Raw genomic sequence first — 51,465 nt, 5'->3', positions numbered from 1 at the left:
CTTCGGAGGCATAATTAGGGGCTAAAACACTTGGTACACCTATATTAGAAGCGAAAGCAAAACGAAGCACGTCCGCACGCGATAACAGTCGGTCAGGAAAAGAGCCATATACACCCGTACGCCGCTCAGCATCGCACCCTAGCGTACGCACTCACGCATTACCGGCGTTCGAACTCCGATTTTTTGACCAAACAGCGAAGCAAGAATTTCTCGAAATTTTGGGTCGGACTCCGATTTGTTCGAACGGAGAGGCGTTCGAAAACCGAGGTTCCACAGTACTTTAAATTTGCCTCCCTTCCTCAATTACCGTACTAAAGATCATTGAGGCTACTTTTGACCTTTATTTTTTTCATAAATAATGGTTTCAAAACACGGTGCAAGCAGAGTTCTTTAGTAAAAATGTTACAAAATACTGCAAAAGGTGACACTGTTGTATTTACTTTCGGTGCAGACGGCGCTGGGCAGAGAGATGTGTGCTGTGTCCATAGCTCTGCCCACCCCTATCACTCACCCAATCGAATAGCTTCTTATACTTGGCTGGCGTTACTGTCTGTTTACGTTTTTTCTGTGGGTTTTCATCATAAAGTGTTCCAACTGTTAACCTAAGTTGTTTAATGAGCTTCCATTTAAAGGATTACCTAGCAATGTACAGCCAAAACGGGGTCTGTTGGTGTGACACCATGACTGTGAACAGTAGAAGAAACTGCTCTTTATATACTGGACCGAACTATTCATATTTGTAGTGCTATGTCAGCTATGTGCTCTATATGGTTTATGGTGACACCTTGAGGATTGTTGGTTATTACTATTATTTTTCAGTACTGACTTATCAGAAGAAGGGTCAGAACCAGAAATCATGGCCAGGATAACTCAAACCACAGCCGGACTTAAACCCATCTGGAGGGGACAAGAACCCTTCTCTCATGCAGACACATTCAATTTAAAACATCATTTCATTGCAGCTTGTTATCAGTGTCCTCTCTAAGCTGTGCGCGTGCGCAATTGCGCACTGCTCGCACAAGAAAATCTAGCCAGCGCACAAAAATGAGGGCTCAAAATTACTAATTAAGAAGCGACTTAAGTCAAAGTTACAGTGCATGAAGGTAAAAATACACGGGTTCCCCTGACGTTGTGTCCTAAATGCTGTATTTTGAAGTCGAGTCGAAGTAAGAAAGAAGTTGGGTAAAGTTAGTACAGTTTGTCGAGAACCGGCTTCTTCGGCTTGGCTCAATAAAAGGAACCGGCTCTTTCGGTCCTCAACGGCTTTTTAGGTTGATTTTGCTTCTTTAGTCCCAACATGACCAAATATTATGTAAAATTATGCACAAAATGACTTAAAGGAAGGGGGGAATAGAACAAAAAAGAAAAAAATACCAAAATGAAAAAGTAGTGAAAAGCTGAGAAAAAAACAAAAGGAAAAGAAAAAAAAGAAGTGTAAAAAAGTGTGAAAAAAATGTAACTTGATGTCAAGTTTTGGACATGTTTGACGATTAATTATCTTGCCACACTGGGGATTATGGTTGCTCACAGTTGTTTCAAGTGTTGCTCACCGACTTTGTGTGAACGCTCAGACCCCTGGAAAATTACAGGGAACATTGCTTGTTATGCTTCAAGAAATTTCACATATTTTATTGCCATTTCCAGTTGACATTCCCCCCTTATTGAACAGTGAACAAAACAACAAACGTCTCCCTTTCAAACAAGTACATACAACACTAAGGCTTGCTAGCTTATTGCTAACTATGGCGAGAAATACATAAAACCCTTTAAGCAACACATTTTTCAACAAACGGGAACAGAGTAAGCAATCAACATAACATTTCCTAAATTTGGATTTTCCTTTTTGTGATTATGCAAAGAACTGTCTTACCTTGTCCATGGAGGCAAGGTGTACAACTGCACAACGAGGAGACAAGAATGGTATAAAAAAAAACAACATAAGGGTGATATTTTTCTTTCAAAAAATAAGAGACAGGGTTGTCCCCAGTATCACTTAGTAATGAAATGCACAAAAGTGACAGGAAAGACTCCTCGTCGCGTAGGCTCCGCCTCCACGTGGCCCAACTGAAGCAGAAAACAGCGACCGATTAGAGAGTTTTACTGTCTGCCCGCCAAAATAAAGCGCAGAGGGCGTTTCACTTACCCACCACTCGCTATCCTCCTCGCCCTCCACCACGATCACTTCGCCCTCCTCGAACGTGAGCTCGTCGGGGTTGTCGGCAAAACACTTGTAAATGGCTCGCACCCTTTTGGGTCGGGATGCCTACGCAAACCATAAAACTTAGATTCATACGATTGTGACCAATGTTCCCTCTAAGCTGTGCGCAATCACGCACTTCCCGCACATTCTCAGGGCACAAGAAAATCTATCTAGCGCAATGTTCCCTCTAAGCTGCGCGTGCGCAATTGCGCACTACCCAGAGCTTTTCCGCGCACAAGAAAATCTAGCCAGCTCACAAAAATCAGGGCTCGAAATTGCTAATTAAAAAGCGAATTAAGTCAAAGTTACAGTGCATGAAGGTAAAAATACAAGGGTTCCCCTGACGCTGTGTTCTAAATGCGGTATTTTGAAGTCACGGTCGAAGTAGAACGAAGTTGAGTAAAGTCAGTAGAGCTTTTCGAGAACAGGCTTCTTCGGCTCGGCTCACTAAGTTTCATGTCCTAAACGGCTCTTCGGGTTGTTTTTGCTTCTTTAATACCAACATGAACAAATATTATGTAAAATTATGCACAAAATGACTTAAAGGGGAAATACAACAAAAAAGAAAAAAATTCCAAAATGAAAAAGTAGTGAAAAGCTGAGAAAAAAAAGAAACAAAAGGAAGAGAAAAAAGAAGAAAAAATTCTGAAAAAAGCCATCAAAAAATAAAGAAACAAAGGAAAAAAAGTAAATAGAGAACAAAAAGAAAAAAGTAACAGCTAAGAAAAAATAAACACAATGAGGTTTTTTTAAGGAATTAAAAAAAAAAAGAAAAACCAGGGGAAAAAGAAGGAAAAGTTTGTGTTGCATTCAAATAATTTCCAATTATACCAAGTCAATCTTGTTGCCAACATTGTGCTTCCACTAAAAAATTTGATTAAATACAGTTGTGTATCGTGCAACCGACTAAATAAGCCCCCAAAAATGTTAGTATTATGCGACAAAAGATACCAAGAAAAAAAAAAGAAATGGAAATCTTGTGAAAAAACTATTGTAAAAACAAATGATGTTTGTAGGCCGTACAACCTTTGCAATTAGCCAATTCATTCAAAAGTGATTTTTTTTTTTTGCATTGCCGGAAACTCAGCAAAATGTAACATGGTGTCAAGTTTTGGACATGTTTGATAATGACTTAGTTGCCACACTTGGGATTGCTGTTGCTCACTGTTGTTTCAAGCGTTGCTCACCGACTTTGTGTGAACGCTCAGACCCGTGGAAAATTACAGGGAACATTGATTGTGACTAAGGGTTAGCGAGTTAGCCATTTTACTGACTTACGCTGAATGTGGTCCTAGGTTTTGGCGTTGGGGGGGAGGAATCTTTGGGAGACTTGAGCTGAGAAGCTACAAGAACACCAAATGTTAGTCACTTGTCCCACACGTGTACTTGTTTATGTTCTGGCTTGGTACCTGGTCTGTCTGTTGAAGTTCTTCTTAGAGACGACCTGGGTGAAACGTGTTTATCCGGTCTGGAAGGAATGTAGAAGTCACATTTGAACATTTTGGAACTTCGGATCAATGAGGACCAACTTAAGCTTTTAGGCATCAGTTCTAGGACAGACTTCTGCCCCTTTTATTCTCAAAATTAATAATATTTAAGGCGTCTTTATACCTTTCCATAAATCGTGTTACATTTAAGATTCAGATTGTCTTTATTGTCATTAACATAAAAACGCCCATGAAATTTGCAACCCTGGTGTACAATGTTAATAAAATAAGTTTAAAACGGGGATACAATTAAAATCAAATCAAATACCGTAAATTCCGGAATATAAGCCGCTACTTTTCCCCCCAAACGTTCAACCCTGCGGTTTATTCAGTGATGCGGCCAATTTATGTTATTTTTCTAACGGCCGCCAGCGGCGCTCGAGTACAAAAGGTAAGATTTAGACCGGTGGAATATATGCGCCGAGGAAGACTGCAACTTCACTAAAACTGGCCGCATGCGAAAGGCAACTTTTTCGCAAGTCTGCCAGTTGATCCTGACAGCGTGGGGCAGCAGAAAAAAATCCACCATCACCGACGGGTTCCGAAAAGCCGGTCTGCTGCGTGCCGGAGAGGAGGGCACATATTCAGGAGTGCTTTAGACTTCAAGCGACAGTGACAGCGCAAGTCTGGCTGTGGGAGCGTGGGACGACGTCTATATGACAAAGTTTCTTTCCGACACTGAGGAAGACGACTTTGATGGCTTCAGTTCTAAGGAGGAAGATGAGGACGGTTTGCTTTTTTAACAGACCCGTTTACTGTGTTGCGAGCGTGTTGCTACCATTAACTGCCCTGTCAGGCACCGTTTGGGATGAAAGTTATATTATTATTATTAAAGCTTTGAAAACTCTCTCGGTGTATCGTCTTTCTTTGTAAACATGTGTAACCATGTATAATATGTATTTGCAACTCAATATTTTTGTAATGTATTTATTTGTATTTATTTTGGACACTTATTCTATTGCACGGGCCAATTAAAAAGAAGGGGCGTAACAAACCCGGGGGATGACGGGAAGTTGGGACCGGTAAAGGTGAGTGTTTGTGGACACGGCGGACAATAGTGGACCTCGGTTATCGTGGTTAATGGGGACCAAAACCACCCGCTAAAAGTGAAAATCTGCGAAGTAGCGACGTCCCTTCAAAAAAAACCAAAAAAAAAACAAATCTCATCTCATTATCTGCACCGCTTATCCTTATTAGGGTGACGCCGCGTCCGCCGAACTAGCTCCGGCGCGCGGCCCAGGAGTGACCTCCGCCGACCCCCCCCTCTCCCCCGTCCCATCCAACCGCCCGCCTTATCCCGCGTCCGCTGACGTTCCGCCGAAAAAACCCGTAAAAAGTGAAAATCTGCGAAGCAGCGACGCCCCTCCAAATTTTTTTTAATTTTTATTTTCTTTTAACCATTACAGACCGCGAAGCTCTGAAGCCGCGAACGTCGAACCGCGAAGTAGCGAGGTCCCACTGTATATTTTTTTCCCACCCTTACCTTTGGAAATATACACTTTTTTCTTTGGATTACTTTCAACGGGACCCGGACTCTGCCGGTCTGCATCAAACCTTAAGTACCGGTATCATTTTCCGTTCATTTTGTCAGCTGTGATTTTTGGACTGTGTACTTTAATGAAGGATTTTCAGTTACAATCGGGGGACTTAGGGTCGGGTGTGGGTTAATTTTGTGTTTGTGTTACATTTTTTAATGTGGGCACATGCGGCTTATATACAGGTGCGGCTTGTGTAAGTACAAAATCGGTTTTCCTCTGAAAATGCGGTGGGTGCGGCTTATAATCAGGTGCGCTCTATAGTCCGGAATTTACGGTATGTACATACAAAAATGAAAAGACTATGTACATATATTCTGTGTTGCTGTACGTCAATAAAGTGCGTAAAGCTGAGACTCATAACCTAACGATATCAACCAGTGACGTACAGTCAGGGGAGGCAAGTGAGGATCAGCCTCACCTGTCAACAAGGAAATACATAATTAGAAATATATAAAATGGTTATATTTATTTAGTGTTAAAGTTCTTATTTAACTTCATTTTTTCCCCCCGAATGTTTACATTAAGAATACAATTAGTAACGTATTACTAACATATTGCTTATTGTGAAGCGAGGCACACAATTTGTTTTCCTAATGGCAGAGGGCGATAGTGAGAGCAAAGATTCTGATTTGGCGCACACCTCAGCCCCAAACAATAAGAATAGTGATAGCATTAACAAGCTAACAGCAAGTCACCCAGTAATGGACTTTTTGCATGATGAAGGATTACCTATCTATTGATGCTTTTCATCCAAATCGAGCAGAAAATAGACTTCATTTATCTATTTAAGAACTGTGCGAAATTTGGACTTTTTTAACTCGCAGCCGGTATCTCCTGGCCTCAGTCATCATTGCAGCCTCTGTCAACTTATTCATGATGCATGTGCAACAACGTGCATTTCTTAGAGGTGCCAAATATGCTCTTCTTCTTTTCATCTTTTCGCGGGTTTTTGTGAGCGTTTGGACTGTACTTGAAGAAGCCCTCCTCTTACTTCAACCATTTTCAAGCTACACTAACAAATAGAGACAAAAAAAACAAGGGGACGATTATGGCGTCACTCTCTAGCTATCCCTGAAACTCTCTATTCTTCCTAGTTAATGTGTTCCGTCACGAATAGCCAGGGTTGGGTAGAGTTACTTTAACCTGATTACTTTCAGTTACTTTTGCTAATAAAAGACAAAAGAAACTAAATATGAATAAAATGATGACTCACAACACGTGGTAAGCTTTCTCTCCTGGCTTTGATCTCTTTGATCGGCGGCAAAACTAACATAAAATGCGACAGAAACAAAATGAAAATAAAACCAAACAGCTTGCCAACATCATTTTTGCTGTTCCATGTATTCCGTTACTCCCCAAACCTTCACAAAATGTAGTAAATTTATTCATATTTATTATATTTAGTCTTTTTTTAGCATATTTGGTATTGGAGTCATCCAAAAGTAATTGAAAGTAATCCAGTTAAAGTAACCCTACCCAACCCTGCGAATAGCTTTGCTAAAAAGTAATAGAAAAGCAGATAGGCGCGGTGGAAATGAAGCATAAGGGCTCTTTGAACTCAGGAGGTCATATAATTAATCTGGGTTCCTACACCTTAAGGTAAGTTCAATTCAATAATGTTTAGACTTTTTTTGAATGCTCTTTAAAATCAAATTTTAGACCAAGTCGATGAAAAAAAATAGCAATTGAAACAAAATTTTTGAAAAATGATCTTCAGTTTAAAACGTAGCACTGCTATAATCATGACCAATTTTGAGTGTAGCATCATAAAAACACAAGCATGAAAAAGCCCTGGATGTAGACAATAGATAAATATTACTGAATCTTTTGTGTTCGGATTTTTAAGACTTTCGAAAACCAGACATTTTAATACCATATAAGACCTTATTTTTAGAACAGGCGTTCTGACACAATTTGGCTGTTTTTGGGGTTCTGAGGGATGAAATTCAAAACGCTCTGAGGGGAATGGATGTAAAATGACTTCTTTTTTTTTTTACACACTGTCCCTTTAAGTTCTGACACAATTTGGCTGTTTTAAGGGTTCAGAGGGATGAAATTCAAAACGCTTCGAGCCAAAGTCATTAAATGGGTTTCACGTTTTTTTCACTCACAGTTCCTTTAAGTTTGGACAAATTTGGCTCTTTCAACGTTTCTGTGAGCGGACTTGTGAGCATAAAACCGGGCTAGTGTTTGGGGATTTGTGCCCGCCACTAGTGGATGGAAACCGGGCTTGTGTTGGGGGACTTGTGGGCATAAAACTGGGCTAGTGTTGGGGGACTTATAGGAAAACAAACGGGCTAGTGTTTTGGGGATTTGTGGTCATAAAACCGGGCTAGTGTTTGGGGACTTGTGCCCGCCACTAGTGGCTGAAGGCCTGGGTTAGAAATCCCGGTCGGGGAAACTCTTGCAGGCTTGTGTTTGGAAACTTGTGCCCGCCACTAGTGGCTGAAAACCGGGCTTGTGTTGGGGAAATTGTGGGCATAAAACCGGGCTTGTGTTGGGGAAATTGTGGGCATAAAACCGGGCTAGTGTTTGGGGATTTGTGCCTGCCACTAGTACCGTATTTTCCGCACTAAAAGGCGCACCTAAAAGCCTTTATTTTTTTCAAAAACTTATATAAGGATCAATATTAAGTCGCAAAGTCTTGCAACTAAGGCAAGCAGCCGCCGACTCGATTTCCCCCCGAAGGCGAAGTCGTCCGCGGTGTATGCTGGGATACATATGCCGGCGTTTTCATTTCCCAGCCAATGTGTCAATCATCACTATTGGCTAAAGTTATTCGAAGGTAAAGGGGGCGGATCCTTTTTATCATTTACAGGCTCGCATAGGCTAAAGGGGCAAAACAAAGCCTGCAATTGGCCGAAAAAGATGAATGTGAATAGCAAGTTTGGTTGTCTACGGCATAGAGGAAACATGTTTTACCATTCTGTATTTGTAAATGTTTTACTCTCCTGGATTTACTACACTCACGGATATAAGAGGACCATGGTTGCACATTATTATTGAACGCAACGACTTCGGTGAGCTACTCCAGCTATTTATTTTCCCAGTATCTTGTTTCAGAGTGATCTAGATGTTTCTGTGATGGGTCTTTTTTTAAATTAAACTCAATTCCAAGTGTTTATTGTCATATGCACAGTAAAGTTGCGAGCGAAAAAGAAAATAGAAACTAAGGAATGGTTGGCATTTCTTGAATCCCAAGACTTTAACCTTCCGAATGATATTTGGAACGATGCATTTGAGTGACATCGTACGGACACCGCATCCGCACGTGTCTACGACACGTATTTGCTTCTTTGCAAGCTTTGGGAATGTTAAGGGGGTAATAAGTTGGACTGAACTATCTGACTGTTTTGACGACGTTCCCATTGTAGCGCCTTATAATCCAGTGCGTTTTATGTATGGAAGATATAGGACCAAAAACTATTTTTAGGGGGTGCGCCCTATAACCCGGTGCGCCCTATAGTGCGGAAAATACGGTAGATGGAAACCGGGCTTGTGTTGGGGAAATTGTGGGCATAAAACCGGGCTAGTGTTTGGGGATTTGTGCTCGCCACTAGTAGATGGAAACCGGGCTTGTGTTGCGGGACTTGAATTATTCAATGCCTTTTAAAACTTTTCAAGGATCTGTGGGAACCCTGTTTATAAAATATCGAATGTTTTTAAGGACACGGCAAACGGTGCACCCTTCCTTTTAAGGTAATAGAACATTTTCCTCTATGCTACAGTTGATATATTAATTTATTTCTCTGCCAATCAAATGATCAATAAAATGCAGGTTCATTTATTTGTAAATATGACTGTGCCTCACCAAACATCACTGATATTTAAATAAGCACCTTTATCAAGCACTTACCTCACAGGTGGAGGTGGAGGCAGCGGTTTGCGGCGAAGTGGCGGTCCTAAAGGCAGCGGTGGGGGGGAAGACAAGGTGGGAATAGTGGGAGCCGGGCCCGAGGGGGGAAAGGTCATCCGGGTCCTGTGGTTTGCAGTGGGAGGTGGGGGAGGAGGGGGAGCCGGTGGTAAAACTAGAGGAGGTGAGAGGAATGTTTGGTTAAAAAGTGCCAAGTGACTTCCTCCTCCGTGGTAAACAGTGGCCAAAAAAAAAGACCCTTTACTCAACCACATCATGCTTTCTTATTCCACTTTCATTTCAAAACAAACATATCCCGTCTTCTTTAGATTTTACACCAACCATATTAAATGGATGCACGAGATATTATACAAAAATTTCAAAGTTCTTAGCGCGCTGGAGATACAGTATAGAATGTTTACACACGAACTAGGAAGAGGAAGTGGATTTCTTTTTCGGGGTGCATGCAGGGTGACCTGTCACAGTGCCACACGCCGGTAGTGGCGGAAAGAAGCACTACAGTACTGTCCTCTACTCGGAAAAAGGTCCACACAATACAAAATCGAAAGTAGGGGAGCGTCTGTAGTCAGACTATTGCAGGGGCCTTCAACATAGTGCCCCATGAGGTCAGTTGAGGTGCCAGCGGACCTGTTCTGAAAATCGCTCACCAGTTCATTGGGATTTTCTAGTCAAATGCTATTCTTTATTGGTTGAATGGGTCTATTTAACCCTACTTCCAATATTTAACCTTGTGATTACATAGTAACAACATAAGTTGTTATTTGAAAAATTCGAATAAACAAATTCCTGTTCATGGGCTTCATCGACAAGAATGTGTTCAAGTATTAATAATTATTTTGAAGAATTGAGACTAGAATGAGAATCTATTCATGTATCTAATAAATGTATGTATTCATCTTTTTATTGATTTATTTTCCAGGAAAAACAACAAGCTAAATTCAAATGTATGGGTTTTAGCTAGCTTTTTACATTTTATGCAAGCTATCCAGCTAACATTTTACCTTTTTGCTAGCTACCCAGCTAAATTTTGGCTTCCTTTTTAGCAAGCTATCGAGCTTTTTTTTTTCAACCTTTTATTTGGCTTTTTAGTTGGCTATTCATTCTTTAAGCTAGTTATCTAGCTCCCTTTAGGTTTCTAACTTGTGTAACGTTCTAGCTAACTATTAAGCTACATTTTTAGCTATTTAGCAAGCTAGCGTTTTACAATTTTTGCATGCTATCTAGCTAACATTTTACCATTTTTGCTAGTCATTAAGCTAAAGTTTGGCCTCCTCCTAGCTAGATATCTAGCTTTTTTAAACTTGCTATCTGGCTCATGGCTTGTAGTATTTTATTGGTTTTCCTTTGTAGCCAATCATCGAGCTACCTTTTTAGCTATTTAGCGAGACCTTTAGCTAAGTTGCTATTTTAAAAATCCATATCAAACTGGGTGCCCCTTGCGCTTATTACTAACAAGTAGCTCTCAGCTTGAAAAGGGTTGGAGACCCCTGAACTATTGAAATGTGTAGAGTGAAGCCCTTTGCCACAACCCCCCATTCCAGTTACAGACAAAGAAGGAACCGCGAAAGGCTCACAATTGGTCCCCGATGACACCCTTTCTCTCGCATTTTTGGATTACCTACGCCGGTCCCCCCCACGCCCGTGATTAACAGAATCACACCAGTCTACTGACACTGTCTTTCTACGCAGACTGATGGACACAAACTTCAGCTGTCACCTTCAAAATATCACACCAGGCATCTACATGTCTTCATCTGAATAATGTTCCAGTTCCAGGAGAAACACCTGCCTCGGCAGATATATTCTCAAGATTTAAATCGCCAAAGTATTAGCTTGTAATCCAAAGATTCTTTATCTGTCTTAGTGTTGTGATTCATGATTTTTTTCCTTGAGAATTTGATGGCGACTCCATTTTGACGTCTGAAGAACTTTGTGTAGATGAATCCTCCATACATCGGGAGAACTCATGTAGAAGATTCAGATGGAACTTTTGCGATGGTCGAGGACGTCACGTTGCATTTAAAATGTGAGGCCAAGCGCTGCCTCGCTCTTTCGGGACATAAGAAGCCCCAAGCGCCATCTCTCAGCCTCTCTCGACCAACCATACTGGCCAAGCCAGTCCGACTCCCTCTCTTTTACTCTCAAAGAAGCTCCGGCCAGCCCGAGCCACTATGTCATCCTTTGAAAGTACCCCAAAATTCGGACTATAAGCTGCGACTTTTTACAACCCTGCGGCTTATGCAATGATGCGGCTAGTCTATGAACAATGTTCCCTGTAATTTTCCACGGGTCTGAGCGTTCACTCAAAGTCGGTGAGCAACGCTTGAAACAACAGTAAGCAACAGCAATCCCAAGTGTGGCAACTAAGTCATTATTAAACATGTCCAAAACTTGACATCACGTGACATTTTGCTGAGTTTCCGGCAATGCAAAAAAATCTTTTCACTTTTGAATGAATTGACTCGTGTACTATTGCAAAGGTTGTACGGCCTACAAACGTAATTTGTTCTTACAATTCTTTCACAAGATATCCATTTCTTTTTATTTCCTAAAATATTTTGTCGCATAATATTCACATTTTTGGGGGCTTATTTAGTCGGTTGTAAGATACAGAACTGTACTTGATCACATTTTTGAGTGGAAGTACAATGTTGGCAACAAGATTCACTTGATATAATTGGAAATTATTTGAATGCAACACAAACTTTTTCTTCTTTTTTCTGTGTTTTTTTTCTCCTTTTTTTTTGAATTCCTTTAAAAAAAAATCTCGTGTTTATTTTTTCCGAGCTGTTACTTTTTTCTTTTTGTTCTCTATTTACTTTTTTCCTACATTTCTTTCTTTTCTTTGGGCTTTTTTCTAAATGTGTCCTTTTTTTCTCTTCCTTTTGTTTCTTTTTTCTCAGTTTTTCACTACTTTTTCATTTTGGTATTTTTTCTTTTCTGTTCTATTCTCCCCTTCCTTTAAGTCATTTTGTGCATAATTTTACTAATATTTGGTCATGTTGGGATTTAAGAAGCAAAAACAACCCGAAGAGCCGTTTAGGACCCGAAAGAGCCGGTTCCTTTTAGTGAGCCGAGCTGAATTTGCCGGTTCTCGACAAACTCTACTAACTTTACTCAAATTCGTTCTACTTCGACTCGCCTTCAAAATACCGCATTTAGGACACAACGTCAGGGGAACCCGTGTATTTTTACCTTCATGCACTGTAACTTTGACTTAAGTTGCTTCTTAATTAGTAATTTTGAGCCCTCATTTTTGTGCGCTGGCTAGATTTTCTTGTGCGCTGAGAATGTGCGAGCAGTGCGCAATTGTGCACGCGCGCAGCTTAGAGGGAACACTGTCTATGAATTTTCTTTAACGGCCGCCAGGGGCGCCCGAGCAGTGAAGGTAAGGGTGAGACAGGTGGAAAATATGTTTCGAGTAAGACAGAAATTGAATGTAACTTCGAGCTTTGTGCTTGTACAAAGCTAGACACTTATCATGGAAAATGTGTCATTCAAAAGCAAAAGGCTAACTTCCATTTTGGGAATCATTTTACGAGTCTGTTTATTTGCAAGCAGAAATAATGTGAAACGAACAGATTTCAAAAATTAACAGAGCAGACACGCTTTTAGGCGGATTTCTATTTATATCTCAGCATTACTGTGTGTGCGTTTTGGAGCCAATATCTTACATGGTTGGATTCGATGGATTGTCCTTCATGTGAAGAAGCCATTTTCCCAGACATTCAAAAAGGTCTGGTGGGACATACTTGTGAGTTACTCCGGATTTTTAGTCTTCAGGATCTTGTGTCAGACTGATTGCGATGTTACTTTGATGAGTATTTTGAAATGGTCATACGTCTTGAATTCCAAGAGTTAAAGCTTTCCAATGATATGTGGCATGACGAATTTTAGTTTCTGGTGACATCGTATTTGTTTATCAAAAGTCCGGCAGACCTTCGGAACGTTAAGCTGCAAAGGTACCGTATATTATTAAATTCTTTCTGTGTCCCGTCTTTCTTTGTAAATATCCCATGTTTCAATGTGGACACATGCAGTTTATAGTCAGGTGCGGCTAATGTATGTCCAAATTGTTTTTTCTTCAAAAATGTACTGGGTACAGCTTGTAATCAGGTGCGACTTTTAGTCCGAATTTTACGGTACTTGTAGCAACAAAGAAATAGTGCCGTTTTCGGTGCTGGGGTCACATGCTTCGAACACGTCATAGAAAATCTCTGCTCATTTGTTTGTTTCAAGTTTTTAAATCAAGGCTTAAGACACAGTTCTATTCCAAAGCTTATGACTGATGCCCACGTCATATTCTGTATTGTCCTGTCTTTTTCCGACTGCCTGCCTGGTGGTGATACGAAGGAGAAGGACGATTTGAGATGAGTCAGCGGACCAGTGTTTGACCTGAAGCATGTGAACGCCTGCATGGACCAGCTGGCAGAGATGGGAAGCTGCGTCGTGGCCGTCATAGACTTTCTGGACTAGTTTACTGGCTGGGGGCATCGCTGCTCTCATTCACTTTCCGGACAAATTTTCAACATGTTACCTAGTGTTTACTATGTTTGTGTACTGTAATTCTAAATGTAATTCACCCTGGTCATCCTGTAAGGGGGATACCACTTGTGAGGTCCCTTCTTAAAGTTTCTCTTCTTCCTCACGCTGAGGTTTTGAGTTGTTCCTTGCCCGCATGTTGGTTTAAGATCAGTAATTGTGTCATTGCAATCTTGTGCAGTCCTTTGAGACATTTTTGTGATTAAGGGCTATATAAATAAATTTGACGCTATATAAATAAAATAAATTTAACGCCAAGTTGCCAACCACTCCAGAAAAACCTCTCCCTCCCATTCTCTCTTGTTAAAATACTTGCTTATTGGTCTTTTTTGTGTGGTCAAGCAGTCTTTTTGCTCACCGAATCAAAGTTAAAATGCATTGCTACGCATACTTGATGCTGACGCCACCATTTTTTTTATGTTTATGTTACCGCTAAAGACAGACTTATTGCGCACGAGCAATTCTCAACAGATTTCATCCATGTTACAAAAACGTGTCTAGCAATGGAATTCTTTGTTGACTACAGTGAAACCTTGGTTTTTGAACGCCTCTCAGTTCGAACAAATCGGAGTCCGAGCCAAAATTTCGAGAAATTCTTGCTTCGCTGTTTCGGTCAAAAAATCGGAGTTCGAACGCCGGTAATGCGTGAGTGCGTACGCTAGGGTGCGATGATGAGCGGCGTACGGGTGTAGATTGCTCTTTTCGTGACCAACTGTCATCGCGTGCGGACGTGCTTCCTTTTGCTTTCGCTTTTAATATAGGTGTACGAAGTGTTTTAGCCCCTAATTATGCCTCCGAAGAAAGTCAGTGCAAGCAGCAAAGTTGCTACAGGTGAAAAAAGAAAAGTAGTGTGTACAACTATTGCATTAAAGAAAGCAATAATAGCAAAATATGAAGGAGGTGTGGGAGCGCCTTCTGCTGACCACCACAAAGGTAAGAAATCCTACTCATAATTCTTTTCTTTATCCTTTTTTAAATTTTTACACGTTCATGTTAGCGTAATCTTTCGTACGGAAGATTACGATAACGCGAACGTACGATTAGCCTGGGTTAGCTTTATGTTTACGTTAAACATTCAAGGTAAACATTCAGGGTGTTGAAACGAAGCCCAACATTCAGGGTGTTGGAACGGAGCCCCCTTTCCAATGAACCGCTCACCACTTGTTGTAGAGACCCGGGTGCTAAATGATTTGTAAACGACCTGATTTTTTTATTTTTACACGTTCACGTTAGCGTAATCTTTCGTACGGAAGATTACGATAACGCGAACGTATGATTAGCCTGGGTTAGCTTTATGTTTACGTTAAACATTCATGGTAAACATTCAGGGAGTTGGAACGGATTAAAACGATTTACATTATTTTTAATGGGAAAAATGATTTCGGTGATCGAAGAAATCGGTTTTCGAACAGGGTTCTGGAACGGATTATGGTCGAGAACCGAGGTTCCACTGTATTTGTATTATCGATTTTTGCGTCTAACGTCGACTAATTGTTGCAGCCATAAGAGACAGGAAGTGACAACCACAGACAGGAAGTAGCACTCACCGTACGTGGAGGTGTTTCTCTCAGGGGTGAGTGTTGCCACCGGGGGATCGGACAAAGACCTCTGTCTGCCGAGGTTCTCTATGCCGACTGGTTTACCGGCCTGCCCCCTGGCGGGGGCCCTAGGTGGCAGCGGGGGGTTGGGCCCGGGTGGCATGTGTCGTTCCAGCACGGCGCCGTAGGTCTCGTTGTTGATCATCATGCTGGGAATCTGCCCGCGATGTCTGGCCGGTTGCGGAGGGGGAACGCCGGCGCCCACGAAACAGCTCAGAGGACGGTCCCGATCGTCCCGGCGTGACGGGTTCGGCTGAGGTGGGTGAAGCGCAACCAGTCACACTCAAGCATGTCGACAGTGTTTCCCATACATAGGAATATTCTGGCGGGCAGCCAGGGTTTAAATGGTCACGTGCATTATTAAAACATATATTTTTGAATATATATGAATCCAAATATCTCGTTGTATAAATCAGGGGTGTCCAACTCATTTTAACTCAGGGGGCCACATGGTTGAAAAAAACTTTCTCACAGGGGCCGGAATAGTACATTAGAGAGAGAAAGATAAAGAGAAATGTCCAAATAAAGAAAGAGATAAATAAAGGGAAAGAACATACGAGAAACAAAGAAGGAGAGTATGAGAGGGAGATAAAGATAGAGACAAAGAAAAAAAGAACTCAAGAAAAAAAAATCAAAAGAAAGAGAAAGAGAGAAATCATCATCTCATTAGCTGCACCGCTTATCCTCAGTAGGGTCGCGGGGGTGCTGGAGCCCATCCCAGCAATCATCGGGCAGTGGACACCCTGAACTGGTTGCCAGCCAATCGCAGGGCACACAGGGACAGACAACTCACTCGCTCATTCACACCTAGGGACAATTTGGACCGGCCAATCCACCTGAAATGCATGTCTTTGGAATGTGGGAGGAAACCGGGGTTCCCGGAGGAAACCCACGCAAGCACGGGGAGAACATACAAACTCCGCACAGGAAGCCCGGTAGCTGGATTTGAACCCACACAGGAGGTTCTCAAGACCTTAGAAGTGTGCCACACACACGCTAACCACTGCCCCACCGTGCTGCCCCAGAGAGAGAGAAATAGATTAACAAAATAAAAATTGAGAGAGAGAGACAAAAAAGAGAAACAGTAAGTATGGGAGGAACAGAAAGAGAGACAGCATGAAAGCTATAAATAAAGAGAGAGAGAGAAAAAAAAATAAAAGAGAGTATGAAAGAAAGTAATCCAGCTACATTTTACTTGGGAGTGGCGCCTGGCATTTGCGACCTCCAGTGGACAGATACAGCTCATTTTTCTCTTGTGGTTCCCTCAACATTTTCTCCAGGGCCACACCCAGTATTGTGGTCGGCCACATTTGGCCCATGAGCCATGAGTTTAACACGATATAATTAGTAGCAAACGCCATGGTGAGTTTTTGTGCTATGTGTCTCTGTCTGTGTCTTGGTTGTTGCTCCAAAATGTCAGTCAGAAGGAATCTCGATCCGGACAGGACAAGACAGACGGGATCGATACCGTTAATTGGAGACTGGAGCAATATACCTAACAGGACGAGACAGGCGGGATCGATACCGGATGCCTGAGACTGGAGCAAGATACCGGACAGGGCGAGACAGGCGGGATCGATACCGAATACTGGATACACGAGCAGGATACCGGACAGAGTCAGAAAGTCTTGCAAGTGCAGAGGTTCGTTGACGGACTGACACGTAGTGAATGAGAGCACTGAGTTTAAATAAGAGGGGAGCCAATCTGCCAACGGCCAAAGCTGGCGCCAAACGAGTGGGCCCAAGTGAGGGCATGGGCAATCGTGACAGTGAGAGAGAGAGAAAGATAGAAAAAGGAAGCTCAGAAATGTTCACTGTTGAGACACTTTATGATAAAACCACACAACAAACTGTAATTACTTACAACGCTAGCCAAGCACACAGAACAATTTGATTGAGTGAGTGGTAGGGGTGGCCACAGCTATGCAACAAGCACGCTCCCCTCTCTCTCACAAGTTCCCACTTCGCTGAAGGAAAATATATCTACAAACTTTGTGTTTGCAGTTTTTTGTGACATATTTATAAAAGAACTCTCCTTGCACCTTGTTAACAAAGCAATATTTAAAAAAAAATGAAGGTCTAAATGAGCCTCAATGATCTTAAGTAACTGTGGAAGGGAGACAATTTAAAGTGGTATATTTGTTGATATGGGACACAGGCTCTGACATTATTATTACTTCATAAATTTGATCAAATCATCTAACGTCACGCAGAGAAATGCGCTGAAAACTTGGAAAGCGGTTTTGCAGTATTTTGTCAAAAAATATATGTTATGGCTCTCTCTAAAACAAAATGCACCGGATCAATGCGTTTGAATTGAAAATATTCTTCTGGGGGAGCATGCCCTCAATCCCTACTAGACTGTCCACCCGCTCACAAAATTCTACAGGAAACACTGCTCGAGTCGACGCCGCTCACCCGTTCGTCCAATTCGTCTTCGCTCTCGTCCATGTCGTCGTTATGGAGACGCCATTCGTACTCCACGTGCACGTGAACGTTGAACTTTCCAGATTGGACCTGAGTTAGCTGACAAGGACGCAGAGGTATCACTCAAGTTAAGGCCGTTCATAATTTAATATCTTCCCCTCTCATTCTACTAATGTTGGATTTTGTGGTTTTAGCTAAGCATAGCTGGACAGCACAGGTAGGCTTGCTATAAATATACAAATATGTCGAATGAATGGATTCTCACCAGGTCTTCGCATTCAGTGTGTCCTAGTCGTTTGGCAATGTCCAGCGGTGTCTCTCCACTCTCGTTAGCTGAACACACAAAAACATGCTAGGCTTAATGTGCTAAGACGTTTAAGCGAATGATGGTGTGTTCACGGTATGCAAGAAATTATGCTTTACAGTATTATGCTTTATCATTCAACCCCTATTAGCAACATGGAAGGGATTCTCTGCCCGTTTTTTTCTCCCAAATCTGCAAAACGTTTATAAAAAAGTACTTTCATTGTTCACTTTAAGTGTTTGCAATCAGTTAACCCTAAATAAAATGCATTTGAAATATTATTTTTGTATTCAAGATAACTTTTTGGTGAAACAAATGCTTAATTTTAGTGTGTCCACAGTGTAATGTACCATAATCAACCTCATCAAGAGGCCATAGATATCTGAAATCTATTTTTTTCTCTAATAATTTGATAAACAAGACTAAACTTAATTTTATTATGCAATTAAATGCTATGAATTTATATTTTTACCTGCCATTTTGTTTGGATTCAACAGTAGTCCCAGTGGTAATGATCAACCCTGTTAAAATGTGCTCTTATAGTCAAGAAAATACTGTAATTGCCCAGTCCCATTTTTCAAGGATGTTCTCATGAGTCTATTTTCACCCCTCTCCTACTAATAACAACCAATCAAATATCCATCCCTCCATTATCTGCACCGCTTATCCTCAGTAGGGTCGCGGGAGTGCTGGAGCCCATCCCAGCTATCTTCGGGCAGTGGGCAGGGGACACCCTGAACTGGTTGCCAACCAGTCTTAGGGCACACAGAGACAGATGACTCACTCGCTCATTCACACTTAAGGACAATTTGGACCAGCCAATTAACCTTGACATGCATGTTTTTGGGAATGTGGGAGGAAAACGGAGGAAACCCATGCGAGCACAGGGAGAACATGCAAACTCCACACATGAAGGTTTGATCTCATGACCTCAGAACTGTGTCACACACACGCTAACCACTGCGCTGCCGTGCTGCCCACCCCACCAAGTAAATACATAATGATAAAATCATAACAACATAGTAATGACATCATTATTTTAGAAAATTGTATAAAATTGTAATCAGTAACAAAGAACTCATGCTCATCTCAACAAAGCTAAGTAATCCCCTCATTTTTTCCAAACCCGTGAAATTGAAACCTTTATTCAACTATAAAGTTCTGTACTTTAATAGCTTTTTTCCTTAATAACTTCTGTAAAGTCAAATCACAATTTCAAAAATAATATTGCTTTTTTAATGCACAACTGTATGCATTTAAGGACCCGATTAACTTTACTTTAGATCAAGGGTGTCAAACTCATTTTAACTCGGGGGCCACACGATAGAACAAACATTCTGTTGGGGGCCGGACTAGTAGATTAGAGGGAAAGAAAAAGAGAAAGAAATAAGAGAAAGAAAGGTAGAGAAAAAAAGAGAGGGTGGGATAAAGAAAGAGAAAAAGGGAGAAAAAGTGAGAGGGAAAAAAAGAGACAATGTGAGAAACAAAACAGATAAAAAGATAAATAGTGAGAGAGGGAAAAGGTGGAGATAGAAAGAAATCCAAACAGTAATATAAAAAGAGAGAATAAGAGAAAGAGACAGAGAAAAGGGGAAAGCAAGAGAGAAGGGGAGAGCAAGAGAAAGAAAGCGAAAGAGATAAAAGGAAAAAAGAAAGAGAGCAAAAGAAGGTAAAAAGAGATAAAGAGGAAAAAGAGGTACAAAGAAATAGAAAAAGAGAGACAGTGAGAGTGAGAGAGTAAGACATAGAGAGAGAGAGTGAAAGAGAAAGAAATACAAGCACAGGTTTAGTGAGAGTCACTTGGCTTTGGCAACATCAAGTGGACATATTTCAACCTGCAGCTCGTTTTTCTCTTGCACTTCCCTCAGCGTTCTCTCGAGGGCCGGATTCAATCCCTTAGTGGGCCTGATCCGGCCCACGGGCCGCCTCTTTTACACCCCTGCTTTAGATGATACTTTGCTGCCATCATGTGGATGTTGTGGAAAACTGCATATACATTCCAGTTCAGTTCTACAGAAACCATATATTTTTCCATTAACGAACATATTTAAAAAGCGCCAAGGAGCTATTAGGGACTGCCAAAGACCTGCATGTTTTAGCTGGTGGAGAGGTCCAGAATTTGTTGGCCAAAGAAAGCATCTGCCACTGTTTAGCCAATCAGAATGCAGAACCCAATGCCTGGTAAAAATTTGCTAAGTAGGGAAACCGTAGTAAGTAAAACGCAATACAGCAAGAGATTACTCTACAATGTGGCTCTAGGATAAAAGCTACCAAATCGAATGATTTTTTTCCCCCATTTTTTTTGCCCTGACGTGTGAATCGATTACTCACTGATGGCCACAGAAGCTTTCCCTCGAAGCAGAAGTTTGAGGCACTCGCTGTTGTCTGTCAGGCAGCAGTAGTGCAATGCAGTACTTCCCGCGCTGGTCTGCTTGTCCAGGTTGCTGCTGTTCTGCGCTAAGAAGTCTACGATGTGCAGAGAATTCCTGTCTACCATGCGTACCGACAGATGAAGGACCGTTTCACCGGGCTCCTGAATGCAGATTCGCACTTTGTTTTTTAAAAGGGCCCGTTTGAACCCGGTAGAGCAGGGGTCGGGAACCAACGTCTCCTGAGCCAGATATGGCTCTTTTCGTGAGTACATCTGGCTCAGAGATAAAATATGACCCATGTAAATATGAACTGTGTCGATACAATCTTAGTATAAGCGAAGCTAGACCCCCGCTGGAGGTAAAAATGGTTTCGGTCCATTATATATATATATATATATATATATGGCACAGTCTCAACCAATGTTCCCTGTAATTTTCCTTACGAGTCTGAGCGTTCACACAAAGTCGGTGAGCAACGCTTGAAACAACAGTGAGCAACGGCAATTCCAAGTGTGGCAACTAAGTCATTATCAAACATGTCCAAAACTTGAAATCACGTTACATTTTGCTGAGTTTCCGGCAATGCAAAAAAAAATGTTCACTTTTGAATGAATTGACTCATGTACGATTGCAAAGGTTGTACGGCCTACAAACGTCATTTGTTTTTACAATTCTTTCACAAGATTTCCATTTCTTTTTTTTTTCCTGGTATCTTTTGTCGTATAATACTAACATTTTTGGGGGCTTATTTAGTCGGTTGCACGATACACAACTAAGTATATTTAATCACATTTTTGAGTAGAAGTACAATGTTGGCAACAAGATTGACATGGTATAATTGGAAATTATTTGAATGCAACACACACTTTTTCTTCTTTTTGCCCTGTTTTTTTTTCTATTTTTTTTAATTCCTTTAAAGAAATCTCATTGTTTATTTTTTCCTAGCTGTTACTTTTTTCTTTTTGTTCCCTACTTACTTTTTTTCCTTTGTTTCTTTCTTTTCTTTTTTTTCTGGCTTTTTTCAGAATTTTTCCTTCTTTTTTTCTCTTCCTTTTGTTTCTTTTTTTTTTCTCAGCTTTTCACTACTTTTTCCTTTTGGTATTTTTTTGTTCTATTCCCCCTTCCTTTAAGTCATTTTGTGCATAATTTTACATAATATTTGGTCATATAGGGATGAAAGAAGCAGAAACAACCTGAAGAGCCGATTAGGACCCAAAAGAGTCGGTTCCTTTTTGTGAGCCGAGCCGAAGAAGGTTGGAAAACTGCGACTTCCCACTTTTCTGGAATGCAGCCTAAGTCATGAACGCAGCCTCAGTTAGTTCATTCATGATGCGTGTGCAAGTCCATCAGTTTCTTAGACATACTTGAGTAAACTCTTCTTGTTTGATCTTCTTTGGGGTTTGAGGTGACATTTGGACAGCATTAGAAACAGGTGTTTTCTTAGTTTTAATATTTTCATGCTACACTAACATAAAATTAGGCTGAAAAACCATAAAGTCACTCTCCAAACTCAACTTTTGAAACGACGCCACCCACCTTTATGTAATTGCGAAAGGGAGACAAATTTATGTGGTATATTTGTTGATGTGGGACACAATCTCTGGCATTATTATTTCCTAAATGATCTCAAATCATTAAACGTAACGCCATGAAATAAAATGCGCTGAAGAATTTGCCTTTGTCTGGGGAGCGGGTTTAGCGGTTTTGTTGGATGTGAAATTGGCTCTTTGGGTCAAAAAAGTTCCCGACCTCTGTGGTAGAGTGTTATCAAAGTCTTACATGCTGCTGGGGCTGCGGGAAGACCTCAGTGAGGTCGACACCCTCGCCGTAGACCTGGATGAGTGCCAAGATGTCGCGGTTACGCACCGCCTGGTAGAGCGCTTCTAGGCGGCTTTCGTTGTCGGTGCAAAGGCGGCGAACCAACGCCTTGTCCACGTACTTGGAGGTGATGAAGTCCTTCCGGGTCTGCCTACAAACGTACACAGAATTCAATTTTCATACCCATAATAATACTCATATGTTAGGAAGTTGAACTGCTCCCTGCTGGAGGATGAAGCCGTGGCCGCTAAAGGAATATGGAAGTTTTGTCTGTTGGACTCTGTGTTTTGTTCAAAAGTTTTGTGGAGTAGATCACGTGGGGCAGCTCTCAGGCAGTGGGAGGTGACCAGCTGTCTGGGGGCCCAGACAGAGTAGACGCGCCATTCTTCCGGGAACGGGAGACCAATGAGAGCGGGCCGCGTCGCAACCAGGTGGAGTTGACGCGCCATTCTTCCGGGACGGGAGACCAATGGGATTCAGCCAAGGGGCGGAGGAGATGCTTTGCTGAGCAACTCGGAAGAAGGAGAAGAGTCGGTTTTTGGAAGGAGAAGCGTGCAGAGATGTAGTGATATGTGTGTTAGAAATAAATCCACTCGTGAGTGAAATGCCGGCTTCTGAGAACTTTCTATGCAGAAAAGAGCACGCAAACTGTTTGGATGAGTGGTGATTGGGAAAGGTCACAAATTGGAGTCAGATGATTAATTGAAGTTTGTGTTGATTAAACAAGAAATTCCAACACCGCGCAATACAGGGAGCGGTACAAGGACTGGCAGACCCTTCAAGACTCGTATGATTCACGAAAACAAGGGTGGGAGATAACAAAGAAACGAACGCAGATTTTCTTTAAAAATGCAGGAAAAATTAAGAAACTTAAAGAGATGAAATACATGTTGGGACTACAAAGAAGACTCCAACGCTATTTTACCCTAACACAAAAGGGGATCGAATTTAATGATGAAATCAGAGAGATCAAACAAGAACTAAAAGCTTTGGCGGAAATAAAGAGTAAAGGCAGAATGTCACACTTTCACTTTACCTCCAGAAACCTTGTTAGAATATGATATGGTGAAATTGTGAATGTGTTTAATTGCTGTTAAAAGTGTTGATAAAAATTGTTCAAACCTCATATTGTTAGAATATGATATAGTTAAATTGTGAATGTGTTTAATTGCTGTTTAAAGTGTCAATAAAATTGTTCAAACCAAAAACCAAATATATGTTAGGAAGTCATCAATACCAGATACCATTAGTACCTGTTATTCCCTTGCCACTGCACTGAAATCCTAATGACCCCAAAAAGGAGGTAGGCGACTTGAGAAGCGCTATACAGACGCTGCCCTACTGACGAATGAGATTCCAGGCATTCCAGGCAATCGTTCTTAAGTTGAATTTGTTCGTAAGTGGCTTCAGTGCTATATTTTCTATGTTTAAGTTTTATATAAGTATGTTTAAGGCTTGTATAAGTAACCTGTACTGTTTTGTACTACAATAATTAACATTTCTGTACTTTTAAGATAAATAAAGTTAAGTGTAACTTACTTTTGGAAGATAAGCTTCAAGAGGTCCGCCTCCGTGGTAAAAAAAGCGAACCAACCATTTTCTTAACCGCATCAAGCTTTCTTTTTCCACTTTCGTTTCAAAAGAAACGGCTCGCCTCTTCTTTACAATTTATACCAATCATATTGAATGTATGCATGAGATATTAACAATAAAAATGTCAAAGTTCAGTATAGAATGTTTACACACTAACTAGGAAGAGGAAGCCGGATTTCTTCTTCGGGGTAGTGGCAGAAAGAAGCACTACAGTAATATCCTGTACTCGGAAAAAGGTGCACACGATACAAAATCGAACTTACAGCAATGTCTGGATATTTTTCGACATCCCGGAAAAATGTTCGTATCTACTGTTTTACGTAAATCGAATGGTCGTAAGTAGGGGAGCGTATGTATAAATGCAGACCATTAAAAATTTACCATACAGATGACACCTCCCACTAAAAAACAATGCTGACCAGATTAATGAAAGTGCTGTAACAATCAAATCAGGAGGCTTCTCCTGCTACGGCTAACCATGGAAACCAGTACTTTTTCATGTGGGAGAGCAAACCCTTATCCCAAACCCAACAACAACAAAAACGGTCTGAAAAGAATTGGGCAACGCCAAGCTGTACTTGCCCAAGACACACCACAGAAAGTGGTGCCTGTGGGGGAAAGTTTGTGTGCCTTTTAAACTATATCATATATGATACACCCAATATATACTTTATAGGTTTATATATTTCTATAGTGTACTCAAAACCAGTTACGTTTTCGAGTTGCTTTCAGGAGCAAGCACCTTCAAGGTCACGACAATAGATAGATAGATACTTTATTCATCCCCGTAGGGAAATTCACAGTTCCAGCAGTCTACCCTGTTGTTTATTAACAGATTAACATGATGCCCAAGCCAAAATAATTTGTCTCTAGTTAAAAGCTACAATTCGGAAACTCTCTGGTAGACACTTATCAAACAGGTGCACGGAACTCCTTTTGCTAACCCATCTACGACTTGAAGGCCAATGGCAATTTTCTCAAGAATATATATTTACTAACAATGAACTGCTGCAATGTATCACATGAATCATTCAAAGGAATTTGTCATAAAAAGGTACAGCCTTCAAGTACCGTAAACTCCGGACTATAAGCCGCTATTTTTTTACAAAACGTTCAACCCTGCGGCTTATTCTGTGATGCGGCCAATTTATGTAATTTTTCTAACAGCCGCCAGCGGCGCTCGAGTACAAAAGGTAAGATTTAGACCGATGGAATAAATGTGCCGAGGAAGACTGCAACTTCTTAGCTTGTGCACAAATTAAATTAGCGTAGAAATATCCTCATCATGCAAATTGCGAAAAGAAAGGCGCATGACGCAGCTTTCAAGCTAAATGCAATCGAGCAGTCCGATAAAGAAAGAAACAGAGATACTGCACGTAAACTTTACTTTGCGAGCGTGTTGCCAACGTGTTTTTGAACAAGGGAGCGTGGGACGACGTCTATTTGACATAGTCTCGTTCCCATTCTTTGATGACATCAGTTATAAGGAGCAAGATGAGGACGGTTTACCGTGACTACTACAAGTACGGTATGTTTTTTTTAACAGAACTGTGTTGCGAGCGTGTTGCTAGTAGCGTTTTGCTCCCCTTCACAGGCACGGTTTGGGATAAAAGTTATAATATTATTAAAGCTTTGAAAACTCTCTTGGTGTACCGTATTTCTTTGTAAATATGTGTAACCATGTATAATATGTATTTGCAACTGTATATTTTTGTAATGTATTTATTTTAGAGACTTATTCTGATATGTTTTCCACGGGCGAATTAAAAAGAGGGGATGAAAACCACGGGGGCTGACGGGAAGTGGAGTAAAGGTGAGACGTGTTTGTGGACGCAGCGGACAATAGTGGATATAGATTTTTCCCACCCTTACCTTTGGAAATATACATTTTTTTCCCTTGGATTATTTTCAACGGGACCAGGACTCTGCCGGTCTGCATCAAACCTTAAGTACCGGTATCATTTTCCGTTCACTTTGCCGGTTGTGGTTTTTGGACTGTGTACATTATGTTCAGTTACAATCGCGGGACTCAAATTCGGGTTTGGGTTAAATTTGTGATTAAGTTACATGTTTTAATGTGGGCGCATGCGGCTTATATACAGGTGCGCCTTGTGTAAGTACAAAAGCGGTTATCCTCTTAAAATGTGGTGGGTGCGGCTTATAATCAGGTGCGCTCTATAGTCCGGAATTTACGGTATATTGTTATGTTAGCTTGCCCTGCAGTGGGAGAGTGTACTAAATTCTTTCCATGTTTATTGTTAGGTTAGAGTGCCCTTTGGTGGCCAGCAGTGTATATCACGCGATGTAACCACAGAACTCGTCCAATCAGAATCATTTTACGTGCACGTGGTTTATTCTATCCTCCAATCAGAATCCATGAAACAGTATAAGAGCGCTCACGTTTCAGACTTTGGGATTCATCATGTGTCAATCTAAGGGGGTCTTTGCCTCGTCTTTTGTGTTTGCTTCGCTTTAATAAATAAGGTTGTTTGTAACTCAAAAGTCTCGGACATCAATTTGACCCTGACAGTGCCCCTCAACCCAGGCGATTAAGGGATCCATGAATGGATCAATACCTATCATCAGTACTTGTCCATGCTTACATTTTTTTCAAAATGTATGCACGTGTTTCTTATTCCGCTTACATGTCACTGCTGGGATCTGGTTTGACCACACCCTTGGCAGAAAGCTCGGCCTCCATGATGTCATTAAAGGCAGCATTCCCGACGTTTTTGGCCAGCTGAAAACCAGAGAATAAGTCTAATGCAATCCGTTTTGCTTTTTTGGAGGTCTAGCGAATGCCTTACGAGCAGCTCGGACGTTCCCAGCACGTCAAGGTCCAGACTCTGGATTCTGGAGTAGTGCACCCCGATCTCCCGATGGATCCCCGAGCACTCGATGCAGATCAGTACGCCCAGGTTGGTGGACAACCAGGAAGGACCTGCGACACCATGGTTGATGTTAGCATTGACTTTAGCTTGACTAACGTTAGCATTAGGTACAAGCAATAAAGTAAACCTCAGTTACAAAAAAAGAACTACGGACCTTCAATGCATTTTTTTTTCAAAATCTAATAAAATATTAATTTAAAGATGGGGTACGTTGTTTAAGGTGTTCTTCAAAAAGTTGAAAGTCAAATATCTTTTAGTATATGTTAACAATGTCCAACTAAGTTCAAAGAGCCCGTACGCTATGTTCTAAACCGTGCTTAACTGCCCTTTATCTTACTTTAGCAAGGCTGTTCAGGGCAGCTCTCATCAGGTAGAAGGAATGGGGGGGTCGGAGGAATGCTAAGAGTGACATCATGCTCTTCGCCGCTGTTTTTGTTTTGGTTTATATTTTTTTGTGTGGCATGAAAATGGTTGACGTATTAGCCGCTTTCTCCAAATAAAGTACAAACACCAACCCAAACCCCAAGAAAGATAAAAAAAGACGAATTTATTCAAGCACATCCAATCCGTCGTCAACTGTGTTTGTTAATATCCTGGAAGGGGGATTACCTCATGTGCAATCCCTTTTCGAGGTTTCTTCAGTTTTTGAGTTTTTCCTTCCCCTCATGTAGGTTTTAGACCAAGGGATGGTGTCATAATAGTCTGTAGTTTGCTTTGGTCTGTGCAGCCCTTTGAGACTCCTTGTGATTAGGGGCTATACAAATACTTGACTTCAAACTGGGTGTTTACTCAAAATACAGCTGTATTGAGCCATGCATAATTTTGAGTTTTGTGTCAACACTTGCAGTTATTAAATGTAGAAAATAATGATGAATAGGATTCACACTACACTAGTTATCTCTTAACTCTGAACTTTAAAGTGTTGAATTTTAACATCAAGAATGGGACTCTTCAACTAGTGTAAAACTTGACTGACAATCCTTACTCCAATGTAATATAAAATAAAAACTCTTATCAGAGTACAATCAAATGAAAATGTAACTCTACCTTCATAGTACATTTCATACTAGTATGAACTTCAAGTCATGTTGACTTATAAAGCCCATAGTCACAAGAAGTCTCAGATGGCTGTACAGACTGCAATAACACCGTCCTCTGATCTAAAACCTACATGAGGGCAAGGAAAAACTCAAAATCCTCAGTATGAAGAAAATGAAGAAACCTTGATAAGGGATAGCACATGAGGTTACCCCCCTTCCAGGATGACCTGGCTGCAAAGGATGTTGAAGGCCATTAACAGGCAACACACACAATGAATTATAGGAAATAACAGAAAGTTTGGTAGAACAGCTTCCTGATGTCAGTATCATTCATAAGCTATTGAATATAAGTGTGTTTTAAGCCTAGATTCAAACACTTCCAATCTCAGAGGGCAGAGGATTCCACAGCAATGGAGAACACTCTCTGCCCAGATGACTTGAATTTTCTAATTAAAGAAGACCATAAACTCCTAAGCTGAATAGGTAGAACCATCTGGAATAATCGGTAGCCTCGTGAGAGATACTACAGTGTCAAACCGGATTTGGGAGTTATTTTTATGTGCAGATATTACCATGGAGAAATAGGCTGCTTTATACTTCAGCTAGCTGTCACAAAATGTCTGACTGAAAACCTCAATCTTGGTAGAAAAGAATATGTTCACTGGCATAGTGTTGACATTTACTGGTCAGGTGTTAAATCAACACTACAGGGAGTGCAGAATTATTAGGCAAATGAGTATTTTGACCACATCATCCTCTTTATGCATGTTGTCTTACTCCAAGTTGTATAGGCTCGAAAGCCTACTACCAATTAAGCATATCAGGTGATGTGCATCTCTGTAATGAGAAGGGGTGTGGTGTAATGACATCAACACCCTATATCAGGTGTGCATAATTATTAGGCAACTTCCTTTCCTTTGGCAAAATGGGTCATAAGAGGGACTTGACAGGCTCTGAAAAGTCAAAAATAGTGAGATATCTTGCAGAGGGATGCAGCACTCTTAAAATTGCCAAGCTTCTGAAGCGTGATCATCGAACAATCAAGCGTTACATTCAAAATAGTCAACAGGGTCGCAAGAAGCGTGTAGAAAAACCAAGGCGCAAAATAACTGCCCGTGAACTGAGAAAAGTCAAGCGTACAACTGCCAAGATGCCACTTGCCACCAGTTTTGCCATATTTCAGAGCTGCAACATCACTGGAGTGCCCAAAAGCACAAGGTGTGCAATACTCAGAGACATGGCCAAGGTAAGAAAGGCTGAAAAACGACCACCACTGAACAAGACACACAAGCTGAAACGTCAAGACTGGGCCAAGAAAAATCGGATTTTTCTAAGGTTTTATGGACTGATGAAATGAGAGTGAGTCTTGATGGGCCAGATGGATGGGCCCGTGGCTGGATCGGTAAAGGGCAGAGAGCTCCAGTCCGCCTCAGACGCCAGCAAGGTGGAGGTGGGGTACTGGTATGGGCTGGTATCATCAAAGATGAGCTTGTGGGGCCTTTTCGTGTTGAGGATGGACTCAAGCTCAACTCCCAGTCCTACTGCCAGTTTCTGGAAGACACCTTCTTCAAGCAGTGGTACAGGAAGAAGTCCGCATCCTTCAAGAAAAACATGATTTTCATGCAGGACAACGCTCCATCACACGCATCCAAGTACTCCACAGCGTGGCTGGCAAGAAAGGGTCTAAAAGAAGAAAAACTAATGACATGGCCTCCTTGTTCACCTGATCTGAACCCCATAGAGAACCTGTGGTCCCTCATCAAATGTGAGATTTACAAGGAGGGAAAACAGTACACCTCTCTGAACAGTGTCTGGGAGGCTGTGGTTGCTGCTGCACGCAATGTTGATCGTGAACAGATCAAAGCACTGACAGAATCCATGGATGGCAGGCTTTTGAGTGTCCTTGCAAAGAAAGGTGGCTATATTGGTCACTGATTTGTTTTTGTTTTGTTTTTGAATGTCAGAAATGTATATTTGTGAATGTTGAGCTGTTATATTGGTTTCCCTGATGAAAATAAATAATTGAAATGGGTATACATTTGTTTTTTGTTAAGTTGCCTAATAATTATGCACAGTAATAGTCACCTGCACACACAGATATCCTCCTAAAATAGCTAAAACTAAAAAAGCCCCACTCCAACTTCCAAAATATTCAGCTTTGATATTAATGAGACTTTTGGGTTCATTAAGAACATGGTTGTTGTTCAATAATAAAATTAATCCTCAAAAATACAACTTGCCTAATAATTCTGCACTCCCTGTAATGTAAATTCCGGCTTATTCAGTGATGCAGCCAATTTATGTAATTTTTCTAACGGCGCTCGAGTGTTGCTACCATTAACTGCCCTGACAAAGCTATATTATTATTATTAAAGCTTTGAAAACTCTCTCGGTGTACCGTCTTTCTTTGTAAATATATGTAACCCATGTATAATACGTATTTGCAACTGTATATTTTTGTAATGTATTTATTTGTATTTATTTTAGACATTTATTCTGATATGTTTTGAACGGGTGAACAAAAAATGAGGGGCGGAACAAACGCGGGGTGCCGAGTTTAAGTGGGGACCGCTAAAGGTGAGGGACAGACAAGGAAAGAAGAGTGGGTAAAAAGTTGGTTAAAGAAAAAGGAGTTGCGTGAGTCAATGTGTACATCTGATATTTTTCCCACCCTTACCTTTGGAAATATACACTTTTTTCCTTGGATTACTTTCAACGGGACCTGGACTCTGCAAGTCTGCATCAGACCTTAAGTACCGGTATCATTTTCCGTTTATTTTGCCGGCTGTGATTTTTGAACTGTGGACTTTAATGAATGACATTTGGTTTCAATCGCGGGACTTGAAGTCGGGTTAGGGTTAATTTTGTGTTTGTGTTACATGTTTGAATGTGGGCGCATGCGGCTTATATACAGGTGCGGCTTGTGTATGTACAAAATCGGTTTTCCTCTTAAAATGTGGTGGGTGCCGCTTATAATCAGGTGCGCTCTATAGTCCGGAATTTACGGTAGTTATGTTACTTTGTATGTATTTTAAGCAATACCTGTTACCGGCCTTTACCAATCCATTCAGATTTAGACATAGACAAGCATTCACACAATGAAGAGACGCTTAGATCATCACCAGAAGCACCGCAATCGCAGCAAACGCGGTTGCCATCCATCTTCTTGATGTCGGCGACGATGGACTTGGTGAGCTCCTGCACGATGTTGTCGCCTTCGTCCTGGTCGCCTTTGAAGGCTTTGCTCAGCGCTTCTTCTTTGCTGTTCTGCAGGACCGACACCCATCTGCAACCGGCGAAACCCAAACATTAACCAATAGGACACAAATGCTAACAGAACGAGAGTCGATACTCACATCTGGCACTCTGCCTCGTCCTCTGCCTGGAAATGATAGGTACGATCGTCTGAGGGGGACAGCGAATGCATTTTTGGATTAGGGACATGTTTCCTTAACGTTTACAGTCCAAAGAGGTTCAGGGCTATTTGGCATAATCACCTCTCTGAGTCCTCCCGAGTCCTCACAAACAAAATGTGAAGATTCGGGTTTGCTTCAGGCTCGGTCCTTCAAATCAAACTAATTTTTCGGGCTCGGGCTAGATATTTTAGGCCTGATATTCCCTCTCATGTGCAAACATGGTGATTATCCAATGTAGTAGGGCTGGGCAATAAATCAAATAAACAATTTGAAATTTGCTATGACGTAAAATTGAGGGAAGGAACTTACAGTTTATTTAGAAATACTCGAAGCTAGTAGTGATTATTAAAAGTATTTGAACAAGCGATTGGCTGGTTTACATCATGTGTTAGCAATAGAGGCGGGTCAAATAGCAAAACCAGATCATTGTTTTCTAAAAATGAAATAAACGCCTTGATTTTATCCCTTAAAGATTACAATCACCCACCCTTAGATTACGTACAATGTATTTGTGGTTAGTCACAACTGTGGAGTTTTATCTTTTCTTTTCTTTTTTTTTTTTTTTTTTGCAAAAGCCATGTAACTTTAAATCACAGGTGTCAACATGCCGCCCCGCGGGCCGGATAAGGGCTGCCAAGGTTTTTAATCCGGCCGGCAAAACAAAGCTGAGAAGCACAAGAAAAAAAAATGAACTGCAGTTTTAAATATGTCCACTGGATGTCACCAAAGCCAGGCACCACTAGCAAAGCAACTGGACCTGTATTTCTTTCCCTCGTTTTTTCTCTCTTTTCTCTCTCTCTGTCTTACCTTATCTATTCCTTTTTCTATCTTATTCTTTCTCTTTTCTCTTTCTCGATCCATTTCTTTTTTTTCTCACTTTCTCTCTTTCTACCTCTTCCCCCCTCTTTTTTCTCTTTCCTTTTCACCCTCTCCCTCTTCCCATTTCACTCTCTTTCTCGCTCTCGCTTTTCTCTTTTGCTCTTTCTTTTTTCTCACTTTCTTTTTCTAATTCTTTCTCCTATTCACTTTTTCCCTGTCTGTCTCCAACCGTCTTACTCTCTTTATTTCTTTCTCATTTTTAGTTTTTTTAATCTATTTTCTCTTTCTCTTCCTCTCTCTGTATCCCTTGCTCCCCTGCCCCTTTCTCTTTAATGTACTACTCTGGCGCCCGAGAGATTTTTTTATCCTGAGCATGTGGCCCCCAGCTAAAATCTGTTTGACACACCTGTATTAAATGGACAGTGTGTATTATTTGACCACAAGATGTTGTTGTATTGTGTCCTGCAAACAAAAAAAAGAGTGCTCAAAAGCACAAACGAGAATAAAAACTACGGAGACTTTTTCTTTTCATTTTTTTGAACATCCTTTTTGAGGTTTTTGGGTACCCGTAACAGCAAGATGGCAGACAAATAATGTATGTCAGTTTCCCCTCGGTGTGAGCCTCATGTTGTGAAAATCAATGCAAATTTCTTGAACTTTGAGTGTTTTTAAAAAATAAACACTTACGAGAGTCAGTGTATATCTGCTTTTTTAAAAAAAATCAATATAATTTTAGGGCAGCACGGCGGCGCAGTGGTTAACGCGTGTGCAGGCACAGTTCTAAAGTCTTGGGAACCTCCTTTGTGGGTTCAAATCCAGCTACCAGACTTCCTGTGCGGAGTTTGTATGTTCTCCCCGTGCTTGCGTGGGATTCCTCCGGGCACTCCGGTTTCCTCCCACATTCCAAAGACATGCATTTCAGGTTTATTGGCCGGTCCAAATTGCCCCTAGGTGTGAATGAACGAGTGAGTTGTCTGTCCCTGTGTGCCCTGCGATTGGCTGGCAACCAGTTCAGCGTGTCCCCTACCCACTGCCCGATGATTGCTGGGATGGGCTCCAGCACCCCCACGACCCTACTGAGGATACGCGGTGCAGCTAATGAGATGAGATGGGAATATAATTTTATTTATAGAATTAAGATTTTACTACCACAAGGGGGTGCGCAATATTAAAACCTGTCCATTCACTGTCTTTTTTTGCAGAGGCAAGGAAATAGTAGCTACAAATGGTATCGGTATTGAGGACTTTTTAACACTCAGGCCAGGGGTGGGCAAGCTACCGCCCGTTGGCCACATGCAGGCCAACAGGCTAATTAATAAGGCCCGCCGAACGGGAATGATGAAAAGGTAATGACAATACATTACCTTCCAAAGGTTTTGGGGGTTGGGATGGTTGTTTAAAACAGATTAAAATAAAAGCAAAGGATAAAAGCAAAAAATTGATTCAATTTTGGGCGGGATAACAATTAACCTTGCAATGCAGACATTTCTTTGGCATCACATTTTACAGCAGAAACTAGTCAAATTTTTGGTTGTCATGCGGGCTCCATTCCAGGCAATCAGGTCTTACTATGCTGGTCTAGTCTTGTTCTGAAGTTCAAGACGTGTTGTAATTGGTTTTCATCGTGCTATTGTGATTTTACAGCGACGGATATGGAATGAGCTTGTTTGAATTCTAGTGCTTCTTACGTGAAAAGAGGTCAAAGTTCCTCTTGTCGTCAGAGTTCTTCTTCACTTGGCACGTGAGCAGGTTCAGTTTAGCTGGAGGTCGATTTGTCTGGTAAACATATGCACACCAGAAAAAACAGCTAAGAAATCAAACTAAAGCCCTTGACTATGATGTCATTGTTATTACCGTAAATTCCGGACTATAAGCCGCTACTTTTCCCCCAAACTTTTAACCCTGTGGCTTATTCAGTGACGCGGCCAATTTATGTCATTTTTCTAACAGCCGCCAGCGGCGCTCGAGTACAAAAGGTAAGATTTAGACCGGTGGAATATATGCGCCGAGGAAGACTGCAACTTCTTGACTTGACTAGCGGTGAGAAATCTTTCACTAAAACTGGCCGCATGCAAAAGGCAACTTTTTCGCAAGTCTGCCAGTGGATCCTGACAGCGTGGGGCAGCATAAAAAATCCACCATCAACAACGGGTTCCGAAAAGCTGGTCTGCTGCGTGACGGAGAGGAGGGCACACAAGCGACAGTGACAGCGCGAGTGAGGCTACGGGAGCGTGGGACGACGTCTATATGACACTGTTTCTTTCCGACACTGAGGAAGACGACTTTGATGGCTTCAGTTCTAAGGAGGAAGATGAGGACGGTTTACCGTGATTTTTTCAAGTACGGTATGTTTTTTTAACAGACCCGTTTACTGTGTTGCGAGCGTGTTGCTAGAGTGTTGCTACCATTAACTGCCCGGATGAAAGTTAAATTATTATTATTAAAGCTTTGAAAACTCTCTCGGTGTACCGTCTTTCTTTGTAAATATGTGTAACCATGTATAATATGTATTTGCAACTGTATATTTTTGTAATGTATTTATTTGTATTTATTTTGGACACTTATTCTGATATGTTTTGGACGGGCAAATTAAAAAGAAGGGGCGTAACAAACACGGGCTGACAGGAAGTGGGGACAGGTAAAGATGAGTGTTTGTGGACACGGCGGACAATAGTGGATATATATTTTTCCCACCCTTACCCTTTGAAATATACACTTTTTTCTTTGGATTACTTTCAACGGGACCCGGACTCTGCCAGTCTGCATAAAACCTTAAGTACCGGTGTAATTTTCCGTTCATTTTGCCGGCTGTGATTTTTGGACTTGTTTTCCACGGGCGAATCAATCGAGGGGATGAAAACCACGGGGGCTGACAGGAAGTGGAGTAAAGGTGAGACGTGTTTGTGGACGCAGCGCACAATAGTGGATATATATTTTTCCCGCCCTTACCTTTGGAAATATACATTTTTTTCTTGGATTATTTTCAACAGGACACTGACCCTGCAGGTCTGCATCACACCTTAAGTACCGGTATCATTTTCCATTAATTTTGCCGGCTGTGGTTTTTCGACTGTGTACATTATATTCAGTTACAATCGTGGGACTCAAAGTCGGTTTTGGGTTAATTTGGTGTTTGTGTTACATTTTTTAATGTGGGCGCTTGCGGCTTATACACAGATACGGCTTGTGTAAGTACAAAATGGGTTTTCCTCTTAAAATGTGGTGGGTGCGGCTTATAATCAGGTGCGCTCTATAGTCCGGAATTTACGGTAATAGTGCATCTCGTTCGAGTGTTTGATTTATTTTCAAGGTTAAAAGAAAAGACACTTGATGAGTAAACAGATTTTTTTTTTTTTTTTTGCAAAACGAAAACCCATCCTGTTTCTCAAGCTTTTCTTCCTCATTTTCTTGCTCTTCCGCTAGTTTTGTCCTGATTGATAGTTTGACTCTTGATGTAAAGACTTTTAAAATCTAATAACGATTTACAAAGAAAAAAAAAGTCTGGTTTTGTGTTGGCCCAGGCTTACCGTAGCATGGCAAATGGTCAGGAAGCCGTTTTTCACTGAACATTTCCTCTTCTGCCAAACTTTTCTCAGCCTGAGTGAGACAATAAAGTTAGCGTTGGACGGCGGTTGCAAAAAACAAAACTCACCCTTCGCTCCTTTTGGACAAAACCCCGGAGCGTTCTGTCCCATGCGCTTTGTTGCCCTGCAGTTGATGCAAACTATATCCTTGCTTCTGTTTAGCTGGAGCATCCTATTAAAAACACAGATACAGAGTCACTTAGGGGTCCCAAGTGGGTCTCCATTGGCCGACTGGGATGCCGATTGAACCTCTTTACTCTCCGATTGCAACGATGCCTTTAGGACGTCTCGGAGCTGAGTTAGCTGTTTTCTCTCGCCGTCCTGCGTCTGTTTGATCTGCGCCATTGAGCACCAACATACTCATACTTCATATTCCTAATCAGAAGTTAAAGTTCACCCGCGAGTGATGACGACATCCTCACCGCTGTCAATTCAGACGTCATTTTCTCCACGGAGGGTTTGAGGCTCTCCACGGCAGTCAGTCCATCCTGGAAGAAACTGGGTGCGTATGTGGAAATGGGGTTGGATTTAAATATAAATATGAAATAAATTGATAGAATAATCCATTCAAAGCCCTGAGGTATAGTATAGATAGGCCAATGGGATAGGCAGGCCAATAGGCAGAGATAGATAGCTAGGTAGGCTATAGACGTTGGATTTTTTTTTATCAGTCTCAAACAATATGTACCCGTCCATCTATCAATCTATCCATTATCTGCACCGCTTATCCACAGTAGGGTCGCGGGGATGCTGGAGCCCATCCCAGCTATCTTCAGGCAGTGGGCAGGGGACACCCTGAACTGGTTGCCAGCCAATCGCAGGGCACACAGGGACAGACAACTCACTCGCTCATTCACACCTAGGGACAATTTGGACCGGCCAATCCACCTGAAATGCATGTCTTTGGAATGTGTGCCCAGGGGAAACCCAAGCAAGCGTAGGGAGAACATGCAAACTCCGCACAGGAAGGCTGGTAGCTGGATTTCATCCCATGACCTCAGAACTGTGCCGCGGACGCACTAACCTCTCAGCCGCCGTGTCACACAATATGTCGGGGGTAAAAAAAATACATGAAAGGTCAAAAAAGCAGAGACAGACAAAGGTTTGTCCAACACATTGGGGATTATTGCCAGCTCCCAATACCACAGAAGAGCACACAACAGTACAAGGGACTCCTCTCAACCCAGCCACCACAGGACATGTTCCCTCTTGTGCGCAACACCGGACAGACTTTTTAAGTGCACAATAAAATCAATCCTTCGCACAAAAATCCGGGTTCAAAATTGTGAAATTACTGTAATCCACTAACAAATTTTGCCAGAATCACAGTGCATTCAGGCAAAAACAACGCGAGTTCCCTCTGCGGTGTTTTAAGCGCGGTATTTTGAAGTCAATGTCAGCACAAGATTGAGAAAATTGAAAGCAAGCGTACATGTGAGCTTGAGTTATTGCGAAAGAGAGGCAACAGGTTGTTGGGTTTTTTGGGTATCGGTGTTTGCTTTTAATAAAAAATATAATCATTGTATTTTTTTTTTTATCACCAAGACATTAAAATATAAAGAGAGACAAGTGTGGTTTACTTTGATTATCGCCTACACAGTTAGACTATAGCTACGAGACCTTTCTTTCTTACATGCCTAGATCAATGTTGCCGTGCCAGGTACAATCTCTTCATAGCTCTTTCAGCTCGGCTTACTCTAAGAACCTGTTCTTTCGGCTCCCAAACAGCTTTTCAGATTGTTTTTGGTGCTTTCCTTCGTGTAACATTAGTCACAAAATGACATAAAAAAGGAAAAAATCTTGCAAAAAAAAAAAAAAGGAAAAATAGACAAGTATGAAAAAAAACAAACGAAAAAAAGAAGGAAAAAGCGAGAGAAAAAGGAAAAAAAAGCTAGGAAAAGGAAGTAACAAATAAAATAAAAAAGAAAACTAGAGAACAAAAGAAAAACAAGAAAAAGCTGAAAAAAAAATAAAAGAAAACATTTTTAGAAAAAAACGTTTTGGGGGTCTCTTATAAGTCTTTATTGCGTGTTTATCCTCGAGTGTCAGATCTAATCTTGTAGTAAATAATGCTTACTACATTGTTATCAATGGCAATTAAGACAATTCTAGTTCAAATTCTAATCATTATTATCTGTAGATAATGCAAACTTTCTCTGATGACAATACAAAATTTGGCATATTTTTGCTTCCATACATAGTAACCAGTGACATGCAGTTCTTCCCATTACAATTTACCTCTGGGAAACGCTCCTTTAATTTTTTGCATGACCCATACATAATGTCCATAATGAAGGATTTTTTATTTTATTTAATTGACTACAAGGGATTTTTTACAATCAAATAGAAATTACATTTGAATACAAAAGATATTCACTGGCTGAGCTGTGGGGCGAGGTCATTGTAGCCTTGACAAGAATGATGTTTACAGAAAAACAACAGGAACGGGGACAAGGGCGGACGCCAGAGGAGCCTGTGATGCAAAAAAGGACACATTGTTTGGCTGATAAGCTTTTTTGTTGTGAGTTTTTTAGACGTGGCGGCGCCTTTCAGCGAGGAGGTGGTGAAGCTGGTTCCTGGCCCGCCCATAGGGGGTGGCCGACAGAAGACGGAAAAGAGAGACAAGAGAGCAGAGATCGGAGAGCAGATCTTAGATCGTGAGAAGGAGGCTTGACGAAGACTAATTAGACTAATTCGGCAAAATTTGAGGGAATTCACTTAGTTAAATACTTTAAGAAAATAAATCTGCCCCCATGTGGAAATGCCTGTCTCTTGTCAATATTTTCCCTAAGTTAAGAAAAGAGCATGCATTGTTAGGAGAATGAAGTTTGTGTTTGGTTAACAGAGTCAGATAACTAATTTGACCAATTTGGTAAACGCTACATTTGTAATATAGTTTTTTTCCTAACAATATTCTATATTAATCCCTGCACCAGTCCAAATTTCATAGTGCCCTGTCTAGGTGTAGCATGCACCTGTCCGGGCAGCACGGCAGCGTAGTGGTTAGCGCGTGTGCGGCACAGTTCTAAGGTCTTGGGAACCTCCTGTGTGGGTTCAAATCCAGCTACCGGACTTCCTGTGCGGAGTTTGTATGTTCTCCCCGTGCTTGCGTGGGTTTCCTCCGAGCACTCGGGTTTCTTCCCACATTCCAAAGACATGCATTTCAGGTGGATTGGCCGGTCCAAATTGTCGCTAGGTGTGAATGAGCGAGCGAGTTGTCTGTCTCTGTGTGCCCTGAGATTGGCTGGCAACCAGTTCAGGGTGTCCACTGCCCACTGCCCGATGATTGCTGGGATGGGCTCCAGCACCCCCGCGTCCTATGACCCTCGCTTCATAGGACTATTCCATACAAACTAATGCCAGCTATCGTTAATCACGCGGGAGGAATAAATGCAATGTCAGAGGAAAGCCACCAAAGAGCGGTGTCGGTGGCTTTTTTGAGGAGACTTGTTGAGAACGTGGCAACAATTTCAAGCATTACATCTAAATTTCGAGCACTTTTCAACCCTTGAAAACACAAGATTGAAAATCATACCATACGAATCCCGAGGTATGGTATGGTGGTCGTGTGAGACGTTCAGGGTCTTACTTGCACTGAGCGTGGAAATACTTGATCAGGTTCTGCAGGAAGTCGACGCCTTTCTTCACCTTGATGTCGTTGACTTTCAGAAGGTACTACGAGGAAAACGGCGAGTCGCGTCACTTCCTGTCGCCGTGGAGGAGCGTTTGCGCTCCGACCTACCTCGCACATGTTCAACTGGAAGGCCCGGCGTTCTTTCTCCATCTCCTCGGCGATCTCGCCGCCGCTAAACTCGGTGCGGATCATCCCGTGCTGTTTGGCATGCTCGCGCTTTTCCTTTTCCAGCTTGGAGCTGATGAAGGAGAATGACGGAGACTTTCAAAATAAGAGCGCGGGAGGTTGAAGGAAAGGGAAGCAGTGCTCACAGTTTAGTCTCGTATTCCTTCCAAGCCTTGTCGAACGGCTTCTTGAGGTCCTAAGAGGGATAGTTACATTTTAGTATACACAGGTATGGAGGAGCATTCCTAGCATATGTAGTAATCAATGTTCCCTCTAATTTTCCACAGGTCTGAGCGTTCACACAAAGTCAGTGAGCAACGGCAATCCCAAGTGTGGCAACTAAGTCATTATCAAACATGTCCAAAACTTGACATCAAGTTACATTTTGCTAAGTTTCCGGCAATGCAAAAAAAAAAATTCACTTTTGAATGAATTGACTCATGTACTATTGCAAAACTTGTACGGCCTACAAATGTCATTTGTTCTTACAACAATTCTTTCACAAGATTTTTGCTATCGTTTGACACATGTTGGTTTCAGATCAGGGAATGGTCTAATAATAGTCTGTGCAATAACCTGTGCAGCCCTTTGAGACTCTTTGTGATTAAGGGCTATACAAATAAAAATGACTTGACTAACATTTTGGGGGGCTTATTTAGTCAGTTGCAAGATACAGAACTGTATTTAATCACATTTTTTTTAGTGGAAGTACAATGTTGGCAACAAAATTGACTTGGTATAATTGGAAATTATTTGAATGCAACACACACTTTTTCTTTTTCCCTGTCCTTTTTTCTATTTTTTTTTTAAATTCCTTTAAAAAAATCTCATTGTGTTTATTTTTTCCTAGCTGTTACTTTTTTCTTTTTGTTCTCTATTTACTTTTTTTCTTTTGTTTCTTTCTTTTCTTTTTTTTCTGTATTTTTCCTTCTTTTTTCTCTTCCTTTTGTGTCTTTTTTCTCAGCTTTTCACAACTTTTTCATTTTGGTATTTTTTTCTTTTTTGTTGTATTTCCCTCTCTTCCTTTAAGTAATTTTGTGCACAATTTTACATAATATTTGGTCGTGCAGGGATTAAAGAAGCAAAAACAACCTGAAGAGCCGTTTAGGACCCGAAAGAGCCGGTTCTCTTTAGTGAGCCGAGCCGAAGAAGCCGGTTCTCAAAAAACTCTACTGACTTTACTCAACTTCGTTCTCCTTCGACATTGACTTCAAAATACCGCATTTAGGACACAACGTCAGGGGAACCCTTGTATTTTTACCTTCATGCACTGTAACTTTGACTTAATTCGCTTCTTAATTAGCAATTTCGAGCCCTGATTTTTGTGCGCTGGCTAGATTGTCATGTGCGGTGAGAATGTGCAGGCAGTGCGCGATTGCGCACACGCGCAGCTTAGAGGGAACATTGGTAGTAATATATGTATAAACATAGAAATACCAACAAATATATGTCATATATACATATATAATACATTCAAATGTATTAATCATACGATTCCTTTGTTCAAGTGTCTGTCGGCCCAAGAAAGGGGGAGAGAGTGAGAGATATGACCATCATCCTGCACAAGTACCCAGGTAGGTTACCCAAGATGTAAAAAAAAATACCCCAAAAAAAGCTGACTCTGCTATTTTGGTTGACTGCTTTTTTTTCTCCAGAAAGAAATTCTACTCTCCCATTCCAAAACGACATTAAATATAAACCCCATCTTTTACCGGCAGTCTGCTGTTACCTCCGATGTGAAAACCGCCAAAGAAAAGCTGACTTTGCATTGTTGGTGTTGCTGACAAGGCAGCTCTTCCAGATAAACATTCTACTCTCCCAACCATAACAAGTTTGACCTGATCACAATCTGTCACAAGCCCATCCATCCATTTTCTTCTGCTTAACCAGGGTCAGGTCGCGGGGGCAGCAGCCTTAACAGGGAAGCCCAGACATCCCTATACCCAGCCACTTCTTTCACCTCATTCGACAGGATCATGAGGCATTACCAGGGCAGCCTAAAGACATAGTCTCTCCAGCGTGTCCTGGGTCGTCCCCGGGGCCTCCTGCCGGTGTGACATGCCCGGAACATCTCCCGAGGGAGGCGTCCAAGAGGCATACTTATCAGATGCCCGAGCCACCTCAACTTGCTCCACTCAATGCAAAAGGAGCAGTGGCTCTACATAGAGTACCTCCCGGATGACTGCCACAAGCAATCGGACCTAAAAATGCCCCCCAAAATCTTTTGGTTTTGCTGACTCGGCAGTTGTTCAAAAAATATATTCTCCCTTTCCTGGACTGAATAACATTAAATTAAAACACTATGTCTCACAGACAGTTAGAAGGGTTGGCCTATATGTAGATGATGTCTGTGTATTGTTTGTTGATTCCTTTGCAACATCCACAGCAGCCTGGTCATCTTGGAAGGGGGTAATCCCCTTGTGAGGTTTCTTAATTTCTTCATTTTGAGGTTTTGAGTTTTTCCTTGCCCTCATGGATGGTGTGATAACCCGTACAGACCCCTGAGACGTCTTATGATTAAGGACTATACAAATAAACATGACATGACTATACAGTATGTGAAAAATGGCAAATAAAAGTTGGCTGGTTTTGATGACATTTTTTTCGAGAAAGACATTTCACTCTCCCAGGCCAGAAAGTCTCGAGGTGAATGACCCTGCCGAAAATGTAAATATCACCTAAAAATGCTTTTTTTGTCTCAACGTGGTTGATTTTCTTATGATCATTTATTTATATGACATATATTCGTAGTTATTTATTCACGTATACATTTATTTATACAAAATGGACCTAGAACGCACCCCTTTAACACCACGCAGGTCCCCCTTGAGCAGACTGTCCAGCGGGAAGGAGATAATGTTGTTCATATTCTGGACCTGACGAAACAAGACACACGGCCCGTCAGGGAGTGTTGCTCTGATGAAAAATCGAGGGAGCTCCTTGAGGCTCACCAAGTTTTTAAAGAGCGCCATCAGCTCTTTGCTGAAAACAGCAAACTTGAGGAAAGCGGCGCCCACGGTGGCATCCTCGCCACTCATGCAGTTGTCGCCCAGTTTCTCCATTGCCGACACATACTGGTCCTCATGCTCCACGTGGGCTGCCATGAATAGAAGGTATACAAACACGATTTTAGGTGAAAGGGTGAAGATTTTTTTTCCTTTGAGAGCACTGTGCTCTTAAGACATGCTGGAACATGAGAGGGAATTACAGGAATGTCTTTCACAAAAAACACCTCTGTGTTTAAGGACTTCTTTGTGTGAGAGGCAATTTGGGTGAAGCCCCCCCCGTATTTTCCAGACTATAAGGCACAACTTAATGAAATGAAATGATCTGCATTTATATAGAGCTTTTCAAGTCAAGACTTCCCAAAGCGCTTTACAATGTGCTCCACATTTCCCAATAGCGGCCTTGCAGCCGTGTAAGGCGCTAACCTGCTTATTGGGGGTATTAGGGGTTCAGTGTCTTACCCAAGGACACTTCGACATGTAACACGGACGAGCCGGGATTCGAACTGGGATCCCTTGATCCCAAGACGAGCGCTCTACCTCCTGAGCTACTGCCGCCCCTTCCACAAAGGAAAGAAATTCGATGCATAATTCTTTTCTTTATCCTTTTTTTATTTTTACACGTTCATGTTAGCGTAATCTTTCGTACGGAAGATTACGATAACGCGAACGTACGATTAGCCTGGGTTAGCTTCATGTTTACGTTAAACATTCAAGGTAAACATTCAGGGTGCTGGAACCGATTAAAACGATTTACATTATTTTTAATGGGAAAAATGATTTGGGGGTATTAGGGGTTCAGTGTCTTACCCAAGGACACTTCGACATGTAACACGGACGAGCCGGGATTCGAACTGGGATCCCTTGATCCCAAGACGAGCGCTCTACCTCCTGAGCTACTGCCGCCCTAAAATTTGCCAGAAAGTGCCCTTTGTAATCCAGTCCACATTATACTGTACAACAGAACACAGTAAAGTGATATCAGAAATGCATTATTACCCTAAATTGCGGACGACAAAGCGTACTTGAGTAAAAGCTATATGCTCAAATTTAAGAACGAAACTCAATTTTGTCTTCGTAAGAGACTCACCAGATTTAAAGCCGCATGTTTCATCAGCCATAAAAACGTAATAATTATCGTCCATTTCTTACATTTTAGTGCCATTTTCAGCTGCGTCTTTCAGTTCTTCTCAGAGTTGTTTACGTCGCGTGTTTTCGGATCAGGTGATCATTTAAGATGGCGATAACAAAAATGAGCATGTATCTACTATTGAGCCGAAAGAGGGGTCATATATAAAAGCGTGTTCTTTATAATGTTTTTAAATTTTATTTGCACAACAGTTCCCACAGATAGAAGGTGCAGGGTTGTCCGCCATCTTGCTACTACGGGGACCCAAAAACCTCAAAAAGGCTGGGCAAAAAATTGAGAAAATTGGTGTGCTTTGGTCATTTTAAGTCTCCATAGTTTGTAATCTTCCTTGTGCTTTATAGCAGTGGTCCGATACCTTTCCTGCACCACGGACTGGTTTAATGTCTGACGGCCCAATAATAAAAGGAAAATGTGTGTTTACATGAATAAATACAGTATAAGGAAAAAGTAAGGCAACTTTGGGCTTTCTGTGCAGTCTGGTTACAGTGGTTGCTAACCACTGTTGTATAACACTTGTTTTCAATTGCACTACAATACAGTGACATCCACTGGTCAGATATTACACAGTGTCCCTTTAAAAAAATGGGGGAAAAAAAGCCTATACCTAGCCCTGACGTGTACACGGACTTCACGGCCTTCTTCAGCTTGGACAGGACCGAGCGCTCCAGATCTAAAACCTAGAAGACACATAAGAGCAGAACTCAACAAGATGCAAGAAATAAGAAGTGGCGTCCTCCCTGCACCGCCAAAATGAAGAAGTTTAACTTCCTGTCATGATGTAACTCTACGTCTCACTTCCTGTCAACGTTAAAAAATTTGGACTATCACCAATCAACAGGCTTGGGGAGTAACGGAACACATTTACATTTTTTATGTAAAAAATTGAATTGTATTCCCTTACAGTTACGAACAAAGACATGAATCACAGGTATATTTAGTAAAATCAGGATTATTTTTGCAGGGTTAACATTTCATTTCATGAGAAGGAAATTAAATGTTTGAGATGAAGTGTTTGAGGAGTATGTTAGGAGTGACGAGATTGGATAGATTGAGAAATGAAATTGTGAGAGACAGAACTGGAGTAGTAGTGGAACTGAGCAAGCGTGTGGATATGAGAGTACTCGGTTGGTTTGAACACATTGAGAGGATGGATGAGGAGCGAATGTTGAAGAGGATCTACAGAGCAGAAGTCAATGGAAGGAAACCAATAGGAAGGCCGCGATTGACGTGGATGGATGGTGTTATGAGTAGACTGGAGGAAAGAGGTCTAAATATAGTGGAAGCTAGAGCTCTTGTTGGTGATAGGAATGAATGGAGCTGTTGTAGAAGAATAGTGGGGTGTTTAGACGTGTTCTAAAGGATGGGCAGGGCACCCGTATGATGCGGCAGGGGTAAACCAGTGAAAACTGTCGGGCCCTGCTGTTGAACAGAAGAGTGTGTTGGAGGGACAAAAGCATGACTGACTTGGGTGTCAAGGTGCTTAACTTGTGTGGGTGTTTGGGCATTTGGGTTGGCCATGGTCCAAAATTTTTGTGTGTGTTTTTTGCTACTTTTTCCCTTTTTTATTTTCTTTGTTTTTGTATGTGTTGGTCTTGCTGTCGGTCACCCCTCTCGAGAGATATAGATAGATAGATAGATAGATAGATAGATACTTTGTTCATCCCCGAAGGGAAATTCACATTTCCAGCAGCATCCCTGAGCTGAGAACAATCGAGAACAATCGAAAATAACACGGGAGCTGCTGGAGTGGCTGCCATTCGTGACGGCGCCGGAAGAAAAGATTCAATTTGAATCATGTACAAACAAACAAACAATTGAATCATGTACAAACAATTCATGTTTCAATAAGTGGAGTGTTAATAAAATGGGGGGAAAATAATTTCTGATACTGATATAACCAGGTAAAACTAATTTTAAGTTACCTGTCCAAATGAATGTATATGACCAGGGTAGATAGATAGATAACATTTCATTTACAGGTATATTTACATAAAGCGTTGATAGACAAATGGTGTCATCATATGTCCTAGTTTAGGCACAAATGATATGATATAATTTACTGTAAATAAACCCTAAATGACAATATTTACATTTGAAATTGTATTTTTTGCAAGGGAGGCATTTTAAACACTCGCATTAGACAAAGGAGGACAACCAGTCAATCTGAGATGAATGGACAGCCTCGTAAATCTCAACGTTGTCGAGAGCTTTAGCGTCCCAGTTTCAAATACGTAAAACTTGAATTTAGACACAAGCAGGGTTGGGTAGGGTTACTTTAACTGGATTACTTTCAATTACTTTTGGATTACTCCAATACCAAATATGCTAATAAAAGACAAAAGAAACTAAATATGAATCAAATGAGTACATTTTGTGCAGGCTTGGGGAGTAACGGAATACATGGAACGGCAAAAATGATGTTGGCAAGCTGTTTGGATTTATTTTCATTTTGTTTCTGTCGCATTTGATGTTCGTTTTGACGGAGATCAAAGAGATCAAAGCCAGGAGAGAAAGCTTACCACGTGTTGCGAGTCATCATTTTATTCATATTTAGTTTCTTTTGTCTTTTATTAGCATATTTGGTATTGGAGTAATCCAAAAATAATTGAAAGTAATCAAGTTAAAGTAACCCTACCCAACCCTGGACACAAGACATCCCAGAGTTTGTTGGAACTTTAGAAATGGATTGTGTATAAATCAATATTGGGTTCTTAATGTACTCATGATGGGAACTAAAGCAGGGCATTTATTTTCTGCCACTTTATTTTTGCCCAATAAACTATGTGGTTGAAATTGGAGCACTTTTTGGTAGGATTTACAAGCAACTACATGACAGTGGATTCCTCTTTTTCTTTTTCAAGGTTACATCGTTTATTTATCTTAAACCAAATTTATAAATTTTCTTGACACTTAGTTTCTTCAGTCTTATTGGCGTATTTGATATTGGAGTACAGTGGAACCTCGGTTTTCGAACGCCACTCAGTTCGAACAAATCGGTGTCCGACCAAAAATTTTGAGAAATTCTTGCTTCGCTGTTCGGTCCAAAAATCGGAGTTCGAACGCCGGTAATGCGTGAGTGTGTACGCTAGGGTGCGATGCTGAGCGGCGTACGGGTGTTTTAGCTCCTTATTATGCCTCCGAAGAAAGTCAGTGCAAGCAGCAAAGTTGCTACAGGTGAAAAAAGAAAAGTAGTGCGTACAACTATTGCATTTAAGAAAGAAATAATAGCCAAATATGAAGGAGGTGTGCGAGCGCCTTCTGCTGACCACCACAAAGGTAAGAAATCCTATTCATAAGATTACGATAACGCGAACGTACGATTAGCCTGGGTTAGCTTTATGTGGGTTTTGGAACGGAGCCCAACTTTCAGGGTGTTGCAACGAAGCCCCCTTTCCAATGAACCGCTCACCACTTGTTGTGGAGAGCCGGGTGCTAAATGACTTGTAAACGACCTGATTTTTTTTATTTGTACACGTTCATGTTAGCGTAATCTTTTGTACGGAAGATTACGATAACGCGAACGTACGATTAGCCTGGGTTAGCTTTATGTTTAGGTTAAACATTCAAGGTAAACATTCAGGATGTTGGAACGGATTAAAACGATTTACATTACTTTTAATGGGAAAAATGATTTCGGTGATCGAACAAATCGGTTTTCGAACAGGGTTCTGGAACGGATTATGGTCAAGAACCGAAATTTCCACTGTAATCCAAAAGTAATCTTTACGTTAATGCAATATTCTGGTAGTGTACTTGTATTACGTTACTGTTTACAGGGTTCATCCACCTTTTTCATGGCCGAATTCAAGCACTTTTTAAGGACTTTCAAAGCCAACTTTTCTATTTCTTCCGTACCAATAAAATAAGAAATTCGATGTATAACATGTATTTCCCCAAATGCATCCGCAATTTGCATATGTGATTTTTAGTCTTGCGTGTGCGGGTTGTAGGGGCACTATTTCCTGTGGTGTGTCTTGGGCATGTACAGCCTGGTAGCGCTCATTCCTCTCCAGTACAACTAATATTTCTACCCGGTCTCAAACCGAGGACCTTTTGCGTGTTAGACGAGTGTGCAAACCACTGCACTATGGAAACACGCATTTATGAAGACATACGATTTTCAGATCTTGAGTACATCACGGCTATATTTGTAGATCTGCAAAATGTGTGTATAAATATGTATTTATTTAACAAATCTGATTGGTTAAAAATGAATAATAATACGTAGTAATATTTAGCTTACATTTTCAGTTGCTACCTTCTATTTTTGCATGGCCCATAATAAATGTCTATACAGTGGAACCTCGGTTCTCGACCATAATCTGTTCCAGAACCCTGTTCGAAAACCGATTTGTTCGATCACCGAAATCATTTTTCCCATTAAAAATAATGTAAATCGTTTTAATCGGTTCCAGCACCCTGAATGTTTACCTTGAATGTTTAACGTAAACATGAAGCTAACCCAGGCTAATCGTACGTTCGCGTTATCGTAATCTTCCGTACGAAAGATTACGCTAACATGAACGTGTAAAAATAGAAAAATCAGGTCGTTTACAAGTCATTTAGCACCCGGGTCTCCACAACAAGTGGTGAGCTGTTCATTGGAAAGGGGGCTCCGTTCCAACACCCTGAATGTTGGGCTCCGTTTCAACACCCTGAATGTTTACCTTGAATGTTTAACATAAACATGAAGCTAACCCAGGCTAATCGTACGTTCGCGTTATCGTAATCTTACGTACAAAAGATTACACTAACATGAACGTGTACAAATAAAAAAAAGGATAAAGAAAAGAATTATGCATCGAATTTCTTACCTTTGTGGTGGTCAGCAGAAGGTGCAGGTGGACGGTAGGGAGAGGATCAGACACACACCTCCTTCATATTTTGCTATTATTTCTTTCTTAAATGCTTGCACTGACTTTCTTCAGAGGCATAATTAGGGGCTAAAACACTTGGTACACCTATATTAAAAGCGAAAGCAAAACGAAGCGCGTCCGCACGCGATAACAGTTGGTCAGGAAAAGAGCCATCTACACCCGTACGCCGCTCAGCATGGCACCCTAGCGTACGCACTCACGCATTACCGGCGTTCGAACTCCGATTTTTTGACCGAACAGCGAAGCAAGAATTTCGCGAAATTTTGGCTCGGACTGAGAGGCGTTCGAAAACCGGGGTTCCACTGTAATTATGTATATTCCTTACAATAATACACATTTTAAAGAGCCTTGTTGATGTATAGCATGCACTAGTCCTCTTAGGTGCGACCTGTAGGGGGCGATGATGCTTTATTGGACAACGTCATTCAAACTAATGCCAGCAGCCGTCAATCACAAGAGAATAAGGAATGCAATGGCAAAGCAAAGCCACCAGGGAGAAATATCGTCGTCGTTTTTAAGGAGACAAGTAAAAACATGGCAACAGTTCCAACAGGGTTAACACACCTTTTTCAAGGTACAATTCAAGCACTTTTTAAAGGACTTTCAAAGCCGATTTTCCAATTTCTCCAGTACCATTAAAAGACCAATTCGGGTGTGAATCATGCATTTTGGAGATCCACAAATATATTAGCAATTTACAGATGTGATTTTTAAGCTTGCATGCGCATTATGGCGGCAACAACTAATCGATGAAATTGATTACAATCGATTTTTAAAAGTTGCCCTGCGATTGGCTGGCAACCAGTTCAGGGTGTCCCCTGCCCACTGCCCGATGATTGCTGGGATGGGCTCCAGTAACCCCGCGACCCTACTGAGGATAATCGGTGCAGCTAATGAGATGAGATGAGATTTTTAAAAGCATAGGCAATTATTTAGATCATCGGTTTGTTGTATCACGTGATTAACGAGTCACCAAGTACGTTGTGACGCTGGGAGTTGTACGACCGCTTTGGTCCTGCAGAGGGCGCCAAGACTGTTTTCATTTTAAAAAAAAGGTATTTTACTTTTTTATTTTAATCCTATAAATTGAAAGTTGCATCATTACAACACAATATCGGCATGAAAGTTTCGACTTTGTGACGTTTGACTGTTTTATCATGATATAAAGTTAACAATTTAAGGGAACAGACAGTGCTGCAGATATACGAGAGAAAAAAAAAGGTAAATAAAATAAGAAAAATAAAACTTTTTTTTAACTCTACACAAGGGGCAGATTGTTGAGCATATATCATTTTCATATTGTATGTATAGCATTCATTTTTAGGTATTTTTGTTCCTGTTGTTTTGTGAAATATGTTTCTATCTTTCCAAAACTTTAATATTTGAATAAAAAGGAGTCAATTAAACACAGATATCCGATTCATTGACACTTTATAAGACAAAGCCCTACAAACTTATGCCAGCTGCTGTTAATTACGAGGGAAGGAGAAACACAATGGCAAAGCAAAACCACCAGAGTAGTGTCGCGTCATTTTAGGCCACAGGTGTCAAACAGGCGGCCCACAGGCCAGATCAGGCCCGCTAAGGGATTGAATCCGGCCCGCGAGACAACACACAGAGAAGCGCAAGAGAAAAACGAGCTGCAGGTTGAAATAGGTCAACTTGATGTTGCCAAAGCCAGGTGCCTCTGTACTTGTATTTATTTATCTTTCTCTCTTTCTCTCTCTCTATTTTCCACCCCTTTTCTCCCACTCTGTCTCTTTCACTCTCTGTGTCTCTCTTTTTCTCTTCCTTTGTTGCCGTTTGTCTCTTTCTCTCTCTGTGTCTTTTTAACTTATTTTGCTCTAACTTCCTTTTTACCTTTACCCTATTTTCTCTTTCTCTCTTCCTACCCTTTGCGCTTTCTTTTCTCTTTTCTCTCCTTCTGTCTTTCTATTTCTCTTTGGATTTCTTTCTTCCTCTCCCTTTCTTTTCCCGCTCTCTCACAACTTTTTATCTCTTTTGTTTCTCACGCTCTCTCCCTTTTTTTCTTTCTTTGAAATGAAATGATCTGCATTTATATAGCGCTTTTCAAGTCAATGACTTTGTCCCGCCTTATCCCATTTTCCCTCCCTCTTTCTCTTATTTCTTTATCAATCTTTTTTTTTCTCTTTAATCCACTAGTCTGGCCCCCGACAGAATATTTGTTCTATCGTGTGGCCCCAGAGTTAAAATGAGTTTGACACCCCTGTTTTAGGCAGACTTGTTGAGGAACATGGCAACAATTTCAAGCATTTACAAGCACCTCACCGAAACATTTCAAGCACTTTTAAATCCTTGAAAACACAACATTGACATTTAACCGTTTTCAAGGATTACAAGCACCAGTACGAACACTGTGATTACATTTTCGAACAAGTAACTGTAGCGCATTTCGTTTTCAAAGAAACCTTCCCATTATTGAACATTATATTAATCATTGAGAGTTTCACCCACTGAATTACGAACAATGCCTTGCTCAAAGGCTGTGTTGTGTTGTGTATATAACACAAAACATAAGTGACATGAGGGGGGACCTCCTATGAAAGAATCCCGACATGTTGTGAGTCAAGCCCATTCGATTCAAACAAGCCCCCCGTCCCTTGTGAGTGTGTGCGCGACCTCCTCCAAGGCGTTGACGGTGTTCCGGCAGTGCGTCATTCGCGTGGAGAAATTGGAGGTAGTGGGCGCCTTGTAGTCGTCATTACACTCCCCGATAAACTCGGTGACGCTCAGTAAGTCCGGCATGGTTGCGGTCCACAGTCCCAACCCGGAAGAGACGCACGGGAGTGACGTCACGCAAACTCAGGTGGGGCCCGTGTGGCACACCTGACCTCGCCAAATGGCGGAATCGCTCAGAAACAGCAAAATCGTGCGGAACACTTTCAAGTACACTTCTTTTAACTTTTTTAAGTTGGTACGCCCACAAGACGTGCTGCTCTGTCGTCTTTTTTTTACAACTTCTCGTTTTTCTTCTTCTTTTTTTTTTAAAGTGGGTGACTGAAAGGAAAAATGAGGTGCTTGCGCAGACAAGCGGCCGTCGGAAGCACAACGTAAACAACCTCTACAGAAATCCCTCGTTTTTCGCGGAGGCTGCGTTTCAAAAAGGCCAC

At 41.3% G+C, this 51,465-nt stretch overlaps 1 protein-coding gene across 1 annotated transcript; it reads right to left on the bottom strand.

The window, feature by feature from the left end:
• Positions 1-1,616: 1,616 nt before the first annotated feature.
• On the bottom strand, positions 1,617-51,238 carry LOC148346433 (arf-GAP with SH3 domain, ANK repeat and PH domain-containing protein 2-like). Its single transcript, XM_088325068.1, has 26 exons — positions 50,975-51,238; positions 44,062-44,134; positions 42,254-42,399; positions 42,104-42,178; positions 39,449-39,498; positions 39,246-39,375; positions 39,093-39,178; positions 35,926-36,001; positions 35,753-35,839; positions 35,572-35,675; positions 35,447-35,516; positions 33,608-33,695; positions 31,041-31,089; positions 30,807-30,970; positions 26,561-26,694; positions 26,399-26,493; positions 22,122-22,311; positions 20,302-20,503; positions 17,932-17,999; positions 17,658-17,765; positions 15,189-15,492; positions 9,082-9,253; positions 3,610-3,668; positions 3,479-3,543; positions 2,144-2,263; positions 1,617-2,064 (listed from the first exon to the last, which is right to left on the bottom strand). Exons 1-26 carry the CDS (start codon positions 51,098-51,100, stop codon positions 1,990-1,992), a joined length of 2,916 nt encoding a protein of 971 aa, XP_088181194.1. The 5' UTR covers positions 51,101-51,238; the 3' UTR covers positions 1,617-1,989.
• Between the last annotated feature and the right edge of the window lie 227 nt (positions 51,239-51,465).

This window comes from Urocampus carinirostris, chromosome 20 (assembly GCF_059441175.1).
Source record: "Urocampus carinirostris isolate Australia breed hairy pipefish chromosome 20, RoL_Ucar_1.0, whole genome shotgun sequence".
In the NCBI taxonomy this organism is placed as follows: Eukaryota; Metazoa; Chordata; class Actinopteri; order Syngnathiformes; family Syngnathidae; genus Urocampus; species Urocampus carinirostris.
The sequence above is the reverse complement of the archived record's forward strand: the minus strand, read 5'-3'. Positions and strand labels throughout refer to the sequence as shown.

Bases quoted from the DNA above. Each gene is read 5' to 3' on its own strand.
- LOC148346433 (XM_088325068.1), bottom strand. From the start codon at position 51,100: ATGCCGGACTTACTGAGCGTCACCGAGTTTATCGGGGAGTGTAATGAC. The intron at 35,676-35,752 runs GTTCAATCGGCA...TGTTTTTAATAG, and splicing joins TGCAATCGGAGAGTAAAGAG to GATGCTCCAGCTAAACAGAA. The intron at 26,695-30,806 runs GTGATGATCTAA...ATGGTGTCGCAG, and splicing joins CTGCGATTGCGGTGCTTCTG to GTCCTTCCTGGTTGTCCACC.